At 41.0% G+C, this 72,089-nt stretch overlaps 1 protein-coding gene and 1 pseudogene across 3 annotated transcripts; one reads left to right on the top strand and one right to left on the bottom strand.

The window, feature by feature from the left end:
- Positions 1-22,923: 22,923 nt before the first annotated feature.
- On the bottom strand, positions 22,924-30,186 carry LOC122910079 (annotated as a pseudogene).
- Positions 30,187-34,568: 4,382 nt separating this feature from the next.
- On the top strand, positions 34,569-53,262 carry TM4SF18 (transmembrane 4 L six family member 18). 3 transcript variants are annotated; one of them, XM_044255079.1, is made up of 6 exons: positions 34,569-34,779; positions 34,885-35,078; positions 37,900-37,989; positions 47,601-47,743; positions 51,444-51,624; positions 52,400-53,262. In XM_044255079.1, exons 2-6 carry the CDS (start codon positions 34,902-34,904, stop codon positions 52,412-52,414), a joined length of 606 nt encoding a protein of 201 aa, XP_044111014.1. In that variant the 5' UTR covers positions 34,569-34,779; positions 34,885-34,901; the 3' UTR covers positions 52,415-53,262. The 3 variants fall into 3 exon arrangements, with proteins under 3 accessions (XP_044111014.1, XP_044111012.1, XP_044111013.1); XM_044255077.1 differs by lacking the exon at positions 52,400-53,262 and having other exon boundaries at positions 51,444-51,708; XM_044255078.1 differs by lacking the exons at positions 34,569-34,779; positions 52,400-53,262 and having other exon boundaries at positions 34,807-35,078; positions 51,444-51,708.
- The last annotated feature ends 18,827 nt before the right edge of the window (positions 53,263-72,089 follow it).

Below are 72,089 nucleotides of genomic sequence, written 5' to 3'. Positions count from 1 at the left end.
TAGGACAACACCGCACCTTCATACAGCACTTCTAGTCTTTAGATCTCAAGGACTTTCTGCAAACATTAACTCATTTATTTGAAAAGTCTGCTGCTATGAGGACTAATGAGATAATGTTGATGAAACACTCGGTGTTCCCAAGATGAAAGACAGTAGGCTATTCATCAAGAAGGCATTTTAGAGGCCACTGAAAACTCTCATAGGCGTTGGCTGCCTTTTCCACTTTGCTGAGAATACCGTTTAAGACCAGTAGACAAGGCTACGACTCTGTGCTTCAGAGAAGGCTTGCTGATGTGGGAGGAGTGGTGGTGAGAACAGCTTGGTAGAACTCCATCCGGCATTTGTCACTTTCCTGTTTTATGATTGTAAGCAAGTTTCTTTTTTCTTTCTTTAAAGATTTTATTTATTTATTTGGCAGAGAGAGAGAGAGATCACAAGTAGGCAGAGAAAGAGAGGGGGGAAGCATGCTCCCTGCTGAACAGAGAGCCTGATGTGGGGCTCGATCCCAGGACCTTGAGATCATGACCTGGGCCAAAGGCAGAGGCCTAACCCACTGAGCCACCCAGGCGCCCCTGTAAGCAAGTTTCTTAATGGCTTTCAGCTTCTCTCTCCTCCCATGTCCAGTGGAAATGATCCTGTCTGGCTCAGATAATGTATGTGAGAACAGACACTTGATGTCAACTGTTCTGGACCTGGGGCCAGACGGGGCTGATTTTAAAGAGCCACAAACAAGTATATCTGCACTTTAGTTAAAGAGGCAATGTAGAGGCCAGCACTGAGAGGGAAGACTTCCTTTGGCTGAAAGGAGAATTAGGAGAGGGGCTCCTGGGTGGCTCAGTGGGTTAAGCCGCTGCCTTCGGCTCAGGTCATGATCTCAGGGTCCTGGGATCGAGTCCCGCATCGGGCTCTCTGCTCAGCAGGGAGCCTGCTTCCCCTCTCTCTCTCTGCCTGCCTCTCCATCTACTTGTGATTTCTCTCTGTCAAATAAATAAATAAATCTTTAAAAAAAAAAAAGGAGAATTTACATGTTTTAAAATTTTCCCTTATTGATCTACATTGAAAAACAAGATCCATGCTGCATCCAGCGTGGCCCAAGAGGTCAGATTATGTCCATTCAGACCATTGACCTCTCTATTCAAAACATATTAAGTGGTTACTGCACATGGAGCTGAAGAATGGGGATGAAAAAGCAAGCTTTCATTTCTGCTACATGTGAGAATCCTTGCTGCAAAATGCAGGTAACACATTCCGTCAGTTCTGAGGTGCCCACTTTTGTCACATTGTAACATATGGAAATTGGAGTGCATCTTACAACTGAAGACATGTCACAGTTTAAGTAACATTTATTTCATAAATGCAACATTAAGTAGCATTTATTTCATTTCTTAATGGTTTACAGAACACCTTGCAAGGGATGATATCTTAGATTCAGTGAAATATAGCAATAACTGTTTCTTGGGGCTGTTTAAGGGTTAATAGGGGTCAATTAGGGAAAGGCACCTGTGTTTATTACTTAACACTGCATAATAGATTACCCCAAAACTTAGCAGCTTAAAGCAATAAACCTTCCCCCACCCCCATCTCACAGTTTCTGCAGCCAGGAATTCAGGAGCAGTTTAACTCCGGTTCTAGGTCGGCGTTGCTCATGAGGCTGCAAAGTGAACTGAGTCCACTGTTGTCTGAGGCATGACTAGAAATAGAGGATCCACTTTTAAGATCACTCATGGGTCTGCCGGCTGGAGGCTCTTGTCTCTGCAATGTAGCCCTCCTTGTTGAGCTGCTTAGGACAGGCATCCAGCTGATCCTAGAGTTGGTGATGTGTGTGTGTGTGAGAGACAGACAGAGAGAGAGAGAGAGACAGAGAGAGAGACAGAGAGAGAGAGAGAAGGCCCAAGATGGAAAGATGGAAACTGTAGGCTTTTATGCCTAATCTTGAAAGTTACCTACTGTCTCTTCTGCCATATTCTATTGGTCACACAGACCAACACTGGGACAAGATAGGAGGGTAAGGATTACCGGGCACCATCCTGGACACTGCCTCGAACAGCACTCAACACATTGACCGATGAAAAGAAAGTCAGAAATAAACAGTAGTTTTCTTTCTTGTATAACACTCTTCTTTTTATGGGATATAAATTCTGTTGGAAGAGATTGAGTCTTCCTTTAGGTTTATACTACCACCAAAACTCATCCTGTCGATTCATACAGCAGTCTAGCTGGAGTGGCAAATGCAATGAGAGCGAAAGGATGTTGAAGACAACTTCTGTATGGTTGGGGATGGAGAGACTTCCTTCTGGGTTCTGTGCAAGATGGAGAATCTTAGGATGATACCAATCTCTCTTTTGAAAGAAATGTATCCAAACTCTAGAGGCCAGTTACCCAGAAGAACTCAGCCACCTTTAGGGCTTCTGACCTTTATAGAGCAGTGTTTTGGCACCAGATGATGGTCTAAATACAAGGGCTCATAGGATCTTAGACCCAGGCTCTTTTGTTTGGGTACAAGGAAACTGGCTAAGCAAATTGTCAACTGCCAGCATAGTGAAAAGAATAAAGAGATGATTGTAAAATTCTGGAGCCATCAAATCCTGATTTCCAAAGTGTTTTGGGAAGTAAGAAGCTTAGCTATTCAAGATGAATTGAGAGCAGCCCTGGATATATCCTCATATACCCCAAGTCTCATTCTAAAAGTGTGGTCCTGGTCCAGCATCATCACTTAGGATCTGGTTTGAAATACAAATTCTCAGTCCTCACTTCAGGTCCACAGAATCAGCCTACATGGGAGTGGAGCCCAGTGAGCCATCTGTGTTTTAATAAGCCTCCAGGTGATTCTGGTGCTTACTCAAGTTTGAGAACCACTGCCCTGAGAAGTTTGAGGACCACTGATCATTGTAAAAATCCTTTCCTTTGATGTACAACATATTCCAACATTCTTAGTCTCCCATCCCCCCTTCACATACAAAGCAAAACTAGATTATAGAGTTTAGGGATGCCCTTGGATGATAAAACTATGAAGAAAAAGTAAGGAAATGACCACTGTAAAGTCAGGATAGTGGTTACTTTTGGAGAAAAGGGAGAGAGTTGTGAGTTCTGTAGGAAGGGGCATGTGGAGGGCTTTGGGGATTGTGAGAATATTCACATATTCACTATGTGCGCAGCATGTGTTTTAGGAAGGCAGACAATGCAAATATGATGGCTGGGGATTTGACACATCCACACCCCTGCCCCCAGCACACAGTGGTGGTGCTATTCTTTTTATAAAAGTAGAGTCTCAAATAAATGCAACCCAGCATTCATATATTGTGACCAAGTATAGGGTGTTTTCTGACACCAGCAACCAATTTTCCAATACTCTGCACACGCAATAGGTGTCCAACAATTCAATTTAATTTTGATACTAATTACCTGGTGTTAGTGTCAGATTCCATAGATTTAAGAGTTCAGTCCCATAAGACTTCCCCACTTCAGACACAAGTCTCAACTCCTGGGCTCTCAGACTTCAGGGGTTCTCATAACCTTCCCTTCCTCATAGGCTAACTTGCTAGAAAGGCTCATAGGACTCAGAAGAACACTTATGTTTGTCAGTTTGTTATTAAGATATAACTCAGGAGAGGTAGCTGGGGTAGATACATAGGGCAAGGTGTAGGGAGTATGCACAAAACTTCCAGGTGCTCTCTGGGCACGCCAGCCTCATAGCATCTTGATGTTCACCAACCTGGAGGCTCACCAAGTCTGTTGTTCAAGAGTTTCTATGAAGTTTAATCTCCATCTTCCCTTCTACTTCCTGAAGGTCAGTGAGTGGGACTAAAAGTTCCCACTCTCTAATCACTTGGTCTTTTTGGTGACCAGCCCCATCCTAATGCTGTGTAGAGGCCTTATCCTAAGTCACCTCATTACCATAAACTCAGGTGTGGTGGAAAGAGGCTCATTATAAATAACAAAATTCACTGCCATCCCTCAGAAAATTCCAAGGGTTTTAGGAGACCTGTGCATGGAATTAGGGACAATCACCAAATATACTTCTTATCATACCACACAGAAAAACAAAAGATCCAAGACAGTCAGTATATCAGAAAGATCTTTCTCAGTTGGATGTGACAGAAACTCAACGCTGATGTCAATGAGTTCGAGGGACTCCAGGCCTCAAACAGTGTTGTCTATACACTTTGTTCTCTTACTCTCACTCTCTCTCCCATTCCTCTGTATCCCCTAGTGTGTTGGCTTCATTTCTTTCATTGCAGATGAGTTTCCTCCATATGGCCATGTGTGAGCACAATACACTGAGTGAAATAATTCCTTAATTAAATGATTTGTCATCTTAGATTAGTGAACCCAGAGGAATGAGAGCTTGTTTATCCCAATGTCCATAAATAAAATTCAGGCATGCGCCCCAATTGCCTTGCTTGGGTCACAAGACCAATGTGCTGTGGCCTCCAAGTTGGGATATTTTGACTTTCTAGGCATAGGCCATGTGTTTACACCAGTAGGTAGTTAGGGATGGCTGGGATGGGCCAAACACGCCAAGAATGCATAGAATGCTAGAAGACAGTTCCCCAAAGAAAGAAAAAAGGGATTCCAGGTGGCCAGAACAATAATACGTGGTTGCTATTCTAACCAAACCAAATGAAATGTAGTCTACGCCATCTGTAGCAAACCAATAAACAACTGACACAGTTTTGCAATGAAGAAAGATAGGCTACTTATTGGTATGGAATAATTCAGAAGAATGGGGAGTTAATGCTCAAAAGTCCTGAACTCCCCGAAGGCTGGCAAGTGGGGGGTTTTAAGGGCAAAATTTGGGGGAGGGGCCCCCTGAGAAAGTGGGTGCTATTAGCCAGAGGCTCAGGAGGAAGTGGTGCCAGAGATCTCCTGAGAAGGTGGACACTGTTGATTGGAGGCCTATGAGGTTATGCTAGCAGATGTTACTTAACATCTGGTACCCTGGAGGTCTATTCCATGAGAAGATACTTGGAATCTGAAAAATATCTTTCTTCTATACATTAGAAATTTCATTAGGTACATCTAGTGATTATATCTTTAGGGTAGTTCTGACTAACTACTTGTAAGCTTGTGGGGTTGCATTCTTATATGTTCCTTGGATGATAAGCAAGGATTCCTATCTCTTGAGCCTAGACCTATGTGTTTCCTGGCTGATCCAACCATGCCTGGGGATGATATGACCTGATAAGATGGGTACTGGCTTCATTGTAAATAGATTTGATGGGAAACCCACACTGGGGTACTTTGCACCCACCATGGAGAGAGGGACATGGAAAGTAGAGAGCAGAGTGAGGTGCCTCCAATGACCCACTGCAGTTTGAAACCAGCAGTTCTTGGAGAAAGACCTGTGTTCAGGGGTGGGAGCAAATATTGACGTATCTCCCGTGACCATCCACTTTGACTCAGTCCTATCTCCCATCTAGCTCCTAGGTTATTCCTTAGCCTTCCCAGCGTGGTAGTCTTCCCAGAAATGGAGGGTCAGGGTAGTGTTGCAGAAAGACGGCAGGGCTGGGAGTTGGGGCCCTGAGTCCCAGCTCTGCCCCTGACTTGATTAAGTTCACTCCCTTCTCAATGGACATGACATTAGACCAAAGCACATGTAAGCAGATTATGGTAAAAACATGCACAGGGCTGAAAGAGGGGAGGAGAATTGAAAGGATAAAACACCTCTGAGGGGGTTGGAGATTTTATATATATAAAATCACAAAGGTATTCTATTACCTGTAATACCTGTAGCTTCACTGAACAATAAAATGATAGAATGATAATATATTTGGTATTATTTTATCTTAGCCCTGTGAGTTAAACTTCTCTTGTATCTCTTCACTTTTTAAAAAGATTTTATTTATTTATCTTATTATTTGAGACTGATAAAGACAGAGCATCTGTGGGTGGGGAAAGGGGCAGAGAATCTCAAGTGGACCTCGGGCTGAGTGAGGAACCCCATGGGGTCAAAGCATGATCCTACCACCCTAAGGTCATGACCTGAGTCTATGGTCAGTGGCCTAACCCACCAAGCCATGCAGGCACCCTCTCTTCACTTCTTTAGTGAGAGAAATGCGAGTTACTTTTCCTTATGGGCCAGGGTAGAAGATAGCTTTGTGGACTTCTTGGGGGGAGTTTTCCCTTAAAAGGATACATACCAATTTAAACCATAGAAGTCAAGTAAGTAAGGGGTGAGTAGCCTTAATTTCCCTGGTTGTCCAGGGGAAGATGATATAGAGAGGCCCTTTATGTCTGGGGAGTTGAGTGGGGTGGGGGATGGGTGGTGGAAATAATGCTGCCACCCACCTCTTGGGGATCACCGGAGAGAAACAATGGAGAGAATTCTGTAAACAGTGGAACCCATTTCGACTCAGAGCTTCAGGGGCCAGCTGTCAGTGTAGAGATTAAGAAAGCTACATTGAAAAGAAAGCCATATTGAAAAGAAAGCCACAAAGGGGCCTTTGACAGAGCCCTGTGGTGGAGGTGGTCACTGCCCATGAAGAGCCCTTGTGGCTCCTTCAGACCTGATCATGCTTAGGGCTCCTCTCAGCAGAGGAAGCAGTTGAACGTCAACCAACTGGTCTTCAACAGTGACACCATGTGGCCAAGGGAAGTAAAGATAGCACTGGGATCGAAGGATCCAGCATCAGCCCAAAAGAATGATGGGAGAGGGGGCAAGTCAAGAGGAAGACTGACCTTTTTGTTACTAGGCTCATTGGGGCAACAGCGATTTTGCTTGGAATTGGTACTTTGAGTTTTGGGAGAAGTTTATTCTAATTAAATGTATTCTAAAAATAAACGTTGTAGACTTTATAGATTTTCTGAAAATCTGTAACTACATCTTTTTGCCTTTTTCAAGTTTGCTGGAGTCCCTGAGCACTGCATTCCAGACCACTGAACACAAGCATTTTTTTTTTTTTTTAAGATTTTGTTTATTTATTTGACAGGCAGAGATCACAAGTAGGCAGAGAGGCAGAGAGAGAGGTGGAAGCTGAGCAGAGAGCCCGATGCGGGGCTCGATCCCAGGACCCTGAGATCATGACCTGAGCTGAAGGCAGCGGCTTACCCCACTGAGCCACCCAGGCGCCCCCACAAGCATTGTTTTGTTTCCTCTTTCACTCTATGGTGTGCTAACGTGTTTTTTGAAAAGAAGGAAGAGGGAAGAATGGAAGGATCCAGTTTCTGAATTTCAAATGAGGTAACACTGGGGCCATTTCATTTTTCTCTAAGGTACCTTTCAGCTCATATGTCTACAGCATTATATGGAACTCTTTTATGTTTTAAGAATCTCCTGGAAAACTTACTCGTGCTACCTACTAGAAACTTCTAGTTGATTTTGATGAACTTCCATTTGATTTACAGCTGAATACCATAGTATTGGTTTCTCAAGGCATGGATTTATAAGTGTATTGGGAATATGACCATGTAAACTAGTCAAATGGATGTAGTCCACGTGGCTTAGAGTGTCATTCATTCAAACAATAGGTGTGTGAGTCCTACTATGTCAGCATTGTTCCAGTCATGGAAGGTAGAATGATATAGAACAGAATGTGGCATCTTCCTCAAAGAGCCTTCCTGGCTGGAGAGAATCGCAAGACGCCGTAAGAGCAGAGAGGAGGAAGATCTGAGCCAGTCTCCATTGCCAGCGCTGATTTTGAGGGGCACAAGACACAAACGAATGTGAACAATCAAGCACAGAACCAGCCCATAAAATCAATAATTACATGCAGGCAGGGCTGCTCAGAAGTTGTGTGCTGAGTGTCGGAGTCAAGGGTGTTTGGGTTTAAATTCCAATACACTTAGTAGCTGTGTAATTTTGCATATTGTTACTAAACTCCCAAGTGCCGCAGCTTCCTTGCCTGTGAATTGGAGAGAATACCTACCTCAGGAGAGGTTTAAATTAGATAATTTTGGCAAAGTACAATGCTGAGCAGGATTGCTCTCTAAGTTAAGATTTATTTTAAAAATGATAATAAATCAAAAATTTGTAGATTAATCAGATCATCCATGCATTTTTGTTATGTTCAAATCAAGATTTGACCCATTTAATCCACTGAGCCACCCAGGTGCCCTGACCTAAGAATTGACCCATTTAATAAAGAGCTGATGGTTTAGACCAGATGAGATTTACCATATTTCTCTAAGTCTATGGATCTTGACCTTTGGTATATATAAGAATCACCTGGAGAGTCTTAAAGCTGATACCTAGACTTCAACCCCAGAGTCTGATGCATTTGGTCTGGAGTATACTTTGGGCTTCAGGATTTTTAATCATGAATTAATGTGCAGCCAAGGTTGAGACCCACTGGTCTAGTTGAATGTGAAGAGTAAGGAGATCTGTCCTTGGGTCACAGGCAACCAAGGCACTTACTGATGACTTTCCCCTTATATATCTGCGTTCTGAGCTACAAGCTGTCCTGGAAACATCTAGTGGGAGAAGGGAGTCTTCACCACGTGGTGCTAAAAAATGATGGAGGCACCTGTACTTCTAACCCCACAAGGCATTTGTTAGTTGCTACAGTACCAGGACCTGTTGCTCTGCTAACAGCCATGCTAGCATGGCTGTTTGGGATGTTTGGAACAGCTGGAGTTAGAAAGGTGGATTCTAAGGACAGCTCCACCATGGGCCAGTCAAGAAACTATTAGCAGGGGGTGCCTGGGTGGCTCAGTGGGCTAAGCTGCTGCCTTTGGCTCAGGACATGATCTCGGGGTCCTGGGATCAAGACCCGCATCGGGCTCTCTGCTCAGGGGGGAGCCTGCTCCCCCCCCCACTGCCTGCCTCTCTGTCTACTTGTAATCTCTCTCTGTCAAATAAATAAATAAAATCTTTAAAAAAAAAAAAAAGAAACTATTAGCAGGTCATTCTGTCTGCCCCATCTCGGTTTTGTTATGTGTGTATTTAGGGAGATGAGAATGTTCTTCCTGCATGACCCACAGACCTGTTCTCAGGTCAATGAGGTATGAAATAAAGCACTTTGTAAACCATAAAATACTATACGAATAAGATAAAATACTTGGTAGAAATTAGACATTGCATTTTTTGAAACTAAAGACTGTTATTTTGTATCATTTCTGCTGTCCAGAGCTAAGTTTTCAAACACCTTGTACCAAATTGTGATGGTTGAGACCATTTTCTTAGCAATTCCAAAAGCAAGACTGCAATGAACTCTATTTCCAGTCCTATTCAATAATTTATCATAATAAACCTTTTTAAAAACACCATCTAGGGTGTGGGACTACAGGGTAAAATGGTTCCTTTTTTGTGGAAAAATAATTACTGTAATGAGTTTTTGTTATGTGTGGAACTAAATAAAGGAAACATAATTAAAAATGGAGTCAGAGGCCAGAAGGTGGAGCTCTCACACCAAATCACTGGCTGCAGCCTTTGCATTCTCAACAGGAAGACGTCTATACTGGACAACTCCAGTAAGAAGAAAGATTTTCTCCTACCCAGCAACAAGGCCAATGACAGACTGTCATAACTGAGCCAATGAGATGCCACTATATTTTGAACTCCCAATTTACTCCAATGGGCTTTTTGTTTATAATAGTCTCTCCCACGCCCCCCAGTTTACTATATAAAAGAATATTTCTCAGGGCACCTGGGTGGCTCAGAGGGTTAATGCCTCTGCCTCCTGCTCAGGTCATGATCCCAGGGTCCTGGGATCAAACCCTGCATTGGGCTCTCTGCTCAGCAGGGAGCCTGCTTCCCCCTCTCTCTCTGCCTGCCTCTCTGCCTACTTGTGATCTCTGTCAAATAAATTAATAAAATCTTTAAAAAAAATAAAAATAAAAGAACATTCCTATCCTTTGTTCTATGAACTTGCCTAGGGTTTTGGCATAGCTTGTATGTCCTGAATCAAAATTCTCTGCTATTCCCAAATAAAACCATTTTTGCTGGTAAAATAACTGACAGTTTCATTTTTAAAGTTAATATAGGCAAATATAAAGCACCTGGATCCATGCAATTTTATTGAGAATAGAAAGTTACTGGAATTCAAATTAAGGGTTCTAATTAGTAATGTAAATTAGAAATACAAATGATGGGTTTTCTTATTTTGGTTTGTTTTTGGTTTTTGGTTGGTTTGTTTGTTTGTTTTAGCAGAACTATTTCCTTTTAGGTTATGGAGAATTTAGAGAACATTTATATTTGTTTTTTAAAAAATTCAACTGAATAAATTTTAAAGATCTTACTAACTATGCAGAGATTCATGAATCTGGTAGCATTCAAGCTAGCAAATAAAAAGAAGCCCCAAATAGTTGTACAACTTGAGAGGATTTATAGACTAAAGTGAGCAGGTACAAGATGTTATACTGGCTAAAAGCAGATTGGTTATTGCAAGGCTACCTTCCTTCTAGCAAAGGGAAGCCTTGGAGCTGGGTCAGGTAGCCTGTGCTGAACAGGCAAGCACTGATTGGTTGACATGGGCCTTCCTTTCCTGGGAGAGGGGAGCATAGAAACTTAGTTAAAAGATCTGGTTTGCTGACATGAAGCTCAGCATGAGTGACTCCAATTTGGGCTCAATCGGGTTATGTTAACGTCTTTCAAAATCTGACTTAGGCTACCTGGCACGTGTACATTCTTGTATGTTCTTCCAGAACTGTGTGAGCCGTGTTGTGGCAGCTGGGTGCAGACGTGGAATTGGTAGATAAGGACCGCTGGAGAAATCTGTAGGCTTACCTCTTCATCTCATGTTGCAGAAAAAGGTTATATGAATAAGGCAACTGTTTATGAAAGGACAGATTTAAAGTATGTTGAGAGGCAACCTATAGCACAGAGTCCATCTAGAGTTACTTTGCCCAGTTTGAATCCCAGCTTCAATTTTTACCAACTGTGTGACTTCAGACAAGTAATTTAACCTTTCTGTGCCCCAGTTTCCTCCTCCATTAGATGGAGGTGATAATATAACTACATCATTACATTGTTATGTGGATCAAATGAGTTAATATTGGTAAAATGCTTAAAACAGTAACTAGAACACAGTAAACACCATATAAGTGTGAAATAAAATACACTTTTTAACTCAGTGTTTTAGCATCTGTAATTTACTCTAAGTTACATTGGTATAGACAGACTAGAGGAGTATAAATTAACTTTGAGCCACATCTTTGTGATGAGAAATTAACAACAAAATGCCCAGTTTTAGAGTCCATTTTCCGAGGACAATAAGAGCAGCGCTTCAAATATTGCTAGGTAAATCTGTACCAGGAGGTAAGCTATTTGATTTATTGCTAACAAGAAAAAATAGCAATTAATGGTAATAACAAAAAAGAACTTTGTTGAGTAACATACTCTGAATAGTGTCATTTACTTAAAAGTATGTTTATTTTTTCAATATACATTTTTAAAGAATCTACCGTGTGCTAAGCACAGGGAGAGGCACAAGATATACATTTGTCTAAGGTGGGGCTCCAAAGTGAGACCTGAAGGGTCTCCAAAGTGAGACCTGAAGGATGAGGTGGCTCCATCAGCCAAAACAGCTGGGGAAAGGGTTCAGGCAGTGGGAACAGCAAGTATGGGACTTCGGGGCAGGACACATTACAGTCTGGACAAATGAAAGGCAGCTTTCAGTTGTGGTGGCTGGATAGTGGAGGGCAACAGGATAGCAAGCAACATGACTCTCTGGGCATGTTTCTCTAGATCTTCCCAAAGCACTGGACCTATTGAACCTTGAAATAGTATTCCCTCGATTTCCGTGTCACCTCCACCTCTTGATTTTCTTCCATCTTAAATAGTGAATATTTGAATAGTGTTCCCCAAATTCATATCTGTTCCAAACCTCCAAATATGACCTTATTTGGAAATAGGGTCTTCACTGATATAATAAGTCAAATAGTTAGATGGATTAGAGTAGACTCTAAACCCAAGAACAGGTGTTCTTATAAGAAGCCCACGTGAAGACACACAGAGAGATGAAAGCCATGGTATGACAGAGCCAAGACTGTTGTGATGCAGTGTAAGCCAAGGAATGCCAAGGATTGTCACAACCACTAAAGCTGGGATATAGGCATGAAATAGGGTAGCCCTCAGAATGTCCAATGAACCAGACTTGCTGGCATCTTGAATTCAGACCTCTAGTTTCCCAAATTGTGAAACATTAAATTTCTCTTGTTTTAAGCCACCCAGTTTGTGGTAATTATGGCAGGCTTAGGAAACTAATATACATCTCTTCAAATGTGCATTCTCAGTCCTTTTCCTGGTTTCCACTTCCTGTGTGTATACTTGGTATGATCCAAGGCTTCCATCTTCGTAATACTCTCTCTGTACATCATCTTCCCAACACCTTTTGGCAAACAACCTTACTCCAGTACCCAAGGCAAATAGGAAAGAAGTTTGAGTGCCAGGGCATTTTCCTCTGTTTCAACTTCCATATTCAGTTAGCCACCAAGTCCCATTGACACTACACTTTTTTTAAAAATAATTTTTCAAGAATAGGGGAGTAATATTTTTAAAGATATAGCATGAATAAAGACACAGACCAATGGAACAGACTAGACATTCCAAAATAGACCCAAGTATATATGGAAATTCAGCAAATAATAAAGATGGTCACTAGGAAAAATATTAACTCTAAAAAAATGGTGTAAGGACAACCAGATAGCCATTTAAAAAAAAGGCAAATTAAAGTTTATCTCATAGCATAGATCAGAATAAATTTCAAATGCATCAGTAATCTAAATTTTTTTAAAAAGGCATGAAAGTACTGAGAAAACATAACTAAGTTTGGAAAGAACTTCTTAAATCTGTAAAACAAGATCCCAAAGCAACAACAGAAAGTCTTGATAAATTTGACTACATAAAAATAAATTTTTTGGCAAGGTATATGACATAACAAGCAATATCAAAAGCCAAATAACAAATTGGTGGAAAATGTTTGCAACTCATGTTGGGGCTCATCTCTTTAATACATAAAGAGTGCCTAAAAATAAAAAAAAATAAAATTCAAGACCTGAGAGAAAAGTGGACAAAATCATAAAGAGATAATCCATGAAAGAGATATACAGCTGACTTAAAAAATTTCTTTTATATTTAAATTCAATTTGGTTAACATACACTGTATTATTACTTTTAGGGGTAGAATTCAGTGATTTATCAGTTGTATATAACACTCAGTGCTCATTACATCAAGTGGCCTCCTTCACACCCATCAACCCAGTTACCACTTCCCCTCACCCACTTCCCCCCAGTTTGTTTCTTATGGTTAAAATTTTCTTATAGTTTACCTCCCCTTCTGTTTCCCTCTTATTTTGTTTTTCCTTCTTTTCCCCCTTTTCATCTATTTTGTTTCATAAATTCTACTTATGAGTGAAATAATATAGTATTTGTCTCTCTCAGACTGACTTATTTCCCTTAACCTAATACCCTCTAGTTCTATCCATGTCAGTCCAAATGGCAAGCTTACATTCTTTTTGATGGCTCAGTAATATTCTATTGCATGTATATACCACATCTTTTTTATCCATTCATCTGTTGATGGACATCTCAGTTCTTTCCATAGTTTGGCTATTGTGGACATTGCTGCTATAAACATTGGGGGTGCATGTGCTCTTTCAAATCACTGTTTCTATCCTTTGGATAAATACATGGTAGTGCAATTTCTGGGTCATAGGGTAGTTCTATTTTCAACTTTTTGAGGAACCTGCATACAGATAACCAGAGTGGCTGCACCAGTTTGCATTCCCACCGCCAGTGTAAGAGGGTTACCCTTTCTCCACATCTTCCCAACATCTGTTTTTTTCCTGACTTGTTAACTAGCCATTCTGACTGGTAGGTGGTATTGTGATTTGGCTTTGTGTTTGCCTGATGCCTTGTGATGTTGAGCATTTTTTAATGTATCTGTTGGCCATTTGTATGTCTTCTTTGGAGAAATATCTCTTTTGTCTTCTTCCCATATCTTGAGTGGATTTTTGTGTTTTGGGTGTTGAGTTTGATAAATTCTTTATAGATTTTTGGATACTAGCCCTTTATCTGATAAGTCATTTGCAAATATTTTCTCCCATTCTGTCAGTTGCCTTTTAGTTTTGTTGACTATTTCCTTGGCTGTGCAAAAGCTTTTTATCTTGATGAATTCCCAATAGCTCGATTTTGTTTTTGTCTTTGGAGATGTGTCTAGCAAGAATTTGCTGTGGCTGAGGTCAAAGAGGTTGCTGCCTGTGTTCTTCTCTAGGATTTGATGGATTCCTGTCTCACATTTAGGTCTTTCAACAATTTTGAGTTTATTTTTGTGTATGGTATAAGAAAGGGGTCCAGTTTCATTCTTCTGCATGTGGCTGTCCAATTTTTCCTACACTATTTGTTGAAGAGACTGTCTTTTTTCCATTGGACATTATTTTCTGCTTTGTTGAAGATTAGTTGGCCGTAGAGTTGAGGGTCCATTTCTGGGCTCTCTATTCTGTTCCATTGATCCATGTGGCTGTTTTTCTGTCAGTACCATACAGTCTTGATGATTACAGCTTTGTAATAGAGTTTGAAGTCCAGAATTACAATGCCACCAGGTTTGGTTTTCTTTTTCAACAGTCCTCTGGATAGTAGGGTTCTTTTTTGGTTGCATATACATTTTAGGGTTGTTTGTTCCAGCACTATGAAAAATTTCTGTGGTATTTTGATAGCGATTCCACTGAATGTGTAGATTACTTTGGGTAGCATAGATATTTAAGCAATATTTGTTCTTCCAACCCATGAGCATGGAACATTTTTCCATTTCTTTGTGTCTTCCTCAATTTCCTTCATGAGTGTTCTATAGTTTTCTGAGTCCAGATCCTTTGCCTCCTTGGTGAGGTTTTTTCCTAGGTATCTTATGGGTTTTTGGTGAAATTTTAAATGGTATCAATTCCATGATATCACTTTCTTCTTCTTCATTGTTAGTGTATAGAAATGCAACTGACTTCTGTGCATTGATTTTATATCCTGCAACCCTGCTGAATTCCTGTATCAGTTCTAGCAATTTTTTTGTAGTCTTTTGGGCTTTCTACTTCAGGTATCATGTCATCTGTGAAGAGTGAAAGCTTGACTTCTTCTTTATTGATTTGGATGCTTTTTATTTCTTTTTTTGTCTGATGGCTGAGGCTAGGACTTCTAGTACTGTGTTAAACAACAGTGGTGAGAGTGGACATTCTTGTCATGTTCCTGACCTTAGGGGAAAAGCTCTCAGTTTTCCCCTTTGAGGATGATATTTGCTGTGGATTTTTATATGTGGCTTTTATGATATAGAGTTAAGTTCCTTCTATCAGTACACAGTGGAGGGTTTTAATCAAGAAAAGATGCTGTATTGTCAAATGCTTTTTCGGTATCTATTGAGAGGAGCATATTTCTTATCCTTTCTTTTATTAATGTGATGTATCACATTGGTTTATTTGCAGATGTTCAACCACCCTTGCGGCCCAAGAATAAATCCCATTTGGTCATGGTGAGTAATCCTTTTAATGTACTGTTAGATCCTATTAGTTATGTTGGTGAGGTTTTTTGCATCCATGTTCATCAGGGATATTGGTCTGAAATTCTCCTTTTTGGTCGAGTCTTTGTCTGGTTTTGGGATCAAGGTAATGCTGGCCTTATAGAATGAGTTTGGAAGTTTTCCTTCCATTTCTATTTATTGGAACAATTTCAGAAGAAAAGGTATTAATTCTTCTTTAGGTGTTCAGTAGAATTCTCCTGGGAAGCCATCCAGCCCTGAACTCTGGTTCATTGGGAGATTTTTGATTACCAATTCAATATCTTTGCTGGTTATAGGTTTATTTAGGTTTTTAAAATTTCTTCCTGTCTTAGTTTTTGTAGTTTGTGTGTTTCTAGGAATTTATCCATTTCTTCTAGTGTGTCTGATATAAGGATGGCCACTCCAGGTTTTTTTTATTTTTTATTCATTTATTATTTATTTATTTATTTATTTTTAATTTATTTTTTATTTATTTTATCATTGGCATGATAAATGGTTCTCCACCCCTCACTTTCAACCTGGAAGTGTCTTTGGGCTTAAAATGGGTCTCTAACAAGCAGCATATTGACGGGTCTTGTTTTGTTGTTGTTGTTGTTGTTTTAGTCCGTTCTGATGCCCTCTTTTTTTTTTTTTTAAGATTTTTAATTTTATTTATTTGACAAACAGAGATCACAAGTGTGCTGAGAGGCAGGCAGAGAGAGAGGGAGAAGCAAGCTCCCTGCTGAGCAGATAGCCCGATGCAGGGCTTAATCCCAGGACCCTGGGATCATGACCTGAGCAGAAGGCAAAGGCTTTAACCCACTGAGCCACCCAGCCACCCTGCCCTCTGTTTTTTGATTGGAGAATTTAGTCCACTTACATTCAGAGTAATTATTGAAAGATAGACTTTAGTGCCATTGTATTTCCTGTAAAGTTGCTGTTCCCGGAGAATGTCTCTGTTTGTTTCTGGTCTTTTTAAATTTTGGGTTCTCTCTCCACTCAAAGGATCCCTTTTAATATTTCTTGCAGAGCTGGTTCAGTGTTCACAAACTCCTTTAGTTTTTGTTTGTCCTGGAAACTCTTTATCTCTCCTCCTATTCTCAGTGACAGACTTGCAGGATAAAGTATTCTTGGCCACATATTTTTCCCATATTTTATATATATCATGCTAGTCTTTCTGGCCTGCCATGTCCCTATGAACAGTTCTGCTGCCAGCCTTTTGTGTCTATCCTTGTAGGTTAAGGACTTCTTGTCCTGAGCTGCTTTCAGGATTTCCTCTTTATCTTTGAAATTTGCATACTTTACTCTAACATGTTGAGGAGTTGACCTAATTTTGTTAATTTTAGCAGAGGGGGGAGATATCTGTGCCTCCTGGACTTGAATGTCTATTGCCTTCCCCAGATTAGGAAAGTTCTCAGATATAATTTGTTCAAATAAAACTTCTGTGTCTTCCTCCCACTCCTCACCTTCTGGGACCCCCTATAATATGGTTATTATTTTCCTTTAAGGAATTGCTGAGTTCTCTAAGTCTCCCTTCATGATCTAATAGTTTTCTTTCTATCTTCTTTTCAGCTTATTTATTTTCCATCATTTTATCTTCTATATCATTGATTCACTCCTCTGCTTTTTTCATCCTCATCTATCTGGCCTCCGCTTAGGACTGCACCTCAGAAATAGCATTTTAAATTTCAGCCTGACTAGATTTTATTTCTTTTCTCTCTACAGTAAGGGGTTCTTTAGAGTTTTCTATGCTTTTTCTAAGCCAAGGTAGTTTCTTTATAATAGTTTTAAATTCTAGTTCAGACATCTTATGTCTGTACCTCCTACCTTCCAAAATGTGATCACTTCTCTACTTGTAGACTTGCAGCATTTCTTTTCTCAGATCTCTGATTGATTTCTCAGGTGTTCAGAATGATTTGATACCTAGTTGTATTCTAGGAATGAGACAAAATTAGGCTCCCCCTACTCTGCCATCTTAACTCAACCTCATCTTTTTTTTTTTTTTAAGATTTATTTATTTATTTAAGAGAGAGAGAGAGAGAGAGAGAGAGAGAGAGAGTGTGTGTTCCAGCCTTGTAGGAAGGCATAGAGGGAAAAGAAGGGGAAATTAAAGCAGACTCCATGCTGGGCACAGAGGCCAATGGGGGGATCTATTCCACAACGCTAAGATTAGGACCTGAGCCAAAACCAAAAGTCAGATGTCTAACTGACTGCGCCACCCAGGTGCCCTTAGAGTTGACTCTTAAATATGTGAAAAGAGGGGCACTTGGGTGGCTTAGTGGGTTAAAGCCTCTGCCTTTGGCTCAGGTCATGATCTCAGGGTCCTGGGATCAAGCCCCGCATCAGGCACTCTACTCAGCAGGGAGCCTGCTTCCCCCCCCACCCCGCCTACTTGTGATCTCTGTCAAATAAATAAATAAATAAATAAATAAAATCTTTAAAAAATATATGCAAAAAGATGTTGAAATATATTCATAATAAAATAAACACTATGCAAATTAAAACCATACAGGGATATCACTTCTCACCAGTCAGACTGACAATAATTCAAAAGCTTGGCAATATACTTTGTTGGTGAGGCTGTTGGGGAAATAAGCAGTCATACAATGCCAGTAGGAATACAAAATGATGCAATCCCTGATGAAGGAAATTGGACAATACGTAACAATAATAATTATGTATTTATCCAGGAAAACCACTTCTAGGAAACTACCTTGAAAGTAAACCTCCACAAATATGAAAGAATCCATGTACAATATTCTTCATTACGATATTACTTCTAATTGTAAGAGACTGAGACAACCCAAACAGCCACTAATAAATTAAACTGCAGTACAGCTATATGATGGAGTACTATAGAGTCACAACAAAACATATGAAATATTTTTATAGACTGATATGGAGTGATTTCCAGGATATTATTAAGTGGAGAAAAATGAAGTGTAAAAAATAAGAGAACATAAGACTATGTATTATATATTATATATATAGTATATGTGTGTGTTTTTCGGGGAGAAAAGGGAACACAGGAAGGATAAAACAAAGACCAATGTTAATATCTGCTTCTGGAGTTGGTGGGAAGAGAATGAAGGAAAGGGAAATGTGTGGCACTTCTTTGAATATGCTTTTTTATATTGTTTTGCTTTTGAACCAAATAAAAGTCATCCATAAAGCAATTTAATAAAATGTAATAAATAAAAAGATTTTTAAAATTCAAAACTAAAATCAAATATAAAAAGAAGCAAATGAATCTCTATCAAGTTATTATCAAGATTTCTTGGCAGTCCCTTTATGTCCTCGGAATATATCTCACTAAAAATGTACAGAGGACTATGTTCAAAGTTATTTTAATTACTCTGTTCTGTACTATACATTGTACAATGATTTCACATCTTTGATGTTCTTAATTCTAAAGGAAAAGGGGAGTCTACAAATGCTTAAAGTCCACTTCATAGATTTATGATTGGTATTAATATTAAAATTGTGGTTCCAAAGCTATTTTATGTATACAGTTTTGTAGAATGTAAATATGTGAATGCTATTAGGAACCAAGATTTTTACAGTGGTCATGTAGAATGTTCTTGATCTTAGAAGATGCTTATTGAGGGGTGCCTGGGTGGCTCAGTCAGTTCACTCTTGATTTGGGCTCAGGTCATGATCTCAGGGTCATGAGATCAAGCACAGAGTCAGGCTCTTCACTTAGTGCTTGGGATTCCCTCCCTCTCCCTCTGCCCCCTGCCCAGCTTGTGCTCTCTCTCCCTAAAATAAATAAATAAAATTCTTAAAAAAAAAAAAAAGATGCCCACTGAAGTTTTTCCAATTAAGTTTCATGATGTCTGCAACTTTCTTTTAACTGATTCAGAAAAAAAAGGCACGTGAGAAACATAAATCAAAGGGAGTAAAATATGAGCAATTGATGAGTCTAGCTGAAGAATAGTGATCTTTGTATAATTCTCATTTTTTCAAATTTTCTTAAGTTCAAAATTCCAATAATAATTTTTAAAATTGGGGGGCCTGGGTGGATCATTTGGTTAAGTGTCTACTTTTGGCTCAGGTCATGTTCCCAGGGTCCTGGTATCAAGCCCCGCACTAGGCTCCCTGCTTCTCCCTCTCCCTCTGCCCTCCTTACCACCCCAATGCTCTTCACTCTTGTCTCTCTCTTTCAAATAAATAAATAAAAGGTCTTTTAAAATATTAACTAAAAATTTAAAAAATTAGAATAAGTGATATATCTTACTTGGCATTTTATAAAACACATGTTTAATAATTAGAAACACATCCTTTATTTTAATAAAAATAAGCTAGATTTTTGCTTCAGTAAGAATCATCAGCAAAAATACCAAGGTCTTAGAAATTCTATCAAAGTTTTATTTCTTGCTCATGCTTTCTACCTATCACAGTCAACACAGTCTGGTGCAAGAGGAGAAAGAGAGCTGTGGAAGTTCTCTTCCAAATAATGAAATGCCTGATTAGAAATGACATGTGTAACTCTTCAATCATATGACCCAACTCACCCCTAAAGGGAATAAGAAATTGGGAATTACTTGATGAGCAGTATTAATTACCACCTCACTTGTTCCTTATGTTTCATGTCACAGTAAACACTGATAAATATTAGAAGTTAATATAATGTAGTGGTTAAGAGCACAGATTCTGCAACCAGATTGCCAGTTACTAGCTCAATCACTTGGCAGCTAATCTTGGGCAAGTTACTTAATCTCTTTGTGCCTCGGTTTCTTCAGGTATAAAAATTGGGTCTAATAATAAGTAGCTAGAAAGATTATGTGAGTTAACATAGTTAAAGCATTTACAACAATGGCTGGCATAGCACTATCATCAACAGCATTAGTATTTTATAGTATGAAACTCAGGATAATACATTAAAGAAATTTCTCATGTCCCTCCCCCAAATCAAGCAATACAAAGATTTACAGTGAAAAGTGAGTTTCTCTCTCACATCACAGCCTCATCAACCAGTTTTTCTCCCCAGATACCACAGTTACCAGCTGTGGCATTTAGGAATTTATTGCCTTCCAGCCCCCCATCTCCTCTTCATTTCTCTGCTTCTGAAAAATTAAGCATCTTTCCTTGCTCCCCAGCCACAGTGTTCAGCTTTCCCAGGAGAGGACACTGGTGGGACTTTGGAGGAAAGATGGGCTTCTCTTCCCTATTCTGGTGGGCTTTCTGGTCTTGTGCCTGTGGTGCTAGGCAGGTATGTGGGAAACCCACTGATGGTGGGGGCCCAGCTGGCTTCTCCTGGGCCAGCTCTGCAACACTCTTATAAGCAATTCCTCGCAGGTTTCTACTGTGACCATAGTGGCCCAGCCAGCTTCCCATCAAGTTCAATGACACTCTCCATGGCAGTTCCCCCAGAGAATTCCATTAGCACCCCCCAGCAAGTAATTTCTTTCTCACCAGTCTTAGACTACTGGTTCTTCATTGGAGGTATTTCCATCTTGTCATTCCTTGCCTGTCAACTGTGAACCGGCTCCGACTTGAGGCAACCCAGCAAAATATTACATCGTGGTGGGGAGGTGTCTTCTCCCTCTCTAAGAAGATCTGGGTCTAGCCTTGAGCTTTCACCTTTCAAGTTCATTTCTTTCTTGGATATTCTTTCTCATCCCTAAGGTATTTCTTCAGAGTTCCCTATTCTCACTCAGTAAATTTCTTATAAATAGCCACTTTTTTTTTCAGGAATGATTTTGTGATTTTTTTTCAGAAACTTGGCTTCCAGATCACTGTGGGCAAGACCTAACTTGGCTAGACGAGGCAATCCCTTGGCAGAGCCACACAGACAGCTCAGCTGGCTAAATTTTATTCTCAGAGAGGATCAGAGATGAAAACTGTGTGATTTCCCTGAAGTCTTGTTTTAGCAGTGAGGAGGGTGTAACTCTCATACTGAAAAGCAAGTAGTTTCAAGAAAAACTTCCATTATATGGTAGTCTTATAATGTATGCAATTGTGTTACACAAATTCAACTATAGGCATTCAGCAGAATAGTAAAAATAAAAATAATAGTATACTAATGAAAGAAAAAACAGGACAAATCAAAGTTAAGTGCAAAGCAAGCTTTCACCCGCCATTTTTCTCCCAGCGTGGAACTGGAGTCCATTCAGTCTCCTCTGGTCCTAAGTGCCTCTCTGCCCCAAGCATGAGTCCAGTGCTTAAATATCTAGTGTTTTCACATAATATGGCCTCTAAAAGCTGGCTAACTTCTTCATCTGGTGCTCAACCGAGCAATCAACAATCTTCCCCAACATTGTCATCTACCTGGCTGCACTGGACTGACAGAGAAAATACAACAGTCTCCAATTTGATGTCTCTCCAAGGGTTTTCATGGGTCATTTTTGACCATAGGAATGTGTGTTCCTCTATGGAGTTCCAGTAACTATAGAGTTGCCCTACCACGTGAGATATGACTTTTCTGGAGTCTCAAAGCTGACTAGAATCTGGTTTTGTCCATATTGTCAAGGCACATATTTTCTGAAAGCCAGGACTAACCCTACGACTGGGTTCAGTAGGGGCCATCAAGAAGATAAGATTAAAGGAAAGTCGATCAACCATGCTACACCCCATTTTCCATTCCCTTCACACACACACACACCTACTCCCCATAAAAACGAAAAGTCTTAAGAGAAAAATTTTTAATCTGATTGAGCTACCTGAATGAGTCAGCCCTTCAATCCTCAGTAGGCTCACAAGGATCAGTTTATCCCCTTAACCAACTTGCTATTTAAATCCTACTGACTTTGGGATGCCTGTGTGGCTCAGTCGGTTGGGCATCTACCTTTGGCTCTGGTCATGGTCGAGTCCCATTTTGGGCTCCTTGGTCGGAGAGGAGCCTGCTTTTCCCTCTGCCTGCTCTGCCTGCCACTCCCCCTGCTTGTGCTCATTCTCTCTGATAAATAGAATCTTTAAATAAATAAATAAATCCTACTGACTTCTCCAGTATCCTTTTTTTTTTTTTTTAAACTTGGCCCCTTTTCCATTAATGCAAAAAAAAAAATGTCTATTAGTTTTCCAGGCTTATCAAAACAAATTGCCACAAACTTCGTGGCTTAACACAGCAGGAATTTATTCTCTCACATCTCTGGAGGCCAGAAGTCCAAAGTCAAGGTGTTGGTAGGGTTGTACTCCTTCCAGAGCTCTGGGGGAGTCTTTGTTCTTTGCCTCTTCAGGCTTCTGGTGGCTGTCAACATCCTTGGGTTTGTGGCTGCTTGTCTCCCAAGGCCTTCCTCTGTGCATTCCTCCCCTGTGTGTTTCAGGGGAACTTTTGTCATTGGATTTAGGGCTGACCCAGATAATCCAAGGTGACCTCATTTCAAGATCCTGAACTTAATTCCATCTGCAAAGACACTTTGTCTAAGTAGCCTCGTATTTATAGGTTCCAAGGGGTCGGGACATGAATGTGTCCTTTTTGTGCAGCCACCATTCAACTCATTACAAAATGATGCTGAGTCCTTCGTGTGGGTGGTGGGTGGGGATAAGGCTGGATACTCCTGTAATTTAACTTTTTCTTTTACCCTGGTCATGATGAACAGATCAAGTCAGCAGCCAGCATCAACTCCCTGGGAAACTGGGATGAGGTCCTGCATCTGGCCAAATACAATTCAAAGAGATGTTCAACGGCCATGAAAAGGTTCTGGAAAAGCATGGCTGCCCAGGTGAGGAAGTGTGCCAGGAGAAGTTGCTTTCTGGGCTGCAGGCAGCATGGCATGCAGTACTTGGAAGTGCTGCAGCAGCTGTGGTGCAAGCAGCCTTCACAGTGGTAATGCTTTGTGCCAGGGACATTGACATTCCAGCAGCCATTCACTGGCAAATCCTCCCTTTCACAAATGTATCTGACAGGGCTTCCCTTGAATGGAGTTCCAGCACTGGGGGCCAGGCTGGCCTGCTACTGCCCAGCTGAAATTGCACTTTGCACTGGGATGGGCTGCTCATGGTCTTGAACCTGGTCTGGATTTCTCACTGCCCCCTCCCCTGCTTGAAGGTGCTAAGAAGGAAGTAGACCAGCGAGAGCCAGAAGACCAGGGCAAGCAGCCAGCTCTTCCTGGGGAGGAAACGGCGCCACGCCCTGGTGGCTAGGTTCAGGGTGCCGGGCACGAACGTGGGGCATGGCGGCCAGGCTGTGGAGCTCGGCAGGCCTGGGCCCAGGGGGCATGAACCCTACTTGGCCAGCAGCCCCAGCCGTTGAAGTCAGTGGCAGTCCAGCCAGTGTCCAGCAGCCACCAACTACTCTTCACTGTTCAAATTATTGTGTAATTTCATCTTGACAGATGAAACAGCTTCTGGTCATAGTCTTCCAGAGATATTCTTTGGCTGTTTAGTGTGTGTGTGTGTGTGTGTGAGAGAGAGAGAGAGAGAGAGAGAGAAAGAGATTTCTGTACAATGTTTTTTTAAAATAATTCAACCATTTTTGCATACTAGCACACATAGATTTTTCTCATTTTTAACAGTTGCATAGTATTCCATTATATAGCTATACCATCCCTTATTTAATCAGTTACTTATTAATGAAAAATTAGATTATTTCCACTCTTTTCTTCCCACAAATACTATAATAGTATTCTTATTTGAGAGGTCCATATGCCCATGTGGAAGCCTATCTTAACTGAAAAATCACTTCCTGGAAAAGATTCTACCTTCTTAAATTCTCTCCAAACTATCTCCAGGCTTACTGCTTCCACCATATTATATGCATGCTTCATTAAAAATTAATTAATTAATTAATTAATTAAAATTAAGAAAGCATTTTGCATACATTTTAATTATTAAAAAAAACATGTAAAATTAGGGGTACCTGGTTGGCTCTGTTGGTTAAGCCTCGGATTGTTGATTTTGACTCAGGTCATGGTCTCAGGGTCATGGGATTGAAACCCATATCTGGCTCTGTGATCAGCAGAGTCTGCTTGTCCCTCTCCCTCTGCTCCTCCCCACCACTAGCTCTCTCTCTCTCTTTCCCACTCAAATAAATAAATATTCATTTTAATTTTTTAAAAGATTTTATTTATTTTTTTGACGTGGAGAAAGAGAGAGAGATAAAGTAGGCAGAGCAGCAGGCAGAGAGAGAGGGGGAAGCAGGCTCCCCACTGAGCGAAGGCAGAGGCTTAACCCCCTGAGCCACCTAGGCGCACCTAAACAAACTTTTAAAAACCATGTAAAATCAGTGAAAAACATAACCCAAAGAAGATTATCATCAGATTTTTTAAAAAAGATTTTATTTATTTATTTGACAGAGAGAGAGAGAGAGAGACAGTGAGAGAGAGAATACAAGCAGAGGGAGTGGGAGAGGGAGAAGCAGGCTTCCCGCTGAGCCGGGAGCCCAATGTGGGGCTTGATCCCTAGGATCATGACCTGAGCCAAAGGCAGACACTTAACCCACTGACCCACCCAGGTGTCCCTATCATCAAATATTTTGAGATAGGAATACCCATGCACACACACACACACACACACACACACACACACACACTTTTTATGTCCTTAGAATAGAAATTTCTCCTTGGGAATCCATTATACACTTTTTAAAGTTGATTACATTTTCCTCATACTTGTGCCAAGTTGTCTGCTAAAGTAGTAACATAAAACTAGATGAAAATAGTTTAATACATTTTGAATTACTCCTGGTTATAACTTGATTGCTCATTTTATTCTTGCAGCAGTTAACTGCCTGTATCCTGGTACTATCCTCTGACATTTCCACTTCTTGTATTAGCCTATCTGTTTTCTTGATTACCTAAACATCTTTCACTCTTCCTTCTCTTATTCTCTATCCATTCAGTCCTCATGTCCTGTTATCCTTTTTTCTTTTCTTTTGTTTGAAGTGAGGTATACTGAGATACCCAATTTCTATACAGTGAAATTCACCCTTTGTAGGTGCATAGTTTTGATAAATGTCTGCAGCTATGTAGCTACCACCATGATAAAAATACTATATGAAATATTTCCCCATCACCCCGGAATGTTCCATGTGCCCATTGGTAGGCAAATCCTTCCCATACTCCAGCACCTGGCTGTAACCACTCATCCAATTCCTGTACCACTAGCTTTGTTTTGTCATACCCACAGAATCATACAGTGTGTAGTTTGGCTTCCTTCATGCAGCATAAGGCTTTTGAAATTCACCCATGTTGTCGTCTCAGTAGGTCATCCCTTTTCATTGCACACTGTTCTGCTTATGAACGTACATTTTATCCATTTGCGAGTCAATACTTCCAACTTTGGTGATTACGAATAATGCTGCTCTAAACGTTCCTGTCAAAGTCTTTGTGTGACTTAAGTTTTTTGTTTTCTTGGGTAAATACCTAGTAGTGAAATTTCTGCATTGTGTGGTACATGTATATTTACTTTTATAAGAGACTGCCAAACTCTTTTTAAAAGTGACTTGCTTTGCATCCTCCCCCAAATTTGGCCTTCTTTCTTTGTTTCTTTTAATTTTTTAAATTTTGATTTCTTTATTTGACAGAGAGAGCACGAATGGGAGGGGCAGAGGGAGAGGGAGAAAGAATCTCAAGCCCAGAGCCCGTCATGGGCCTCGATCTCATAACCTGAGAAGGGGACCTGAGCTGAAACCAAGAGTCAGTCACTTAACCCACTGCATGACCCAGGCACCCTGACCTTCTTTATTTCTTATGGAATGACTGCACTTGTCTCTGTGATGATCCCCTCCAGACTCTGTCTGATCCATCCCTCAAATGAGCCTCTAAAATGCCCTCCTCTCTTAAGTGGCTCTGATTTCCTTAGGATAAATTCCAAACTCTGCAGCCTGACACGTACAAGACTCTTCAAGCTCTGAGCCCCTTCTTCACCCACACTTCCAACCACGTTCGTTCCTATTCAGGTAGCAGGACACTGGCTCTAAGTTGCGGACTGGGCCCCTCTTTCCTAACTCGGCACTTCTGTGTGGCCTAATGTGGTTGTTTGGGCAGAGCATTTATTTTCTACATTGAATACCCAGCATGGATACACTCTCTGAATTTGGGGTAGTGTTGACATTTATGCAACTGAATATCTACCAGTGTACTTCTTCTCCAACTATTTTTTATGAAAATTTTCAAAAACTCAACAAAGTTGAAAAACTAGTGGAATGAACATTGATTCAACTCAACAAATGTTAATGTTTTGATAGGTTTAATTCCTTTAGCCATCTACCATACTTAAATTCTTCTCCTTCCCCTTCTCTTCCTCCTCCTCCTTCCTTTCCTTCTTTCCCTCCCTGTCTTCCTCCTCCTCCTCCTCCTTCTTCTCTTTCTCCTTTCCCTCCTCCTCCTCCTTTTGCTAAACCATTTCAGATTTCAGATGTTTACTAAATCATTTGCTAAATACATTTTAAGTGTATGTATCTCCTAAAAATTAGAACCTCCTTCATAATTACATCATTACTTTACCTTAAGTAAATTTAAAATACCTTCTTATATTGTCTAATACTCTTTGTAGTAACAGTTTTTCTATTGTCCTCAAAATATATTTCACCTCGTTGTTTCCCAAGCCAGGATCCAATCAAGCTTCACACATGGCATCTCTCTCCCATGTGAATGTTTAACTTTGATCGAGTCTGCATTTGTCCAGCTACCAGCTTCTTCACCTTGATGACTCAGTCGTGTCCCTGCCCTTCCAAGAAATCTCCCGTGAACCCCTAGCTCCACTCAAGTTCCCTGTCTTGCTGTAATTTCAAGACACCTATGTTTAAATCTATTGGGAGATTTGACAACTTTGTATTACAAACCTGTTGTTGAACTTTTCTGTTCCACAATTAGATTCCGAGCATCTGGAGGGGAAAAAAAATGGGTGGGGTGTTCTTTGTCTTCCTGCTAGATGGTAATTTCTCAATACACACTTAAAGAATAAGTGATAGACTGCAGTTCAGTTCTTTGGGCCCTCACTGGGGAGAGTTGCAATAAGTAAGTAGATTGTGAAGACCAGAACCAGGATGAAGAGGGAAAAGGAGAGGTAAGACAAAGGTTTGAAGGGCCATTCCAAATATGGAATATTGTTTGGAGAGCTTTGAATCTGAGTTGTATACTCCTTCTTCTCTTTCAGTAGGTGAAACACTAGATGTTTACCATGAATTCAAGATAGCATCAAGATAGCACGTGTAGCATCTAGCAGCATCATAAACGTTTTGGCCAGATTAATTCTTGAGAAAGAATTATAAAGACAAAAATCAAGGCTATTGTAGCCCGATGGCCCATTTCTGTTTACACAGCTGTTCTAGTGCTACTTTCCTAGCATGTTTTTAAGGAAATATCCACTTCCAGTGGGTCGGTAGATTGGGCCTTGACAACAACTTTATGCCCATGGTCATGGGAGAAAATCGCAATTCATCTACTTTGAACTTCTAGGATGAAATTTCTTCCTGAATAGTAACCTTTTCTGCAGTTAAATTTTCATCTCTGTGGCAGACTTTTCTTTTGAATAAACTTCTTCCAGATACTTCCTCTTTCTCCACTTCCCATCACCTGTGGGATTAATTCCAGGATCACACATTTACTTTGCTTCCAAAGTGACTCAGGGGCTGCACAGCAAGACTATTTTAGGTGGAGTGTTTCCTCCTGAGTCATCTTGTCCCCTGGTAGCAAGCATCCTGCGGATTTCCTCAGCTCTGCTGTTGAGAACAGGAAGCCAAGGCCAGAAATGGCCAGTAAGCACAGCAGCCCCAGTGACTCTCCCTGGTTCCTGGAGGACCAGCAAGAAAATCTGGATTTAGTAAGAATTCATTGGCAAGAAAATTGGGAATTTACTGGAGACAAATGGCTTCAGGAATCTACTTTATGAGCATACGTATTTTTTTCAGGAGGCAGGTTAAAAAAGAGTTTTCTTAGAAATGAAATCAAGTAATTTTTTTTTCCTTGTCTGGGGAGACTTCATTAGATGTTTCCATTAATGGGATCACCAAAATAAGGTCATTACTCAACTCCCCTTACCACAGTTTTATCAGGTTTTCCAGCCTGTCATATCCTCTTCATTACTTTTGTCACAATCACCTTTACTGAATGGTTTTCCAAATGGCAATTTGTCCTGTACCTCAAGTCTTCATAACCACCTGTGACATAAAATCATCACTAGAGGCATCTTTCTGGGGTCATCTAAGACTGTGGAGTATTAGCAATGCATGCTGCCTTTCCCTGACCCTATGTCCACAGCAGACAGCACTCATCTATCTCGTTAACCTATCTGGTTAACAGTGTGTCTTCAAAATAACATTGTAGGGACGCCTGGGTGGCTCAGTTGGTTGGACGACTGCCTTCGGCTCGGGTCATGATCCCGGAGTCCCGGCAGCTCCACGGGGAGTCTGCTTCTCCCTCTGACCTTCTCCTCGCTCATGCTCTTTCTCACTGTCTCTCTCTCAAATAAATAAATAAAATCTTTAAAAAAAAATAACATTGTAGGCAGCCACTACCCAGGAATCAGAATATCCACATCCAAAACCTATTTGCAATGAAGAGGAAGGGATTAACACATAGAAGTGTATCAGGCAAGGGCAGTTGAAGAGCCCAAAGAATATAAAAGTCTTGGATTTATCTCCAAGTTCTTGGGCAAGTTGAAAATTGTTTTTCTTATGTTCATTATTTTTTACAAATGCAAAATGAGATTAACAATGCTTTCACCTTGATGTCATTGAACTCATTTTTTGTTTTAATATATGTGAAAGCTTCTAGCAGTTTCTGGCATGAAAAAGACATCTAGTGAGCATTAGATGTCAATTCATCATGATTACTTTGAGGGACACCCTGGTTGGGAGTGACTGCTCATCTCCGTGGTACTGAAATTTACTAGAAGCCATCGTGTTGATAGACGATGGAAAATCCTCAGCGATTCCACTCTCTGTAAACGTTAACAAAAAGTATTTAGTCACTCTTCTTCAAAGTACAAAGTAATCAGCAATAAAAAATTTTGTAAAATCTCAGCTAAACCCTCTCAATTCCTTTTTCCATCCTCTGGTCTCACATCCTACCTCGCCTCTCACTTTCATGGTCACACCTTGTTAGTCTGTGGGGGCTACTATGACAAAATACTACAGACTAGGGTGCTTAAACAACAGAAATTTATTTTCTCAAGGTAATAGAAGCTTGAGGTCCAAGATCAAGATGTCGGCAGGTTTGGTTTCTCTTGAGACCTCTCTCCTTGGCTGACAGACAGCTACTTTCTTGTGTCCCCACTCAGCCTTTTCTCTGTGCACCAGGTGCACTTGGTATCTCTTTGTGTGTTCAAATTTTTCTTCTTATAAGGACACCAGTCACATTGGATTTGGGCCCACCCTACCAGCCCCATTTTAACTTAATTACCACTTTAAATATGTCACATTCTGAGGTTATAAGGATTAGTGCTTTAACATAATGAATTTTGAGGGGATACAATTCAGCCCATAATACACCTTTAAACTTTGTCTTCATCAATTTCTGAAACTTTTTTTTTTAAGATTTTATTTATTTATTTGTCAGAGAGAGAGAGGGAGAGAGAGCGAGTGAGCACAGGCAGACAGAGTGGCAGGCAGAGGCAGAGGGAGAAGCAGGCTCCCACCAAGCAAGGAGCCCGATGTGGGGCTCAATCCCAGGACCCTGGGATCATGACCTGAGCCACCCAGGTGCCCAATTTCTGAAACATTTTAATCTTAAATTCCAGCACCCACTTCTCGATCACTAAAGTCTATCTTTCCAGCTCTTTGTCCTTCTGCTACCCCAACCAGTAACTCTTCAACCACACTGGGACACACAATCTCCAATGCAACCTCTTTTTCACTCTCCTCACATTCTCTCATGTCCTTACTTGCATTTCTCACGCTGCATTCCATGGTCTATTATTATAATCACTCTCTTACATATATTCGTATTTATTTATTTATTTATTTATTTATTTTTAACAGAGATCACAAGTAGACAGAGTGGCAGGCGGGGGTGGGGGAGGGAAGCAAGCTCCCTGCTGATCAGAGAGCCCTATACGGAGCTTGATCCCAGGACCCTAAGATCATGACCTGAGCCGAAGGCAGAGGCTTAACCCACTGAACCCCCCAGGTGCCCCCTCTTACATATATTCTTGCTACACTTGCACTCTCCCTTCATGGTATTTGCCTGGCAAAGTCCCAGCCCTGGTGATTGCAGCTTCCTTATGATTCCGCCCACACCTCTGCACCAGCACTTCACTAGGAAGAACACTCAGTCATCCTGCCTAAGTTCACTATTTGTTCATGACCTCAATGGGCCCTCAGTGTCTGCTAATAATCCTGCCACATTGATCCCAACCATTCACCATCCCAGGCAACTGTTTCATACCTTTCCCTCTCTCTCCAAACCTTTAACAGTCTCTCCCCATTCTCATTCTTGGCTGATCAACCTTCTCTCTATTTCACCAAGAAAACAAATCCAATATTGTCTGTTCTGCCTTCTTTCTGTGCCAAGGTCTGAGGGGCCCATGCTGGACCTAAGACAAGCTCCTCCTTCTGTGCACATACTCCCATCCCTTCTCATGTAAATGAGGACAGGTTCTGGTAATTCTCCCCTCTGTCTGTCTTGCATTATCAATTGCCACCTCCCCTCCCTCCCCTCCCCTACTCTCAACAAGAACAGTCCCATCATTGTACAGACATGCTACAGTTTTCCCCATTAAATTTTTTCCCTTGGGGCGCCTGGGTGGCTCAGTGGGTTAAAGCCACTACCTCAGCTCAGGTCATGATCCCAGGGTCCTCGGATCAAGCCCCTCACCGGGCTCTCTGCTCAGTGGGGAGCCTGCTTCCTCCTCCTCTCTCTCTCTGCCTGCTTCTCTGCCTACTTGTGATCTCTGTCTGTCAAATAAATAAATAAAATCTTTAAAAAAATTTTTTTCCCTTGACTTCCACTTTGCTACAGCTTCATTTTTCTGCTCTTTTTTACAGTAAAACTCTCCAAAAGAGCTCCTCTCCTCTCTTTCCATTCTGTCATGAACCCACTAAAGTGAGCCTTCCATGTCTAGCCCTCCAACCAGTTTCTCTATCAAGGTCATTGGTGACTTCTATGTTGCTAAACCCAATAGCCAACTCTCAGTCCTCCCATGTTACTTGTTCTATAGGCAGCATTTGACTCAGTTGGTTACTTCCTCCTCAGCTAGAAATTCAACTTCTAGGATAAGCTTCTGGTTTTTCTTCTAACTCACTGGCCACTTCTCAGGCTCCTTTCCTGGCTTCCCATCAATTGCAAATGCAATTCATTGGACTTCCCAGGATTTAGTACTTGGCCTCTTTTCTGTCTCCACTCTTATTCTCATAGTGTTCATGGCTTTAAATACTATTCGAATGCTGACAACTCTTATATACTCTACCCAAGACTTCTCCCCTGAACTTCATATTTGTATATCCAACTACCTAATTGACATCACTCGGATTTTAGTAGGTGTCTCAAAACTTAGAATGCCTGAAACTTACCACTTCATCTTCCTCTTCCCAAACCTGTTCAACCTGCTGTTTTGCTCATTTTAGTTAATGACAACTTCTTTCTTCCTGTTGCTTGGGCTCTGAACCATGTAGTCATCTTTGCCTCTCTTTCTCTTATATTCAATCCAATCTGTCACCAAATACTCTTGATTCTGTCTTAAAGATCCTGGCCAGCTCAGTCAGTGGAGCATGTGACCCTTGATCTCCAGGTTGTGAGTTTGAGCCCCACACTGGGTGTAGAGACTATGTAAAATAAAATAAAATCTTAAGCACACACACACACACACACACATAGAAGCCAGCCTTTTCTTACCATCTCAGCTACTACTGTCATGGTCTGAGCCATGGATTGTTGAAATGACTTTAGGACTCATCTCCTTTCTTTCAACCAGATCCTTTACAACCAATTCACGACAAGAAGTCACTTTCCTACTCAAAACTAATCTCAGGTGTTACTACTTTTCCCCTCCTTCGCTTGGCTCCAGCCACAGTGGTCTTCGCCAGGATTCCCTTCGACCTAGGGCTTTTGTACACTTGCCATTCTCTCTGCCTGAACGTTTCTCCCCCGAGTTCCCTACATGGCTTGCACTCTCCACTTTCTTCAGATCTTTACTCAGATGTCATCTTCTCTTTAAGGTCTTTCCTGACCACCCTCTTTGAAATGATGTCTCCATCACCATTCTCTAAGCACTTCTAGTTGCCCTTTTCCTGATTTATTTTAGCCATACTTATCACTACCTGACAAGCTATATATATATATATATATTTTTTTTTAAATTATTAGTCTCCCCACAATAGAATATAAGTTTTATAAGGACAAGAATTTTGGACTGTCTCCTTCATGGATCTGTCTCTCCCCAGCACTTAGAATAAAGTGCCTGGCACATAGGAGGTGCTTAATAAATATTCAGTCAAAACTGTTGCTCTCCCCAAACTATAAGTGACTCTTAATCTTACAAAACAAACTGAGGGTTGCTGGAGGGTGGGAGGTTGGGAGAGAGGGGTGGGGTTATGGACATTGGGGAGGGTATGTGCTATGGTGAGTGCTGTGAAGTGTGTAAACCTGACAATTCACAGACCTGTACCCCTGGGGATAAAAATACATTATATGTTTATTAAGATAAAAAAAAAAAAACTGTTGCTCTCCCTATCACCCTAAGGGTTCTGGTAAATATGATTTTAGTTTGCGTCTATGTCCCTCGAGAAAAAAAATCTAATGACCAAACTTTGTGATGGTCTTTGCTTAAAAACATTAGGGGAAAAAAAAAGGGGGGGGGGAATCACAGTCACCAGGGGTGCCAAGAAATCTCTTTGGAACCCATCATAGAATAAGATGGTTAGTTTTAGATTTGATTGTTTGAATCCAAAAGCAGATCCAAGAACCTCAATTTTTTGGAAAAAAATATGAATATAATATAATTTAACATTATTCACATAAAATAAGTTTTTATTCGCTTGAATAAAAAGTATATATATTATAGAATATTGATACTTTCTGGAGGACACTAACAAATTAATGTAAATACTTCTGGGATCAAGATTTTAAGAGCTCAAGCCACAGAACTCTTTGGGTATCAAGAGAAGTAAATAAACAGACATTACTTCTGCTCTCTGTACTATTTTTGACAATTACGTCCCTATAACTGCTCTTTGTATTGTTAACAATGGTTCCCACTTATTGCCTACTCCTTCTATATCACCTGACATTGTGGTTTGCACACATAATCTTGGTTAACCTTCACTTTATTCTTCTAGGAAAAGTATCATTTTTTTAAAAAATTTCCATTTCACAGATGAGAAAGTTGAGACTTAAGAAAGTTAAATTGAGTTGGGTTCTGATCTTCCCAACAGAAAGGGATGGCAATGAAGTCAGGCAACCCTTACATTCCTTATCACTGTTGTCCACATCATCTTTAACATAATAGTGTCATCTTACTCTCTCTTTCTCTCAATCTCTCTCAAATAAATAAATAAAATCTTTAAAGAAGGGGGGCAGTGCCTGGGTGGTTCAGTTAAGTGGCTTCCTTCAGCTCAGGTCATGATCGCTGTGTCCTGGGATCAAGCCCTGGGTTCAGCAGGGAGTCTGCTTTTCCCTCTCCCTCTGCCCTCCACCCCCACTCTGCCTATGCACACTCTCTCTCAAATAAATTAATTAATTAAAGCTTTAAAAAAAACCGGGCAGGGTAAGGATGCCTTGCCTTAATCCTTTCCTCATATCATCCTAATTGGAGAGGCTCTGTGGCTCTTTTGATTCAGGGCAATCATTTGGAAGCAATAATTCTTAAATCCTTGTTTCAAACTTCTTACTCATAAAGTCTTAACCAAATTACCCAAATTCTTTCCCCCATTTTCCTAAGCAGCAAGAGAGATGCAAATTTCTTCCTGTTACTATTTTTCAGAGAGGTGGAAATCACAGAGATGAACTCTTGGAAGGAAAGTTGTCCCTAGACAGTAAACTCACCCACAGGGAAGTCTTGTTTTTCTCCCCCACCAGCCTGTCCCTGTCTTTGTCCTTTTGTGCCCCCCCACCCCGAAGTTGGAACAAAGCTTGGTGAATAGTGAGCACAAAATAAAGAACCCTGAAGGAAGGGCAGAAGCATAAAGTCAACACACCACCCAGTCTGTTCTAGCGTAAATTCCCTTGGTAGTTTCCTCTTTAACCCCCCCTGTTCGCCGTTGGATAAAATTTGTCAGATTCTATTCCAACCCCACCCCTGCCCCAACTTCCTTCTTTAAAATATGCTCAGGGTTAAGGCTTTCGTGCTGTAATCCAGAGGAAAATGACTTATTTTAAAATGCAGTAAAAACACCGCATTCCTTTGGCACAGGATGAAGACCAGCTCAGCTCTTCAGCCCTAGATCATTGTCTATTGTTCTCCAAACAGTAAACCAGTATTTCTCAGCAGAGTTTGTGGGCTGCAGTTCTGTCCGAGCCCTGGGCTTCTCATGAATATGAAGTGAAGGGCTCTGACCCAGAACGTGGTGGGTAATCTCAAAAAAAAAAAAAAAAAAAAAAAAAAAAAAAAAAGGACAGGTAGGAAACAAATTAGGCTTTATGTAATTCTACACTCTTGAAATCTCCTGCAGGTTCTGAGCAGGGTGAAATGGGGTCTCGGAAATGTGGAGGCTGCCTAAGTGGTCTGCTGATTCCGCTTGCACTTTGGAGCATAATTGTGAACATATTATTGTATTTCCCAAATGGGCAAACTTCCTATGCATCCAGCAATAAACTCACCAACTACGTGTGGTATTTTGAAGGAATCTGTTTCTCAGGTATCATGGTAAGTGTGACTTCGGAGATTTGGGTTGCAGAAGGGAGTGTTTTTACTAAGCTTTGTCTTGTTCCTAGCAGAAATAATGAATGATGGAAAAATCACTGGACTAATCCTGGGTTTGGGATTTGGAAGATGGGTGTGGGTAGAGGGGCAGGTAGTCCATGAGGGCTTGGGAGGGCAGCTTTGTCTTCGATAAGCTGTTGATTTATGTGACTTTAGCAGTGCAGGAAATTAGACCTAATGAAAGTCTGTGGGATGTCAGCCGGTCGAAATATTATGTCCTCACGAACCCTGTGTGTTGGTTTACGCTGCTTGATGTCCAGTGGCAGAGCTATTTTCTAGAGTAGTTTCTATCTGCCCTCGCCATTTCTCTAGACTGGAGAGATATCGAGACCACATGGGAAAAGCAGAGATTGGGAGATTCAGACAAATTTGTGTTCAAATACGAGCTCTGCCATTTGTACCATGAGACCTTGGTCAGATGACTCAATGTCTTTGAGCCTCAGGGTTCTCATCTGAAAAATGGGAGGGACGGCATTTACTTTTTAGGGTAATTGTGGGGATTCAACAAAATCTCATGAAAGAAGTGCCCAGGATGGAGGCTGATATGTATTAGATAGCCAACAAATATTGTGATTATAAATACTTGTTGAAGAATGGGCCAGGTCATAATTAAATAGTCTGATATTATACCCCTCATAATGGGGGTGTTTTTGAAACGAGATCTAATTACTTACAGTAAGAATCCAAGAATGTTTTTCCTGATGAATTTGTGCTCTTTAAAAACAAGCTGATAGTAAATCATGTTGGCAAGTCAGAGGAAAAAACACTTTTCCTGATCATAGATCATACCATTTCTAAAAACAGCACATTGTGTGCTATAAGCTTACTGTATCACCAAAGACATAAAAGACAATGGATTACAATTTATCTTTACATCTTCATGGGTGCTTAATTATATAATATTTGAATAGCTATGATGAAAAGCAGTTTTCATTTGGTTACTATTTTGCACATGAAGTTAGTTAACTTTAAAGTACTGATAATCAACACTATTGAAGTTGCTGTGTGATAGATAGGTATGTAATGAATGTTTGGTGATTTACTATAAGTGAATGCAAACCTTTTGGAGAAAATTTTGATATGCTGTATTAATATCCATGAAAATGCTTTTATCTTTCGACTCAGTAATCCTAAACATGAGAATTCATTCTGAGGAAATAATCCATAATAAGGAAAGATACACATACACAGATATTTATGGCAGCAGTATTTATAATAGTAAGTAATTTGTAGGAGCTCCCTAGCACAGAATTGGTCAAATAAATTGTGGAACATTCACTTCTTATGGCATTGAAAATGATAATTATGAAGATGCAGTAACATGGAAAATGCATATTATTTTGTGTTAAGCAAAGAAGAAATGATTCAAAAAATTGTGAGTAAGTTACAATTACAACTATGCAAAATATACACATGTGGTAATACCCTGAGAGTATATACATAAAAACATGTGAAGGTGGTGGGATTTGGGGTAATGTTCCTCCATCATGCTTGAGCCCTGTATTCCAGTTATAATTTCACAATGAAAAAAGAAAGCAGTTTCTTTTTCAACATGAGCGATGCCTGTATTTCTCTTTTGACACAGGACTCCAGGGTCTAGATCTAATTATTTCCCACTAGTACTGTAATGAAGCTAGTTACTGTACCTGATGTACTATGCCTTCTCTCGTCATTGTTTCCCTCAATATGTCATTGGAATCAATAGAAGGGTTGCAAGGCATTAATAAGATTAAATTAGAATCTACTGAAATCTATGATAATTAGTGGTGTTGGAAGGAGGAGAATGTAAGACTCTGGTTTATATTTTGTATAAAATATAAAACTTAGAAAAGAATCAGTTCTCTATTTTCCATTGTCAGGGAATCCCTACAAAACATGGTTGTTAGTCCATCAAATATTTTTAAGAGAAAGAAGAGGGATGTAGATAAATAAATAAGCAGACAAGTGAAAGCTGATGAATTTGGAAACTGGAAATGCTGACTATACATAGTAAAATAATAATGAAATCTGCTTCAGGATTCAGTCCAGAACACCGGGAGTAAAGGATAGGTGGAGAATTTGTCAGAAGCAACTCATGGTCCATACCTGCCCCAACAAGGAACTATAACAGAAAAGAAACATGTTCTTTACAGAACTTGAGCCCTTTGCTTAGGATACCAAGAAAAGGAAGTAGAATACATTTAATTCTCCCAGTCTGTTGGCTGGATAGAGACAAAACACACTTGAAAATTTGAACCTGAGATGATTTGAATGCTTGGGCAAAACAAACTGACTTTACTTTGAATGAAGACATGTAATTCCGATTAACTGTACCTCTCACTTGCATTCCCAGAGAGCAGTAAATGGAGAAAGGCTGGCAAACATCAAAGTCTGGTGAATGATTTTCCTTTGACCTCTGCAGCTGAGTCAGTGAGAAATGCAGGTTTGCTGCGGGGTGGTATTCCCACGTCTATGCCATTTACTGCTTAATCATTAGTTTTTGATGACTGATAACCATGCCAATAATAGCTAACATTTATCAATCAGTTACTCTAAATCAAGCACTATGTTCAAAATTCTACATACATGACCTCCTAAACACCCAACGAGGTGAGTTCCCAACACCACTTTATAGGGAAAGACTCTCAAGCTGACACCGCTAGAAAATGGCAACTTTGGGTTTTGAACCCAGGTCCACTTACCCCCATAGTTCCTGCTCAGAATCACTGTGCTCTGATTATGACTAGTATTCCGTTTCTGATATTTCCTCTCTTCCCTACTACAGATGCTTATAGTAGCAACAGTTCTTCTTGCATTGGAGAATGATAACAACTATAAATGTTGCCAGAGTGAAAACTGCAGCAAAAAATACATGGTAAGAGCAATAGTACCTTGAGGATGGCTGAGCGGGCTCTGCTTTCTTTCCTCTCACTCAGAAACAAGAAAATATTCACACTGTTGTCCCCTCTCCGTGACCCTTCCAACTCAGAGCCCAAGAATTTACTAAAAAAAAAAAACAACAACACCAAACAATCCAAATTCCATTTAGTTTACTGTCTTTGTTTATTGTTGATGTTCTTCCAGAAGTTCAGGATTTAAGGATACATAGAGTTAGAAAATAATATGAGTTTACTTTTTTCCCTTTTCATCTTTATTGAGGTCTGATTTACATTCAATAGATGGCATCCATTCAAACTGTACAGTTTCATGAGTTTTGACAGCCAAAAACACCCAGGCAACCACCATCACGCTCAAGACACAGGACATTCCTATCACCCCCAAAACATTGATCTTTGATCTGCTTTATGTCATTATAGATTAGTGTGTATTCTATGTAAATAGAATTATGCAAAATTTGTCTTTTGTATCTGGCTTCTGTCAGCATCATGATTAGATTTATCCATGTGTTGGATATACACAATGTATTTATTTTTCTAAATGGGGCTTCAAAAATAATTTAAATAGAATCAAGAGAGAATAAGCAACCAATTTTCTAAGCCTGTGCTCAGCAGGCAGGTGCTGGGCTCCTACCTTTTCATCACTATCCTTCTCCTCCTCAGGGTTATCATCTTTTAATCACATTTGCATACCACATTTTTTTCACACTTACCCAGGGAATTAGATCATTGTTACTCATACCTCTGTGAATTACCTGTGGCTCAGAGAGATTGTGTGATGTATTAACTAAAAGGAATTTTCCAGAGGCCTGGTAGGCATATCTTGCAGCTGTGGCTGCCCGCGGTGGCTGCCGGCCGTGGCTGCATATTGGAATCATCTGAGAGTTTGGAGCTGGAATTCCACCCCCCAGACACCCTGAGCTAGTTGGTCCAAGGGGCAACCAGATTTTAATGGGCAGCTGAGATGACATGTCCAGCCTTATGACAGATGGCGTTGGAAGACTTAATTAGCTGCTAAATGTAGTACTATGCTCTTGGTGGAGAAGATTTGAAGAATGAAAAGACGCTCTGTGCACCTGCATGCGCATGTGCATTGTGGGTGTATGTATTTTCCTCCAGTAACTGCCGGTATTGTAATTATGGAAAGCTTTCAAAACTGCCTAGGTGAAACAATAGATTCAGGTAAAGATTAGTTTCTGATACTCAGGGAATCTCTAGAAAACAACCGTATGTGCCACGAGGTTCGTAATAAAAATAAATGTGTTCAATTTGCCTTGAATCACTATTAGCATCTCCAGCATAAACCGACGCTGCAGACGAGTGGAGTCTGGATGGCGTCTTATAATCCAATCAAAGGAGATGGCTGGCATCTCAATGGCAAAAGCAGGAGGACGGGAGAGGGGATTCTCCGGATTCCCTGGTTGGTTCTTTCAAGGTAGGGCTTTAGAAGAGGGGTCCCAGTTTATATGCCCCAGGAGCCAACCACCTGATGGAAATGAAAGATCTGAGCCTGGTAAGCATTAGATTTCAATTTCTGTTTAAGGAAGAGTGGGATCTGCTCAAGTCCAGCCAATTGTTATCATGACAAAAACGGGCAGTCAGTTTTCAGCAGAAAGTAGAAATATGGAGCATTTTACAACATGTTGGCAATTAATTCTCATTAAAATGAAATAAAGCTCATCTTGAAGGCTAAATGAGTCAGCCCAGGTTTTGAACGGCAGAAGCTCTGTAATGGAAATTGAGGTCACCCAAGACTCACTTGACAGAGGAAAGTTCCCCTGAAAGTTTCCTTTTCCCTCAACAAAAACACATCTCTGTAATTCATACTCTTTTTTAACCAAAATGCCTCCTTTTTCTTTTTTCTTGTATGCAGAGTTGTTCCTTTTTTATTTCTACTAGTTTAACTTTTTTTTAGTAGGTTTTTTTTTTTTTTTAAGATTTTATTTATTTATTTGGCAGACAGAGAGATCACAAGTTGGCACAGAGGCAGACGGGGTGGGGGGGAGCAGGATCCCTGCTGAGTAGAGAGCCTGTGGGGTTCCATCCCAGGACCCTGAGGTCATGACCTGAGCCAAAGGCAGAGGGTTAACCCACTGAACCACCCAGGCCCCCCCTTTATTAGTAGTTTTAATTACATATATTAATTGGAATTCTTAACTCTTAGAAACTTTAATTTCTAGGGGTGTCGGGGTGGCTCAGTCATTAAGCATCTGTCTTGGACTCAGGTCATGGTCCCAGGGTTCTGGGATCGAGCCCCACATCAGGCTCCCTGCTCAGTGGGGATCCTGCTTCTCCCTCTCCCACTCCCCCTGCTTGTGTTCCTTATCTCATTCTCTCTCTCCCTCTGAGTCAAATAAATAAATAAAATCTTAAAAAAAAAAAACCAAAAACTTTAATTTCTGGTGAAAACCAGGAAGTAAGCAGTTGTGGAATGTTATAGATATCAACATCTCATTGGCAAATTCTTGAGTATGCTATTTCATAATTTCTAAAGCATAAAATTTCTTCATTTTACAATTTTTCAATGTAGCACAAAACATATCTACTAATAGACCCAAATATCTTTACTTCTTCTTTAAAAGAGAGATAAATATAGAGTTATGTTCACTAATCAATGTTTCAGTAATTTATTTTATTACATATTCAATGAATTACCATTATTTAACTTCACTTAGTACAACTTGTATTACTTTAAGGTTTCAAGTTAACAAAAAGATTTTGGAAGGTATTTTAAAATAAATGGATTTTGTAAAACTTAATCATTGTTGAAAAATTCACTTATAAACTTTTATCACCATGTTGTTAATGCGCTTGCTCTTAACAACTATGTGCAGATTACTCATGCAAATTTCATGACACAATAGACAAAGTTAGCCATTATTTTAAGTTATTTTTCTTGTTGACAATTTTTGTGACATATATATTAGGGAAGCATCAAATGTAGAAACAAAGCACCCAAAAAGTTAAACATACATACTTTTTCTCTCTTTCTCTCAGTTGCCATGCTTGACATACATTCAGCAATTTATTTTTTAGTGTATGCTTCGTTTCTAGGTTGAATTGATAGTTTTATATTGTTAAAGATCTAGTAGAGATACTACGTTTGTTTGACTTGTAATTCTAGGTAGAAATAAAATTGTATGACTATGATACGTTTAATGCTGAGAACTCTGAAGATATGCTTGTTTTTTATTTTTCCCAACAATTTTTAAAATAGCTTTATTTAACCAAAGATTATCCCAGATTCTGTGAACTTAAAAAATTTGTTTTGGATTAGTCTCTGTTTTTAAGAATACTTAATTTATATGAGCACTCATTTACCTCTATGGCAATTAGAATAGACCTCTTTTGACAGATTTTATAAATTATTTTGGTAATACCATCTGGAGGTAGAAAAATATCACACATCTGTAACACACACGTAGGTATAAATAAACATACAGACAGACATAGAGATGTTATGGCCTTTGTTTTTAAATTTTAGCCATGTATTTGGTACATTGATAAGAAACTTACCAGTTTATAGAAGAGTCCAAATTGTGTTTCTGGCCAATGGAGCAAGTTATGACTACCCACTTGGATGGCTAAAGCTTTTTACTGAGTTGTGGAGAAGGCTTTTAAGATTTGTATCTGCCCTTGACAAGTAATCTTATGAAGGCTGTGGACTAGATTTTGGCGAGGAAATTTTTATAGCAGTTGGGTTTTTTTTAACCACCCCCTACTCCCCCACCTCCCTGCTCCCCCCCACCTCCTCACCCCTCCCCCCATCTCCCTCTCCCCACCCCTCCACCTCCCCCAGCCCTGCTTTTTTTGCCCTTCCGTTTCAAGCAGTTGTGTGTTGTGTTTTAATTATCTCCCGGAACGTTTATATTCCAAAGAGTGGGAGCCCCATAAGAGTTGAATCTCAGAAGGGGTAGAGAATGTAGGTTTCCTTTTAGAAAGAATTTGGTAGCATATTTATCTATTATCAAGAGGCATAGAATAATTACTATTTAATGCTTTCCTTCTTTTTCTGAAGCACAGGGTAGTTTGCTGCCCAATGTCCTGATTTTTTATAACAACTACAGATATTTTGAGATGAATAGGGGAGGATGGGGAGTGGTAAGAATAGGTAGGTGAACTTTGAATTGCTTTAAGAGACACATTTCTAGTTCAATAAAGACTAGATTTGTAAGACAAAGGCAATTGTTTTTTAATTCCTCAAAGAGGGGGATCACAGCCCGGATGATCCTGACCTACCCATCTAACTACACTATTTTCAATTTGCTTCTTTATATTAGGGAGAAGATTTCCAACTAAGATGGAAGTCCGAATATTTCCCGGGTCTAGATTAATAGTGGTGTGTCTTTGTAATGTTCTCGTAATTATTTCACAAAACCTTCCACATGTTTTCTTTCCCTCTGAGTACAGAACTCCATTTTACTCCAGAGAGAAGAACTTAATTTTAAAAGTTTCTATCAGGATGTGAATATCAACCTTTAATTTGGCCAACTTCAGACCATACGGCCCCCTAAAAAATTATTTCAAATATTTAAACCAGATGACTCGAAACCAAAACCAAAACTTAATCAGGGATGCATGAGATGTCCCCAAAGGGAGTGCAGCCCTCCCAAGATCCAGAATCACTGCCCAAGGTAGCAAAAGAAACTTAGACAACTCCTCCTGAAAGCTGGTGACGGTTGGTGGGATCCTAGCTGCAATGGGGTGCAGCCCAAATTTCTGTATGGCAGATTTTGGGGGGACCACAACCTGACAGTTGGCTGCTTTCAAGAACTGGCATTTGCATGCCTGACAGGCAGAAAGTCAAATTCTCAGAACACAAATAAAAGACAAACAGGAAACTGACAGCTATTGAAAGATCCCCCCCGGGGCTCCAAGCACCCCGGAATGGACCCCGTTTTAGGAGGAGACCCCCGGACCCAAAAACCAAGCCGAGTCCGCTGATCAGATGCAAACAGCACGAGGTTTATTGAGTAGACACAGGTACCTGCGGGCGGTCAAGTCTTAGGAGGACTCTCGCGCGCCAGCCCTTTGTTCAGGGCCTTTTTATGGGGTACGGGGAAGCGAAAACATACGTACAGAAACAGATACATAGTTACAAAGTTTTCATTGGCTGGTTTGAATATAAGGCATACTCGGTGTTTGTAGATTGGCTTTGAAGGACCCCAGCGAGCGAAGAGAAAGGTGGGGAGGGGGAGTGAGGAGGGGGAGTTGGATCTTATTACTCAGCAGAGAAACATCCTGCCTACGTGACTAGGTCCACATACTTAGGCGATCCCCCCCTTGCCTACGTGACTATCTGCGCGTAACAGGCCGTGCGCAGCAAGTGTACCTATTTCCCCCGCAACATGCCGTTGCCCCCCCCCCCTAACTCCAGGGCTGTGCTGGGATAAGGGAGGATTGTCCAAGTAGGGGGAAGGGAAGAGGGGTCTCTTCACTATCCCTGGCAGGGAAAGGATCAATAACCAAGGGATAGCTCAAAACCAAATTTTAACCAGAGTCACAATCCAAAGAACTCATCTTTACAAATGTTTTTTCCCCGCCAATCTGAATCTGAAAAGGAAAAGACTCTTAACCACCTACCCTAGACTGGTCCCCCACAGGCAGAGATCCAAGAAACTGACATGGCAAGAATTCTTCTATGGCTTTTCTCGACAGATTCAGGATCTCTAACCATAGCTCCTGCACCAAGGAAGGTGTCCCGAGCCAATGGTGCCCCGTGTTGGGTGCCAGATATTGTAACAGAAAAAACTTTTACTCAACCCTCTTAGGGTCCCTGGCTCAGTCTGAAAATTAAACTGACAAAGACAGGTGAGCAAGAGAAAGGGATATACATTTTATTGAATTTTATGCATACATGGGGGCCTTAATGAGAGAATGAAGAGCTGAAGAAGTGACCGGAGTAGCAAGAAACAACAACAAATTTGTAAAGAATTGCCAAGAGTGAGGTGTTTGGGCTAGGGGTAGTGAATGTTGGAGAAGTAGCAAGGAAGATCAGGTTTAGTTTAACGAGGTTTGTTTTCACCGGTTTCTTGGCCCCCGTCTCTTCCCTTTTCTCCTTGTACAGAGAGGGTAACTTGCCCACCGGAGTTTTATGAGCTCTTTCAGAGAAAAAGGGTGAAGGGGCTGGGAGGGGTCAGAGTGACCATCCTGCTTCTGCCATGTTCTCAAGCTCCTTCAGTTTAAGATATGCAATATGCTGAAGTGCCATGTTTTGGGTGACCTGAACCTCACTAAATTCTTGTTTGCTATTCATTCTTCTGTGTTGTCTCATTTTCTGCCAAAATCCTGTGGGTCGTTATCTCTGGAAAACAGCTACCAGCCAAAAAAAGGTGCTTGGAATAAGAGATGATATTGTGATTATATTTATAATTTGAAATAATTTTTATATCCATTGTGTCCTTTAATCTTTGAAATATCCCTATTATGGAGGTAGTATAATCATCTACCTCTTTTACATTTCATAGAACATGGAACTGTAACTCAGAGAGATTCTTATTCCTGATTTATTTCAAGGTTCAATTGTGCAACTGTATTCACTCATTACACTGTAATTTGTATATGTATACAAATATATATTTGTTATGCTATGGTTGCCAGTTTCACCAAATCAAAAAATTCTTCATTGATCTTTCCAGTGAACTGCTTCAGAGCATATTTGGTAAACAAGGAGCTCAATCTTTTTGAAACATCCTTCTTCCTTTTTGGAAGATGGCATTGGTGGATAGGTAAATTTTCTTTGTGAAGTGTAATGAACAGTAATCTGTTTAAAATTAGCTTGTCTCATCCTATGATGGGGCAACATGCTATTAAAATCAATATGAGAGATATAATTTGAAAGATCTTTTGATCGTATGTGAAGATGCCAATGAATTAATATCCAATAGGAAAAAAAGCAGACCTGTTCTTTTCTTCTTCAGTTTTTTCTTTTTTTAAGATTTTATTTATTTATTTGACAGAGAGAGATCACAAGTAGGCAGAAAGGCAGGCAGAGAGAGGAGGAAGCAGGCTCCCTGCTGAGCAGAGAGTCTGATGCGGGGCTCAATCCTAGGACCCTGGGATCATGACCTGAGCTGAAGACAGAGGCTTTAACCCACTGAGCCACCCAGGCACCCCCAGGTTTTTAAAATATTTTTTTCCTGATTTTCCATAACAAGCATGTATTAATGTTATAATCAGTAAAATAATGTTAAATTATTTGAGATATATATAATGTAAGATCACTTTTTGTCCCCCAAATCACGGGTCTGTTGTTCTCAGTTTTTCTGGTGTCAAGTTTTGAATTTATTGTCAACTAACTTGGCTGTTCTACTCTCACTTGAAAGCAACATTTCTAAAACTAAATTAAATTGTCTCCCAAAGCAAATTACCCTTCTTGGCATCCCTATTTCTGTCCTTCGTGTTCCATTCCCAAACTCTAAAATTTTCATTTTTCAGTCTATCTCCAGGTACTTATTTCCTCCCCGATGTCTTTTCCTCCTGGACCTGTTGTTGTTACCGCAAATTGAAGTCTCCCCATGGAACCCTTATTTTGGGCTCTCTCACTTCTAGCGGGCATGCCGTCCCTGCCAGAACCATCTTTCCAAATTATATATTGGTTCATGTCAGTTCCTTGTTCAAAAACCAAGTACATGGCTTGTTGGAAAAAGAGCTATTCTGGTTCTTTATAAATTCAAAATGGGCTTGGTACATTTTGTGCCGGGAAGCAAGGAAGTATTCAAGGAATGATAGGGGTATCTCGAAGGGCACAGGACTTGACTTGGCAGGATGGTCTCACTGGCCATATTTGGACCAAATGAGCCTCTAAGAGAATAATAACAGTTATGAATTATAATGCATTGAATTAGAAAATCCATGAGTACACAATAAGAGAGAAAGAGAGAAACGAAATGGAAGTTCTGCTGTGCAGAAAATTAATAAGTTATAAATGCAGAAGAAATGATAGAATGAGATAACAGCACCCTGAAACCAGTCATTGTGATAATTCGTGATCAATGGCTATGAGGACCATCAGTGGATGGTAAACTCATCGGCTGAAATGTCTTTGGGGGATAGGATATCACACAGTCTCAAAGTATTACCTCACAAATTATTTACTAATTGCAAAGTGAAAAATGTATGTTTATAGACCTGAAGAATACCACCTTATTAACCAAGAGGTCAAAAGCATCACCAATGACAGTGGGAGGCCCCTAATGTTCTCATGCCTATCGGGTGTTCTTGCCAAAATGTTTAACCCAAGTCCAATTGTGAGGAAACAATCAGAAAATCCCAGATTGTGGGGGACATTCTGTAAGACCACTGGCTGGGATTATATTGTTCAAAAATAATTTAATATTCTAAAAAACAAAGAGGCAGTAAGACTAATGTAGATCAAAGGAAATTGAAGAGATGTAATCCTGTGCATAAACTCTCATTGGATCCTGTACAAAAAAGTAAAACGTGGTTGCAGAATAATAGAATATCTTTATTTTGGGGAGATATGTGCTGATGTGTTTAGGAGTGAGATATCACAGTGTCTACACCTTACTTTCAAGTGGTTTTGTAACAAAAATGTGTTAATAAATAAATACATGTGCATGGATATATACATACACAGAGATTGAGCAAGGAAAAATTATAAAATATTCACAGGTGAGTCTAGATAAAAAGTATACAAAGATACATTGACTATAGTATACTACGCCATATGTTCAACTTTTCAGTAGATTTGAAAAAGAATGTAGATAAAAGGTTATTGGGGGTGGTGGGGGGGGGGAGGGAGCTACTTGTCCTGAAGGATGAAGTCAGCCCTCCCTTGAGCCAGCATTCAAAGCCACCTTCTGCCTGCAGGTACAAGTTGCACTAACTTCATAAGCAACTCGAGGGCTGGGTGGTGTCCAACAACTCCATTTCCCCAGCATTAGCAAACATGTCTATCTGGTTTTCATAAACTTCTCTCTAATGCTCCGTGGGAACCCTCTCTTAGATCCCCCTAACCTACCTACCTTAAAATTCTGCTTGTACCCATCTGCCTGGGAACACTGCTTGTTCTCTCTCCTCCAAGGCAAACACCCTCCTCCCCATCAATCCCTTCCTCACTTGAACATAAATATGGCCATATAGGCTAACACCTGATGCTTCCCCTCCTATTTCTGTAGGTGAAGGTATCCACATATCATCTTCACATGAGAACAGTCAAGGTCCTAGCTTCTGATTCTTAGAGAACCCACCTGACCTAGAAAATAACGTCTTTGGTAAATACAGATTGATCAGTCACACCCCTTCCCTGCATTAATGTTTGATCATTATTTTGATACCGAAATTCCAGAAGAAAGGAAGAAAGGTAGTCAATTAACTAGTATCCTCTGTGGAATTCCACACAAAAAGGCATTTTAAAACTTATTTTAAAGGTCAGATGGGTTTGGATTAAATGTTTGTTTTCCTGTGGGCGTTCACACAGTCAGCATGCAGTAGGTTTGGACGAGTAGGGGAAGGTACCTATCTGATCATTTGTCCACAATATCCCCTTGTCTCATTCTGTGGCACCGACTTCCACCTCCTCCTCCTTCCTTTTTTTTCTGACCTCCTTCTTCTATGTTTAATTTAGACACTGCTGTCGATGATCTTTTCTGCCCTTGGAATTGCTTTCTCTGGATACTGCCTGGTCATATCTGCTCTAGGCCTCGTTCAGGGTCCATACTGCCGCACTCTTGATGGCTGGGAGTACGTCTTCGAAGGCACTGCAGGACGGTAAGAAATAATTCTCCAAATCAAAGGGCTCAGAAAGCCAGAAACACCTGGCTTCATGCTCATGATCATTTTCCATGATAACTTTGGGGTTCTATGTGGGAATACTCAGACCAACTTCTGCCTACATAGATCTATGTTTAGATGCTTTTTCTTTTCTCTTTCTTTTTTTGGGGGGGTGGGGAGGCAGTCTTTTTTTTTTTTTTTCTTTTTTCCAAGATTTTATTTATTTATTTGAGATAGAGTGATAGAGGGAGAGGACAAGCAGGGGGAACAGCAGGCAGAGGGAGAGACGGGCTCTCCACTGAACAGAGAGCCTAACACAGGGCTGGATTCCAGGACTCTGAGCACATGACCTGGGCAGAAGGCAGACACTCAACTGGCTGAGCCACCTAGGCACTGCTGCCAGTCTTCTAATGTCATATGCATTCACTATTTTGAGGTTGATGTGGAGATATCCAAATGAAAGGTGTGTTTCTCCTGAATTTCAGAGCGAAGCTTTGTTGTTATTGTGGTCTGGCAGCTACTGGAGCCTGGTTATTGAATGGTTCTAATACCTCAGTCTTGCTGTGTGGCCAGTTTGGAAGTGTGGTCTGTTACAGATGGGAAGGGGCTTGGCTGGAAGAGAATTTCAGTGACCTTGGATGGTGTTATCCATGCTATACCATCAGGGACAACACAGATAGAACCAGGCAGCATGAGCAGCCAAGTAGAAGGTGAGATCTGGGGGCATGACCAGGCGAAGGCATTTGTGGGGGAGCCAGGAGAAGATCTAGTGTGCACTGAAGAGTCTAGGAAGGCAGCCTTAACTTAGAGGGCTGGTGATGCAGTTAGCTGTTGACGAACCCAGTCCCAGATCACAGAACAACCCACACTGGCATTGTATCTGCCAGCACCTGTAGAGACAGCTCTAGGAACAGCAGGGCCCAGAAAGAGATGCAGGAGAGGGCCATCAGATCCTTCCCAGTCCTGTCCTATGCCCAGAATTCTAATGGTATAAATGGAGGGAGTGTCTGGACCACTCCCTAGGGAAGTTGCAGTCTCTTCCTAGCTCCCTGTGACCTGCTCTGTTGTTCAAGGCCCACATCAACTTTTTGTTGTTGTTGTTCTTTAAAGATTTTATTTATTTGACAGAGAGAGATCACAAGTAGGCAGAGAGGCAAGCAGAGAGAGAGAGAGGAGGAAGCAGGCTCCCTGCCGAGCAGAAAGCCCAATGCGGGACTCAATCCCAGAACCCTGAGATCATGACCTGAGCTGAAGGCAGAGGCCTAACCCACTGAGCCACCCAGGCGCCCCAAGGCCCATATCAACTTGAAGTCTTACATGCTCAGCTAGGCCTGGGTTGCAAATCTGCTTCTGTGCCCATAGCTGCCTTGTCCTGAAAGTTCCACCAGGTGCCACATTCTGTGAGCAGAGGTCTCTCTTAGGTCAGGAGAACCTAGAAAACAACCGTAGGCATTTTGAAGCCCTTCAGGGACTCAGGAAAGGAGACGCTAATGAAAGTCCCACTGGGTGCAAAAAATCATTTTTTGTGCCGTCATCCCCTGAACATCCCTGACCCCCAAATCAAAGAAGATTTCCCTTTCAGAGCAAGGTCTCAGACTGCCCACATGCCCCTCCATTACTCTTCGTTACTTTTTTTTTTTTTTTTAAGATTTTATTTATTTATTTGACAGAGAAAGATCACAAGTAGGCAGACAGGCAGGCAGAGAGAGAGAGAGAGAGAGGAGGAAGCAGGCTCCCTGCTGAGCAGAGAGCCCGATGTGGGACTCGATCCCGGGACGCGAGATCATGACCTGAGCTGAAGGCAGTGGCTTAACCCACTGAGCCACCCAGGTGCCCCAACTCTTCGTTACTCTTGAAAGTTTCTCTTACTATCTGTATTCACCTGACTCCAGCTACAGACAAATGGAGATAAAACATTGGAAGCCATAAAAGGAAGTGAAGTCTCTGGTCTCCTAGAGAAATTTCCAAGCCTTGGCCAATTCTGGGTAGAACAAGTGTTAATGGGGTGCCTGGGTGGCTCAGTGGGTTAAAGCCTCTGCCTTTGGCTCAGGTCATGATCCCAGGGTTCTGGGATCGAGCCCCACATCGGGCTCTCTGCTCTGCAGGGAGCCTGCTTCCTCCTCTCTCTCTCTGCCTGCCTCTCTGCTTACTTGTGATCTCCTTCTTTCTCTGTCTGCCAAATAAATAAATAAAATCTTAAAAAAAAAAAAAAGGAACAAATGTTAATGTTAAAGTCCCACAAATCAGGTCTTCGTTTGTACATTTATTCAACAAATAATTCTTGAACATCAACTCTGTCCAGGCCTTGAATTAGGTGTTAGAGAACCAAAGATAAATTACTCAGTTTTCCTTCCCTCTAGGAGCTCACACGGACCTGACAGAATGTTCTGCTAAGATGGCTGCTTTAGAGTGAACACTGCCCTTAGAGCACAGGCCTTTGATGCTTATACACATCTGGGTTCACGTCATCCATCTGCTACTTCCAAACTGTATGACCTGAAACATATATCCCTGAGCCTCTGTAAATCATTTCTATCTCACAGAATTGACAATTAACTGGAAGCAAAGCAGAGATTAGATTTAATAAATTCTTAAAATAAGCTGGATTTTATGATTAACATTGTTACCGGGCATGATCTCTTAGGTCTCCATCTGCTGGGCAGTCCATAGGCTTGGTCACAGGGATGGCCACTGCTCGGGATCCTGAATCTGGTCCATTCAACAAGCATTTGTTGGTTTTTGCAATGTGCCAAGCACAGCCTTACGTGTCAGGCCTAGCTCTGCTGGGCTGTATAAATCACGGTAGGGCTCTCAGTGTACACAACTTAGTGAGAGAATATATACCGATACCAGTAAGACGGCCTTACAATATAAGGAAGTAAATGATGTGATAGAGCTCTATAAAGTGGTTGTGGAGGGAGGGAGTATCACAAACAGCATCTCCATTCCTTCCAGACCCTGCTAGTACATTTACTACTCTGTGATTTACATGAAAAATAAGTAAGTGCCACAGCCCAGGAGAAAAATCAACACCACGGAGGTCATCTCACTTCCAAGTGTTGGCTGATCTGTGTAGAGCGTGTACTGGGAAATCTAGAGCAAGCATCTTGAAGGGATTCCTTCCCTGGTAGCTTAAACGGAGTTCAGGGTATGAGGATGTATGGAGTGGGTCTAGGGAAATGGTAACAGGAAATTGTATCTGTATCAGGCTTCACAGGATCCAAAGCATTCTCACACACCTTTCACTGAATATTCATATTAACCCCTAAATAAATAAATAAAATCTTCAAAAAATAAAATAAGCATAGGGGCACCTGGGTGGCTCAGTGGGTTAAAGCCTCTGCCTTTGGCTCAGGTCATGATCCCAGGGTCCTGGGATGGAGCCCTGAATCGGGCTCTCTGCTCAGCAGGGAGCCTGCTTCCTCCTCTCTCTCTGCCTGCCTCTCTGCCTACTTGTGACCTCTGTCTGTCAAATAAGTAAATAAAATAAAATAAGCATAGCCCAGTGCTTTGTGCATGCTATATACTCCATATATGTATCTGAATTATTTTTTAAAATGTTTTAATTCACAGTGAATATTATGTATTTCAATCATATATATTAATTTCAATCATATATATTAATAGCCCTCTTACTTGGACCAAGTATTTAGGCTTGGCCATGTGTCTTGTTGACTATATCCCTTCTCTCTTTCAGTTTCCTTACAGATTCCAGCATATGGACTGAGTGCCTGGAACCCGCACATGTAGTGGAGTGGAACATCATTTTATTTTCCATTCTCATAGCTCTCAGTGGACTTCAGGTGCTTGTTTGCCTCATCAGAGTAGTCACTCAGTTATCCAGGATACTGTGTGGAACCTATTCAGTCATCATCCAGGTAACAGACCCCCAGTGGCATCTGGACCTCCTCCATTTTACCCCCACTACCCAAGATCCAATGACTCCGGTTGAAAGGGTTTGAGCCTCCCGTCTTTTTCATTCCATCCCTACTGCCCTCATCTTTACTCAAGCTCTAATAGCTCAATATATATATTTTTTATATCCAATGTGTCTGTTGGTTTGCCTATGTAGATTGAATCAATGGAGTAATTGTATAATCTGCACTTAATCCTGAATGGTGAAAACAGCACAAGTGTTTTGAATGAGCCACAGTGCAGTGTACTGTGTGGAAATAACCCAAAGCACAAAGAAGCCTTACTATTTATTGAGAATTTCGCTGTTCATAAGATAATCGAAGGCTCACATAGTTATCCCATTGAAATAATTTCTCTTCTGAATGCTGTTTCCATTAACCTAATAATCATGCTTTATATCGAATCATTAGTAGTTCATTTTAAAGTGGAGAAATATGTTTGTAATCTCTTCAAAACTACTTCTGTTTCATCTGCTAAAATACTGATGTTAATTTAGTTATGACGGAAATTGCTAAAACCACCCAGCAAGTCCAGAGTGAAGAGAAATCACAAACGAGTTAGCTTGTATTTTATTTAACAACAAATAATGTATACCCTTCCTAGAAATTTCAAGTAGATATGTTCCTAATTCATCATATTTTGAGTATGCACTATAAATTTAAGTTGATACTTGGGTCATGGATCATTAATCAAGCCAAATTTACTACTTCATTCCCTTTTTTCTTTCTTTTTTTATAGCCTGGAATCATTTGAATGTCAACAAGAATATTTTCCATTATCAAGATATGCCATCTATCTGTCTCATCTCTACTATATAGACCTTAAGGCAATATTCAAATGATGGTGATTTCTCCGTTTGTTGTTTTTCGAGCCTCTTATAAAATTTATAGTCCTCACTGGAAGTGCCAGCTATGTCACCCTTCTATCTGGAATTTTCTAAGCAATATGTGTTAGGATCTTCAGAAATATCCATATTCTTTGGTCAAACAAATCCATTCCCAATAATCTATATTATGGAAATAAGTAAGAATAAAAGATAAAACTTCATGCAAATACAAATAATACAATATTATTTAATATTCTAGAAAATTAGAAATACTTGAAAGTCTAACTTTCAGGGAAAGACTAAGTCAAGAGTAATACATTAGTTGTAATATTATATAGTCACTACAAATTATGTTACATAGTCATTACAAATTATATTTTAAAGATTATAAATACTGTTAATTAAAAAAGCAGATTACAAACTTATGTTCACATTATAAACAAACCATCTAAGACAAACACCAAATAATCAAAATATAGGAAGAAAACTCAACTAGAAGGATTTACAGAAAAATGTCAACTGTCATTTGTCTGGATGATAGGCGACCCTTCTTACTTTTCTCTATTTCCCAAGTTTTCATTATCATTTTTATAATTAAAACATATTTTAAAACTCATCATTTTTACTATTAAAAATGCTTGCTTTCATCCAATCTTTAAATATATGCTTTTCCACCTTGAGTATCTATAAACATCATAAAATAACGCTTCAGTGTTCAATAATGAAAGTACTGAGATAGGAAGACAAAATAAATTATATAAATTATATTATCTAACTGAGCCTTTAGCCTTATTTTCTCACTCCTGATGATGAGTGTGGTGGGCTACAAGAGGTAGCCTTGAAATAAATAAGCAGTTGAGGGCATGCTCAATGGGTTAAAGAAAGTGAACATTGACCCGTCAATACCTATGTCATAGGGAGTTACCAATACCTACACTAATAGAAAAAAAATTTTTTAGTGAAACATTTAGAAACTTTCTGTCTGTACCCTATAGTTACCATGACCTCTTTGAGAACAGCAGCAATGTTATATATTTTCCCATCCTCCTTAGGACATAGCACAAAGTGGGTATGGTAGACACTCAACATTAGCTATTCATGCCAGGCCTGTCTGCCCTTCACGGTTACTATGCTGAACACCTGTCTCCACCATAGGCCCACTGGACCATAACACTTCTGCCACTTCCCTATTGCTCTCCTCCATGAACACTGTCAACAATGCTTTGTCAATACCTGCTCTGTGCCAAAGCTGGGCAGCGGCCTGGGGGAAGAAGGAAACATGCTTCTATCCTTGGTGCCTGCTCTGCCCACATCCTTCTTTAAAGGAAGCTGCCCTGACTGCAGCCTTTGCGGATATAAGTGTCTTGAAAGCAAGTCATGTTATATATCAGATGACCTCAATGCCTGGACCCAGCTAGAAGAACTGGGATGGGCACCCAAGCCATGGGCAACCTATCATCACCCAACTAGCTCTGATTTAGCCAAGAGTGAAACACCATCCAAATGAGATTGGTGGTCCTTCTTGCTTGAGAATCTGATCTCGAGGAAGCCAGGAATGAATCAACCCAATCATTGCTATCAGGAAAGTAAAGACTGAGAAAGGATGCTAACATACAGAGAGTATCTGATTACTCCTCCAAGTGCATAAACTTGCCATATTCATCACTCTCTTTTCTTAGTTCTCCCAATGACTCCTTAACCTTCTGGTAAACAGACTTCTGACAAGTCAGCCCCACCAGTTTGTCTGACACATTCAGACTGTCTCAGTCTTGTTTAGATTCGATATAGCACCATACCCTGAGTGGACCATTAGTAGATGTCAGCTGAACAACTCCACCCCAGAACTGGAAACACTGTCTAAGAACAGGTTGCAGCCAAATACAGTAGAGTGTTTGTATCAGAATATTTAATATTAACAGCATAACCCCACATTTTTTATTTAAAGAGCAGCCGCTAATGCAGTTTTAAGGAAAAAGGGCTGTATACAAATCTATGTGTGCACTGTGAGATCAATTTTTTAATAATACGATTACATGTAGACACGAGCAAATCTTCACAGACCAAAAAAGACTGGAACAGTATCTAAATGTTAGTACTTAATAATTATCCCCTAATAGTGGGAGTGTGACTTGTGTTTCTTTTCTCTACATTGTTCTATATATTCAAATTTTCATTTGAAAATGTGTTACTTGAATAGTGAGAAAAAAATAAATACCATTTAAAAAGGAAGTCGTCTCTCATCCTTTCATAAAATCTGCTTAAGGATCTTAATATAGAAAAACACTAAACATGAAGGAAAGTGTGTGATAGTCCTTTTTCTTGTTCTTTTCATTTTCTCATTCTAAGAGAGGTTGAACATTAGAATTAGCTAATTCTAATTGAGAATGAATTCTATTTTATGCATTTATGTTTTTATATTTGTTATTTCTTTCTTATTTCCCTTCCTTCTATCTCATTGTAATTTTCCTAACTTCTTAAATTGAATGCCTGGCTTATTAATTTTCAAACTTTCTTTTTTTCTCCTTAATATAAGCATTTAAGACTATACACCTTTTCTTTAAGGGCCACCTTCGTTGCAGCTCCCTAGTGTTGAAATGCATTTTCTTTATTATTTAGTTAAAATTTTTCTACTTTATTTTTCCATCTATGTGTTTTTAAATGTGCTTTAAAATTCCCAAATATGTGAGTTTGGAGTTTTTTTTTAATTGATTTCCAACTTAATTGTATTGTGATTATACAATGTGGTCTATATGATTCTGATACTTTTAACATTTTTTAATCATGTTTTATGGTTACTATTGTAAATATTTTATGTTCTTTAAAAGTATCTATTTTTCCAAATATTGGATGCAAGATTCTTCAGTGTCCATTTGGTGAAGTTGTTAATCTTGTCATTCAGACCCTCACTATCTTCCCTTTTGGTTGTTTCCTTGATCTATAGTATCCATGAAGATTAACTGGGTATATACTTGTTGGGTCCCGCCAAAAACAGGGTACCCCAATAATGGGTCTTTGATTAAAGGAGAGAGACTGATACAAAGCGAAGGTCAAGCAAAGCTTTATTTTGCGCCAAGCATCAGGAATCAGACCAACCATCAAACAGACCGGTCGGGGCCACCCTTTATAGAGAGGACGACCCATCCCTGCTTTCCAGATTAACTTTTATAGAGCAAAGGCCATATGGTTGGGCCTGACCACACACAGGTGGCCAATGAGATTGTAACACACACAGGAAACTCCACAGTGATGCTAGGTGACCAACTGAATTATAATTTACCCTAGTAGACATTTGAACCAGCCTATCACACCTTGGTTAGGATTGACACCAAAAGGCTCCCAAAGGGCAAGAGCCCATACTCCTTGGTAGCTAGGAGACAGTATGAGCCCCCACTGATTGAATACCTCCACTGTCTGACCCACCCTGGTACTTGGACTTTGTTACCTGGGACTGGTTTCTGGGACTTGTTTTTAAGTAAGTTCCCCTAGGGGGGTGGGCAAAGTCAATTTAAGTTTTACAACAAAATGGCAGTTCAACAGGGGTGGGGCCCCTCTGACTGAATAGACCCTTACTTTCTCCCCTTTTCTTTGGAGATTAGTCAAATCTTTGACTTTTCAGCCAGTTCTATGTCCCTTTTTTAACAGCTGCCAGACTGTTTTAATGATTCCAGAGTGATTTACCCAGAAACAGCATTTTTCTCCTAGGGCTAGGCAGAGTCCCCTCTTTTCTAGAAATAATATATCAAGTCCTTATTGTCTATATTTCCCACCTATATTTCAACAATAGAAGCAACAATGAACTCAACTCATTGTTTCCGAGTCTTAGCTTTAGTCCATGATCAGCAGGGTCCATCGGCAGTGGCATCCACCTCTGGGGGTGTCCTCATCCTTGGCTCGTTTGACGTGACCCGCATGAATCCAGGTCCCAATGCCTTCTACATTCACCCCCATGGGGGTGGTCAGGATGACAGCAAAGGGTCCCTTCCTGCGAGGCTCCAAGCCTCCCACTTGGCAGCAGTGCATCCAACCCAAGTCCCTGGGTTGACAAGGATGTGGCTCTTTCCAAGACAGACTGTAATGCCTGCAGTGACTGGAGTACAGACTGATCAGTCATTTCTGCTAGCGCAACCTCTTATAGCTGAGGGGAGGGCAGGGCAGGGGGTGTCTCCTGAACACTATTCCAAATGGGGTCACCTTGTTTAAGCAGGGTGTACATCACGCCCTGAGGAGGGCAAAAGGAAGGAGATCCACCCATCTACCACCAGCCTCCAGAATTAGCTCTGCCAAGGTCTCTTTGAGAGTCCAGTTTATTCTCTCTCCTTGCCCAGAACTCTGGGGCCTGTAGGCACAATGCAGTTTCCAGTTAGTGCCTGTGGCCTTGGCCAATGCCTTTGAGACTGAACTCACAAATGCAGGGCTGTTGTCTGACCCAGTCATGAGAGGTAACCCAAACGTCTAGTAGCTTTTTAGCTACCACTCCTGCCATCTCATGTTTGGCAGAAAAAGCCTCTACCCAGCCTACCGTCCATATAGATGTTGGCGGTCTTACCCTTGGCCATCTGTAATGCCTTGGTGAGTGCAATCAGCTCCACTTTTTGCCCCGAAGTTCCGTGTGGCAGGGATGCTGTCCAGAGTCCCTGCTCAGGAGAAACCACCGCAGCCCCCACATACCTCTTTCCCCTGACCATGTAGCTAGCTACTCCCATCTGTGAACAGAGTCATCTCTGCACCTGGGAGGGGAGTGTCTCTGAGATCCGGCCTTATTCCTGTGACCAGGGTTAGGACCTTCCCGCAGTTGCGTGGGTGCTCAGCCAGTTCCTCTGGCAGCAACGTGGCTGTATTTAGCACCGCCTGAGGCTGGAATGTCACTTTTGGTTCACTGAGGAGAAGGGCCTGATATCCTGTAACTCAGGCATTTGTTATCCACCAGTCTGGTGGAGCCCAGAGAAGGCCCTCGAGAGCATGGGTGGTGGTCAAGATGAGATTTTACCCAGAGTCAATTTACTTGCATTGCATCCTTGATCAAGAGGACCGTGGCAGCAATTATGCGGAGGCAAGGGGGAAACCCAGCTGCTATTGGATCTAGGTTTTTTTTGTTTTTTTTTTTTGCTAAGACAGGCTACTGGCCTTTGCCAGGGATGCAGAGTCTGAGTCAAACCTCCCTTAGTCAGTTCATAGAGAAGTCGCGCCATCTCTGCGAAGGCAGTATCCATAGCCTGCAGTAGCCCACCGTCCCAAGAAACTCCCTCTTGGAGATCAAAGCCTAAATAAGTGGCATGGCTCTGACAAAGCTGTGCTTTCATTGCTGGCACCTGATACCCTTTCCCTGCAGAGTCTGTAAGACAGCTCTCGTCCCCCGCAAGCATAACCCATAGTCCTCAGTGGCTATTTCCATTATTCCCACTAAGTCAGATTCTTCCTTTCAAATCCTTCAATTTTCTGAAGTTTCCTCCTTATCTCTGGGGCTGACTGATTGTCAAAAGCAAGATCATCTACACGCGTTATGGTGCAACTTCTCCGAAGTTTACCTCAAGTTATCTAGCTTAGGTAAATAAAAATTTAAAGACAACCAAATCTAGAATTTAACACCCAAAAAGGTGTGTTATTAACACTAATTTTTCTCTCTAAAATAACCCTCATTTCCAGAGATAGCCAAATCAGGACTAATTCACTTGAAAAACATGTCCAGTTCTAACAAACTTGGCCTAATTACTTACATAAGCTCAGCAAGAACAGTGGGTGTGATCATATAGATCTTTTAGAATCTGCTTTGCTGGAACTTCTTATAAGGATTCTCTAGGTTGAACTTTTAGTAATCTCTTCAGTCCAGAAGCCAAGCCACGTACTTGCCATCAGACATGCCTGCAATACCTGTCAATTTGGGCGAATTACTCTTCCTGAGGTTCTGCCCCTGCCAGGGAGTGACATTCTTTACTCGCCTGGTGAGGCTGCTGGGAACTCTGTAAGCAAGGTATCGGGCCAACAGTTCCAAAGGGCTTTACGGCTCTAGGTTTCATAAAGTCTGTAAAGTTTTTTCCGGCGAGATAAACACAACACCAGGCAAAGTGGGTGCAAGGCAAGATTTATTAAAAACACTCTCCGGAGAAGTTTCAGGGCTCAGGAGAAGGGGAGCCAGGAAAGTTGCACCGGGAGGAGGTGGGCACCCATGGGCGAGGTTCCGCGACTCTGGAAAGCAGAGTGGAGGAAGTCACGCCCAAGGCAGGGAGGAGGGGACTTTTAAGGGGTCTCGAGGGGAGCTCAGGGGTCTTTTGGCAAGTTTCCCTTATTTGGATATTTTGCCTTCTCATTGGGGTCCCATTGGTCCACTGGAGCCCGGGGCAGGGGTCTTAGATTCCTGCTTGTCAGGGTCCCACTGGTCCATGGGAGCCCAGGGCGATGATGAGGGAGCAGGAGGCTGGCTGAGGATGGAGCAGGGGCTGGCGCCTTGCACCCCCTCTCCACCCACTCCCCTTAGTAATATGTATGACATTCCTCAGGCACCCCTGACTGCCCTAAAAGAAGAACAAATGGTTATCTTGCAGAGATCACAGTCCTGTAAGGCAGGAGTCTCCCTTGGTTTGCAAATGTCCTTGAGATTCACAACAAAGAAGTTACCTTATCAATAGCCCAATTTCCAAGGACACATAACTCAGTTCCTCAAGCCCTAACATCACCCTCCCCTCCAAAAGAAACCAAAGGAGGCGGAGATAAAAAGAAAAGTAAATAAAGTTAAATTTCTTCTAAACCTAAATCTCACTCATAAGGACGCTTGATAGCAGGAATGTAACATTCCACCAGGAGACTCCCAATTGTCTTTATGTTAATGCCTCATTAGAGGGAAAGTGACCTTGGCTTGATAGTAACCAGGCCTTCAATATCCTGATAGTCTTCTTTACCCCAATAGCCCTTCTGAACCTCCCTTCCCCTCACCTTCCCCCAACTGCAAGGTATATAACCTGCCATCCCTCACAACCCGGGGCAGCAGCTCTTCCTGCCCACGGGTCCTGTCCCCGTGCTTTAATAAACCACCATTTTGCACCAAAGATGTCTCAAGAATTCTTTCTTGGTCATCGGCTCCAGACCTCAGCCCCCCGAACCTCACTTAGGTTCTAGAACCTCATCAGCGGGAGGGTCTCAGATTCCTGCTTGGGCCTTTGTTCTCCTGTCCGAGCTCAGGTCTTGTGGCGGGAACTTTCGCCATCTTAAGTAGCCCTTTCTGCCAGCCCAATAAAGTCAACCTTAGTTCCTTTAAACTGTCTGGTCATATCTGAGTCTTTTCAAATATGACATCCCAGTCAAAGCCTTGGTAAAATAACCAGTGTTTCCAATACTGTCCTATTACAAGAAGAGATTCTAATTGAACTTAGGCAAATGACTGACTGCCAGGGAAGAAAGAATACTTAACTGAGACCTTTTGGTTTCAGAGGATTCAGATATAGAGAAAAGTTGAATGCCTTGATTTGTTTACAAATGAGTACTTTTACATCTCTGTAAGTTACAGATAACTTAAGAAAAAGTTTCCCTAGACTGGAAGAGCAAACATTACAGAACCAGTCATGTTTAAAACAAGACAAAACATTAAGAGACACAACATTACAACTTCCTTCAGTTCATCTAGTCCCGTGTTACTAATTCTGTTTAGTCCGAATGCAGCTTTTACTTCTGGAAATTCTTACCTATTTCAGTTCCCAGGATTTTAACATATCAAAGGCCTGTATTTGTCCCGAAAGTCTCCCATTTGACTTTCCTTTAGGGCAGTTACCCAAATGTAATGCAAGGTTTATCCTAGGTTTAGCAGTACTGAGTAACTTAGCATATCAAGGAGAAGACTTGAGTCAAAGAGACCTCATTTACAACTTTGGGCAGGCAAAGAGAAAACCATTTACAGATCAACTAACCTAAGAAAACTTTGCCCTTTTAAACAGAGGGAAAACCAGCCTTTCTATACCAGTGTCTTTCCTCTTCTTTCTTCCCAAGATGGTGAATTTTCTGGGTTTCCCTCCCATCTTAAATGATGTCGCAGACAAAGGGAGGGGAATCTTTCAGATGCTCACAGGAACTTAGGAGCGTCTTAGCTAAGGTCTGTCCGTATAAAGCCCGAACCAGGCTACTTTGTGGAGTAGATGACCATTATGCCATGTGATGCCCTGCGAGACTCAGGGTGCAGCCCACTCAGACTCCGTAGCCAAAGTGGTGGAGCCATACAGACACATTCACACAGTCAGGCACTCTTCAGATTCAAACAGTTTGGACACCCTCCCCTTTGGGTATCCCTGGCTAATGGGAGGTGATCAGTCTCCCCTTCCATTCTTTACGAATGGGTCTAGCTCAGACAGTGGCCCTGGGGCTGTTAAACAGAATTCAGTTAAGCACAAAAGATGTTTACCAACAGATTTCAAAAGCACAAACCTAGTTCCAGCAACCGACCAACGCTCTAGCATTTTATCCCATTTGGTTTAAGGTTTCAGGTTAGCAAAGACTTTGAAAGCTACTTTAACAATTACCAATTAAAACTTTGAGACAGGCAATTAACCATCAGTTTCGTCATCTCTTTGCTAACAGACTTTAACCCAACAGATTTTAACACAGATTTTAACAAATAACACGAGCTTATTTGACTTTAAGTAAAAACTCTGAAGTTTCACATTTCTACTGTTAACTCAAAAGACATGTTTATCCTAATTAACCCAACAAACTTAACTTAGTTCAAATACTGATTTACGTTCCACCTGGGCCCACTCCATTTCGAATGTTTACCTGAGACCCAGGGAAGATCCGGAGCAGGGGGTATTAGGTCCAGGGGGCGCTCTTCTTGTTTCCCAACAGTGAAGAACAGAACAAAGTGCCACCAGAAGGCAGAGAAAGGGTTCCCAGTTCTAGAGCTCATCAGCTCCAAGAGAAGAGCAAACGCCATGCTTTCCCGCCAGCAAGGGGGAGGGGCTAGGCACTCTCCGTCGGGCAAGAGAGGGCAAGGAATGTCCCTGAAACAGTTTGTTTTGGCAGCTGCTTGGGAATATGCCTTAAAGTCTCTTGTCTTGAGGGCCCCTGGGTGGCTCAGTGGGTTAAGCCGCTGCCTTCGGCTCAGGTCATGATCTCAGGGTCCTGGGATCGAGTCCCGCATCGGTCTCTCTGCTCAGCAGGGAGCCTGCTTCCACCTCTCTCTCTCTGCCTGCCTCTCTGCCTACTTGTGATCTCTCTCTGTCAAATAAATAAATAAATAAATAATCTAAAAAAAAAAAGTCTCTGTCTTGAGTTAAACTAACCCCAGTTGGCTCCAGGTATAGCCCTTAACACACGAAATGAGTGAGGGAGAAGCCCCACACCTATTAGGAGGAACAGAGAGATGAAAGTCAGAGTCCCCTTACTCTGCTTGCCCCATTCCTTCAAACACAACAAACACCACAACAGACAACAAAAAGACAAGACAGACAACTGCAAACTCAGTGGCCCTTACCTAGAGCTGGCCGTGAGTGGGGGTTTTCCAGCCCCTACAGGGGTTACCTGGCCCCCTACAGATGCTCGCCAGAATGAGTCACACAATAGAACCAGACCCAGCGGCCCTCACCCAGAGGCTGCAGCTGGTGGGGGTTTCCTGGGGCCCTACAGACGCTCGCCGGGATGAGCCACAGATGCTCACCGAGATGCCGAGATGAAACACAGACCAGAATCAGACCCAGCAGCTCTCACCTGCTGGTGGGGGTTACCAGGCCCCTTACAGACCCAGATGACCGCCTAGGGGGTACTCGGACCCCTAGACAATCTACCAGAAGAGTGATGGGGCATCCCTGCATCCACTCCAGCCCTGGGGAGCATGACTGCATCCGGCTTCTCCCCGGTGGGCCCTACCTGGAGCTCCGCAACCAGATAGACAGATTCAGACGCAGAAATTTCGATGCTGGCTCAGTTCTTGTCATTTAATCCCGGACGAACCCCCAATGTTGGGTCACCCCAAAATTGGGTACCCCAATAGTGGGTCCGTGATTAAAGGAGAGAGACTGATACAAAGCGAAGGTCAAGCAAAGCTTTATTTCGTGCCAAGCATCAGGAATCAGACCAACCGTCAAACAGACCGGTCGGGGCCGCCCTTTATAGAGAGGATGACCCTTCCCTGCTTTCCAGATTAACTTTTATAGAGCAAAGGCCATATGGTTGGGCCTGACCACACACAGGTGGCCAATGAGATTGTAACACACACAGGAAACTCCACAGTGATGCTAGGCGACCAACTGAATTACAATTTACCCTAGTAGACATTTGAACCAGCCTATCACACCTTGGTTAGGATTGACGCCAAAAGGCTCCCAAAGGGCGGGAGCCCATACTCCTTGGTAGCTAGGGGACAGTATGAGCCCCCACTCATTGAATATCTCCACCGTCTGACTTACCCTCGTACTTGGACTTTGTTACCTGGGACTGGTTTCTGGGACCTGTTTTTAAGTAAGTTCCCCTAGGGGGGTGGGCAAAGTCAATTTAAGTTTTACAACAAAATGGCAGTTCAACAGGGGTGGGGCCATTCTGGCTGAATAGGCCCTCACCTACTAATTTGTATAATCTTATTTATATATCATATATACATACATATGTATATCTCAGAAAACGGTGTTTGGCACATGGTTGTGATTTATAAGTCTATAAGGTAGTGGTTTAAAGATGTACTCTGCTGTCAGAATGCTCAGATTCAGATCTGGACTCTGCCTTATTAGCTGTATGATCCAGGTCAAGTTACTTACAGTGTCTGTGCCTCAGTTCCTGAATTAGTAAAAGAGGAATAATAATAGAGTTGTGGGGCATCTGGGTGTCTCTGTCGGTTATGCAGCTGACTTGATTTTGGCTCAGGTCATGATCTCAAGGTCATGAGATCAGCTACCCTCTCCACACTGACCCAGGTCAAGCCCAACATCTGGCTCCATGGAGGGGTGATTGTGGAGCCTCCTTAAGATTTCGCCTCTCCTTCTTCCTTTGTCCCCACTCCCCTTCTTAAAAAAAAAATATTTAGGAGGAGTTCAAGATGGCAGAGAAGTAGCAGGCTGAGACGACATCAGGTAGCAGATCAGCTAGATAGCTTATCAAACCATTCTGAACACCTACAAATCCAACAGGAGATCAAAGAGAAGAGCAGCAATTCTAAAAGCAGAAAATCGATCATTTTCTGAAAGGTAGGACTGGCAGAGAAGCAAATGCAAAGCGACAGGAAGATAGACTGTGGGGGGAGGGGCTCGCTCCCGGCAAGCCACGGAGCAACAGAGCACAAAATCAGAACTTTTAAAAGTCTGTTTCACTGAGGGACATCACTCCAGAGGCTAAGCAGGGGTGAAGCCTAAGCAGGGACAGCGTGGCCTCAGGTCCTGCGGGGTCACAGAAGGATGGGGGGGTGTCTGAGTGTCATGGAGCTCACAGGTATTAGAGCAGGGAAGCCAGCTACAGAGATGGAACCTAGGAGTGAGCTCTCAACTTGGGGTTACCTTATTGTGATCCATGGCACAGGTCACTGCTCTGTGAGTAGGGTCCCCACAAGATCCAGGGAGACTCCCCTGGAAGAGCTCAGGGATCTGCAGGGTTCGGAGACTCCAGGTGGGACTCTGTGCCAGAGACAGAGACACTTGGTCACAGGCTGGGTGGGTTTGGAGCACAGTTGGAGGCCAGGGAGACAGGAGTGATTGAGCGCTTTTCTCTGGGGGCGCACTGAGGAGTGGGGCCCCAAGCTCTCAACTCCTCTGGCTGGAGATTGGGAGGCCGCCATGTTCATTCCTGTCCTCTAGAACCCTACGGAAAGCGTTCAGGGAACAAAAGCTCCCAAAAGCGAACCCAAGTGATTACTTAGCCTGGCCATTGGTTAGGGTGGTACAATTCTGCCTCTGGCAGACACTTGAAAATCACAACAACAGGCCCCTCCCCCAGAAGATCAACAAGAAATCCAGCCAAGACCAAGTTCACTTAACCAAGGAGAACAGCGGAATTCCAGAGGAGGAGAAAGCAAAGCATGGAATTCATGGCTTTCTCCCCATGATTCTCCTCATGCAAAGTTAATTAATTTTTTTTATTTTATTTTTTTCTTCTGCTAATTTTTTTAAACTTTTACCCTTTCCTCTTTTAATGTTTTTTTTTTTTAACTAGTTTATCTTAGCAATACCTTTCAAAAAAATCTTTTGGAACCTTCATTATTACAGTCACATTTTATCCTTCATTGTATCTAACTTTATTTTTTATATACACATAGTGTTTTTTCTTCTAAAAACATTTGGGATGTTTTTAGAACAGCTTCTTCTAATAGATCAAAATATACCCTAAACCTACCACAGGGCTTTGTTCTAGTCTCCAGCCTGAGCAAATTTTCTCTACTTTCTTTTTCTTTATCCTCCCAACCAACTTATCAACTCCTTTTTTAGAAATTAATTTTTTTTTATCTTTATACTCATATTCCATCACTTCATGTTTTAGATATGTCTTTAGATATGTTTTTCATTCTTTAAAATTTTGGGAGGTAGTTTCTTCTAAGAGACCAAAATACTCCCAAAATTAAGTGGGTAACCCTGTTCTAGTCACCAGTCTAATATACATATTTTTTCTTGTTTATATTTTTTCTTTATATTTTTTCTCTTTTTAATTTTTTTTTCTGAACTTTTTTTTACTCCCTTCCTTCCTCCCATGATTTGGGGTCTCCTCTGATTTGGTTAAAGCACATTTTACTGGGGTCTTTGCCACCCATTTAGTATTTTATTCACTCCTTCATATATTCTTATCTGGATAAAATGACAAGGCGGAAAAACTCACCACAAAAAAAAAAAAAAAAAAGAACAAGAGGCAGTACCGAAGGCCAGGGACCTAATCAATATGGACATTGGTAATATGTCAGATCTAGAGTTCAGAATGACAATTCTCAAGGTGCTAGCAGGGCTCAAAAAAGGCATGGAAGATATTAGAGAAACCCTGTCCAGAGAAATAAAAGCCCTTTCTGGAGAAATAAAAGAACTAAAATCTAACCAAGTTGAAATAAAAAAAGCTATTAATGAGGTACAATTAAAAAAATGGTGGCCCTTATTGCTAGGATAAATGAGGCAGAAGAGAGAATTAGTGATATAGAAGACCAAATGACAGAGAATAAAGAAGCTGAGCAAAAGAGAGACAAACAACTGCTGGACCATGAGGGGAGAATTTGAGAGATAAGTGATACCATAAGAAGAAATAACATTAGAATAATTGGGATTCCAGAAGAAGAAAGAGAGAGGGGAGCAGAAGGTATATCATAGAGAATTATTGTAGAGAATTTCCCTAATATGGCAAAGGGAACAAGCATCAAAATCCAGGAGGCACAGAGAATTCCCCTTGAAATCAGTAAGAATAAGTCCACATCCCGTCATCTAATAGTAAAATTTACAAGTTTTAGCGACAAAGAGAAAATCCTGAAAGCAGCCCGGGACACGAAGTCTGAAACATACAATAGTAAAAATATTAGATTGGCCACAGACTTATCCATAGAGACCTGACAGGCCAGAAAGAACTGGCATGGTATATTCAGAGTACTAAACGAGAAAAACATGCAGCCAAGAATACCATATCCAGCTAGGCTATCATTGAAATAGAAGGAGAGATAAAAAGCTTCCAGGACAAACAAAAACTAAAAGAATTTGTAAACACCAAGCCAGCTCTACAGGAAATATTGAAAGTGGTCCTCTAAGCAAAGAGAGAGCCTAAAAGTAGTATATCAGAAAGGTACAGAGACAATATACAGTTACAGTCACGTTATAGGCAATACAATGGCACTAAATTCATATCTCTCAATAGTTACCCTGAATGTAATGGGCTAAATGCCCCAATCAAAAGACACAGTGTATCAGAATGGACAAAAAAACAAAACCCATCAATATACTGTCTACAAGAAACACATTTTAGACCAAAAGACACGTCCAGATTTAAAGTGAGGGGGTGGAAAACAATTTACCATGCTAATGGACATCAAAAGAAAAGTGGGGTGGCAATCCTTATATCATATCAATTAGATTTTAAGACAAAGACTATAGTAAGAGATGAGGAAGGACACTATATCATACTCAAAGGGTCTGTCCAACAAGAAGATCTAACAATTTTAAATATCTATGCCCCTAAAATAGGAACAGCCAACTACATTAACCAATGAATAACAAAATCAAAGAAACACATCGACAATAATACAATAATAGTAGGGGACTTTAACACTCCCCTCCCTGAAATGGACCAATCATTCAAGCAAAAGATCAACAAGGAAATAAAGGCCTTGAATGACCCACTGGACCAGATGGACATCACAGATATATTCAGAACCTTCCATCCCAAAGCAACAGAATACACATTCTTCTCTAGTGCACACACATGGAACATCCTCCAGAATAGATCACATCCTGGGTCATAAATCAGTTCTCAACCAGTATCAAAAGACTGGGATCATTCCCTGCATATTTTCAGACCGCAATGCTCTGAAGTTGGAACTCAATAACAAGAGGAAATTTGAAAAGAATCCAAATACATGAAAACTAAAGAGCATCCTTCTAAAGAATGAATGGGTTAACCAGGAAATTAAAGAAGAATTGAAAAAATTCATGGAAACAAATAATGAAAACACAATGGATCAAAATCTGTGGGACACAGCGAAGGCATTCCTGAGAGGAAAATATATAGTGGTACAAGCCTTTCTCAAGAAAGAAGAAAGGTCTCAAATACACAACCTAACCCTATACTTGTAAGGACCTATTTAGCCAGAGCAACTCCATCTTGGTTAAAAGCCATTTTGTTGTTTGTGCAGTAAAACTTAAACTGACCCTGCCCCCCCAGAGAAACTTACTGAGAAGCAAGTCTGGGAAACTAGCAGAATGTGGTCGGCCAGTTCCTAATAATAAAGCCCAGAATACGAGGCCAGTTCAGCCAGTTCCTGATAACAGAGCCCAGAATACGAGTCACGCCAGGTGGAGACATCCAATCAGTAAAAGTACACATATTGTCTCCCTAACTACCAAAGAATGTAAACCCCGCCTTTTGGGTGACAAACTTGAGCGCCAATTCTGACCAGAGTAATAGCTTAGTTCAAACAGCTACTAAAGGGTAAATTGTAATTCAATTGGCCACCTGCGTGTGGCCTAACATGAGTATGCAATGTTACATTCTCACTGGCCACCTATGTGTGGCTAGACTTCTGCTCTATAAAAAGTAGTCTGTAAGATGGGGAGGGGTCATTCTCTTCAGAGGTGGCCCTGACTGGTCAGTCAGTCAATTCTTGAGCCTGTTAACTGGGGGTGGTCGCTCTCTTTGGAGACAGCCCTGGCTGGTCAGTCTGACTTCTAATGCTTAGCATAGAATAGAGCTTTGCGTAACTTTCTCCTTGTCTCAGTCTCATTCCCCTGGGATCATGACCTGAGCTGAAGGCAGAGGCTTTAACCCACTGAGCCACCGAGGCACCCCACCTGCCAAACATTTAAAGAATGTTTGATTCATATTCTACTGAAACTGTTCCAAAAAGTAGAAATGGAAGGAAAACTTCCAAATTCATTTTATGAGGCCAGCATCACCTTGATCCCCAAACCAGGCAAGGATCCCATCAAAAAAGAGAGCTATAGACCAATATCCTTGATGAACACAGATGTGAAAATTCTCACCAAAATACTAGCCAATAGGATCCAACAGTACATTAAAAGGATTATTCACCACGACCAAGTGGGATTTATTCCAGGGCTGGCAAGGTTGGTTCAACAACTGCAAATCAATCAATGTGATACAATATATTAATAAAAGAAAGAACAAGAATCATATGATACTCTCAATAGATGCTGAAAAAGCATTTGGCAAAGTACAGCATCCTTTCCTGATCAAATCTCTGCAAAGTGTAGGGATAAGAGGGTACATACCTCAATATCATCAAAGCCATCTATGAAAAGCCCACCGCAAACATCATTCTCAATGGAGAAAAACTGAGAGCTTTTCCACTAAGGTCAGGAACATAGCAGGGATGTCCATTATCACCACTGTTATTCAACGTAGTATTAGAAGTCCTAGCCTCAGCATTCAAACAACAACAAAAAGAAATTAAAGGCATCCAAATCAGCATAGAAGAAGTCAAACTATCACTCTTTGCAGATGATATGATACTACATGTGGAAAACCCAAAAGACTCCACTCCAAATCTGCTAAAACTTGTACAGGAATTCAGTAAAGTGTCAGGATATAAAATCAATGCACAGAAATCAGTTGCATTTTATACACCAACAACAAGAGAGAAGAAAGAGAAATTAAGGAGTCAATCCCATTTACAATTATACCCAAAACTATAAGATACCTAGGAATAAACCTAACCAAAGAGGAAAAGAATCTGTACTCAGAAAACTATAAAGTACTCATGAAAGAAATTGAGGAAGACACAAAGAAATGGAAAAATGTTCCATGCTCATGGGTTGGAAGAACAAATATTGTGAAAATGTCTATGCTACCTAAAGCAATCTACACATTTAATGCAATCCCTATCAAAATCCCATCCATTTTTTTCAAAGAAATGGAACAAATAATCCTAAAATTTGTATGGAACCAGAAAAGACCTTGAATAGCCAGAGGAATATTGAAAAAGAAAGCCAAAGTTGGTGGCATCACAATTCCAGACTTCAAGCTCTATTACAAAGCTGTCATCATCAAGACAGTATGGTACTGGCACAAAAACAGACACATAGATCAATGGAACAGAATAGAGAGCCCAGAAATAGACCCTCAACTCTATGGCCAACTAATCTTCGACAAAGCAGGAAAGAATGTCCAATGGAAAAAAGACAGCCTCTTCAACAAATGGTGTTGGGAAAATTGGACAGCGACATGCAGAAAAATGAAACTGGACCATTTCCTTACACCACACAGGAAAATAGACTTAAAACAGATGAAGGACCTCAATGTAAGAAAGGAATCCATCAAAATTCTTGAGGAGAACACAGGCAGCAACCTCTTCGACCTTAGCTGCAGCAACTTCTTCCTAGGAACATCGCCAAAGGCAAGGGAAACAAGGGCAAAAATGAACTATTGGGACTTCATCAAGATCAAAAGCTTTTGCAAAGCAAAGGAAACAGTCAACAAAACCTAAAGACAACTGACAGAATGAGAGAAGATATTTGCAAATGACATATCAGATAAAGGGCTAGTACCCAACATCTATAAAGAACTTAACAAACTCAACACCAACAGAACAAATAATCCAATCAAGAAATGGGAAGATGACATGAACAGACATTTCTACAAAGAAGACATCCAGATGGCCAACAGACACGTGAAAAAGTGCTCCACCTCACTTGGCATCAGGGAAATACATATCAAAACCACAATGAGATATCACCTCATACCGGTCAGAATAGCTAAAATTAACAAGTCAGGAAATGACAGATGCTGGCGAGGATGCAGAGAAAGGGGAACCCTCCTACACTGCTGGTGGGAATGCAAGCTGGTGCAACAACTCTACAGAATGGAGTATCCTCAAAAAGTTGAAAATTCAGCTACCCTATGACCCAGCAATTGCACTACTGGGTATTTACCCAAATGCAGTGATCTGAAGGGGCACGTGCACCCAAACATTTATAGCAACAATGTCCACAATAGCCAAACTATGGAAAGAATCTAGATGTCCATCAAGATATGAATGGATAAAGAAGAGGTGGTATATATATATATATATACAATGGAGTACTATGCAGTCATCAAAAGAAATGAAATCTTGCCATTTGCAATGACATGGATGGAACTAGAGGTTATTACACTTAGCAAAATAAGACAACTGGAGAAAGACAACTCTCATATGATCTCCCTGATATGAGAAAGTGAAGATGCAACGTGGGGAGTTTGGGGGGGTAGGAAAAGAATAAATGAAACAAGATGGGATCGGGAGGGAAACAAACCATAAGAGACTCCTAACGTCATAAAACAAGCTGAGGGCTGCTGGGGGAAGAGGGGTAGGAAGAGGGTGGTGGGGTTATGGACATTGGGGAGGGTATGTGCTATGGTGAGTGCTGTGAAATGTGTAAACCTGGCGATTCACAGACCTGTACCCCTGGGGCTAATAATACATTGTATGTTTATAAAAAATTTAAAAAATATTAAAAGAAAAAGTTCAAGTATACCAAAAAGAAAAATAATAATCCAGCTTCACACAGATAGGTAGTTGGAAAAGGAGTCAGCCCTATAACAGCTTTTTCAGAGAGTCATGGAAATTCATCGTTGATACTACTCTCAAACTCAACAAGTATGGTTCCTAGATGGTTAATTACAATACGAAATTTGAAAACAGATCAATGAACTTCTCATAATCTATTATGTTATAACCCATTGATCTGTCTTGTATTTGAGCGGATCACTTACCCATGCATGATTTTATGTTATTCAGTGTTCATTCGGAACATAATGGTTCACTGAGCTATGTAGATCTTCTAAATGTTGAAACATTTTGTTATACACTATAAAAAATCACATTTTTACTGTGCATTTTATATAATGAACTAACTCTAGCTTCAACACTGCTCCCAATACTGTCCTTGGGAAGTTATTTCTAGCCTCAGTTTTCATATATGTAAAATGGGGGTGATAATTGTGCTTTCCTTTCATAGTGTCTCAGCAGGAGAGATGAGATGGCTGTGAATGTATTGTGTGAATGCTGGGATGCAATTAGATGCAAGGATTAAAAAATTAGCAAATGTGAAAAAAATAAATAAATATTTAAAGAATTGTAGAGGTGTTGTACAGATTGTGAGTTGGTACATCTAAAGCTCTTAGAAGCTGGTTAACTCCAATCAGAACCCAGTGTAGTTGGAGCAGTTTTTGGGTTGCTGAGACCCAGAATTGCCACAAATATAACAGAAGGAAACAGAGTAAAGGAATGTCCTACATTTCTAGGGAGAGGATAGGGTCAGAAGTCTGGGGAGGGAAAGTAGGCAGAAGTAAGAGGCAGGCATTGCTAGGCTAGACAAAGTACAAGACAGGCCTGCAGTACCTTTGTCACATGTTTGGAGAGTGTAAACCTAATAGCCATCAGAATCAGGTTCCTGGGACACCTGGGTGGTTCAGTTGGTTAAGCGTCTGCCTTCAGCTCAGGTCATGATCCCAGAATCCTGGGATGAGCCCCAAATTGGACTCCCTGCTCAGCAGAGAACATGCTTCTCTCCCTCTGCCTGGCACTCCCCCTGCTTGTGCTCTCTCTTTGTCAAATAAATAAATACAAATTAAAAAAAAAAAAAAAGAATCAGTTTCTTAAAACCTCTGCCTCTGGCCTATATGCTTCCATCCCACAGAAAGGAAAGGGGAAATTCAAGGGTGGTGTTATGAAAGCCCCAACTCTTTATATTCAGAATGACTCCTGACAGTTCTACTTCCTGCTTCATGAGATGAAGCTGAGAATTAGGGGCAAGATTCCAGTCCCAGAGGAACTGGAATATCTGGTAGGAAAGGGATGCAAGAAGTCAAGCTTCAGTGTGTGTCATTGGGCAGGTAGAGTAGGACAGAAAAACCTGGTAACTAAAATCCTTTTACTAGTTGTAGTGCCTAGTTACTCTGGTCAGAGCCAACCCATGCCTGGCCTAAACAACATAAACAATTCAACTCAAATGCTTTTTCTGCATT

This window comes from Neovison vison, chromosome 6 (assembly GCF_020171115.1).
Source record: "Neovison vison isolate M4711 chromosome 6, ASM_NN_V1, whole genome shotgun sequence".
Taxonomy (NCBI): domain Eukaryota; kingdom Metazoa; phylum Chordata; class Mammalia; order Carnivora; family Mustelidae; genus Neogale; species Neogale vison.
Note: the sequence above shows the minus strand (reverse complement) of the source record. Positions and strands in the feature narration are given on the sequence as shown.

Excerpts from the sequence above, each read along its gene's own strand:
- TM4SF18 (XM_044255077.1), top strand. The coding sequence starts at position 34,902 with ATGGGGTCTCGGAAATGTGGAGGCTGCCTAAGTGGTCTGCTGATTCCG. Across the intron at positions 37,990-47,600 it reads ACTGCAGCAAAAAATACATG|ACACTGCTGTCGATGATCTT; the intron begins GTAAGAGCAATA and ends TGTTTAATTTAG. Across the intron at positions 47,744-51,443 it reads TTCGAAGGCACTGCAGGACG|TTTCCTTACAGATTCCAGCA; the intron begins GTAAGAAATAAT and ends TCTCTCTTTCAG.